Source organism: Lactuca sativa, chromosome 3 (assembly GCF_002870075.4).
Source record: "Lactuca sativa cultivar Salinas chromosome 3, Lsat_Salinas_v11, whole genome shotgun sequence".
Taxonomy (NCBI): domain Eukaryota; kingdom Viridiplantae; phylum Streptophyta; class Magnoliopsida; order Asterales; family Asteraceae; genus Lactuca; species Lactuca sativa.
The window spans coordinates 251,865,156-251,921,264 of record NC_056625.2 but is presented as its reverse complement, the minus strand read 5'-3'; the positions used below and the strand labels follow the sequence as shown (position 1 = coordinate 251,921,264).

General features: G+C 37.7%; 1 long non-coding RNA gene across 2 annotated transcripts; it reads right to left on the bottom strand.

Annotated features, from left to right (window-relative positions):
• Positions 1–39,617: 39,617 nt before the first annotated feature.
• Positions 39,618–44,235, bottom strand: LOC111896546 (uncharacterized). Of its 2 annotated transcripts, XR_008231112.1 has the most exons (3): positions 43,233–44,188; positions 42,963–43,168; positions 39,618–42,783 (listed from the first exon to the last, which is right to left on the bottom strand). It is a non-coding gene; the product is annotated as an uncharacterized LOC111896546 (long non-coding RNA). The 2 variants fall into 2 exon arrangements; XR_002851952.3 differs by having other exon boundaries at positions 42,963–44,235.
• Positions 44,236–56,109: the final 11,874 nt, after the last annotated feature.

Here is a 56,109-nt window from a genome sequence, read left to right as displayed (position 1 = left end):
AATAAAGTGATATTTTCTGTCGATATATCGAGATCTGCCGTGATCCCTCGGTTCCTTGGTCAAGGCAACCGCTCCTTCTTTATCACAGAAAATTTCCATGGGCTCCTTTATGGCTGGAACAACTCCAAGGTCTCCAATGAAGCTCTTCAACCATATTACCTCATTTGACGCTTCGCTCGCTGCAATGTACTCTGATTCGCACGTTGAATCAACTATGGTCTCCTGTTTGAACTTTTCCAAGTCACTGCTCCTCCATTAAGGGTAAAGACCCAGCCCGACTGCGAACGGTAGTTGTCCCTGTCGGTCTGAAAACTGGCGTCACTGTACCCTCGCACCTTTAAGTCATCACTCCCACCGAGGACTAGAAACCATTCCTTGGTCCTCCGAAGGTACTTAAGAATATTCTTGACTGCGGTCCAATGTGCTTTGCCAGGGTTCCCTTGATATCCGCTGATCATGCTCAAAGTAAAGTCCACATTAGGGCGAGTAAAAGTCATAGCGTACATAATCGAGCCAACTGCGGAAGCGTATGTCACTCGGATCATTTCTGCTATCTCGACTTCGGTACTCGGGCTTTGAGTCTTACTGAAATTGGCATTACTTTGGATTGGTAACTCTCCCTTCTTTGAATTCTCCATACTAAAACGTTTTAGTACCTTGTCCAGGTAAGTATTCTGACTAAGTCCTATTAGTCTCTTACTTCTGTCTCTCATTATCCTTATTCCAAAAATATAGTAAGCCTTTCCTAGGTCCTTCATAGCGAAGCACTTCCCGAGTCAGGGCTTGACTTCCTGCAGTGCCGGGATGTCGTTTCCTATGAGTAGTATGTCATCGACATACAATACGAGGAAGCTTACTATACTCCCATTGGCTTTGACATATACACATGATTCATCCTCGCTTTGTAGAAAACCAAACTCTTTGACTTTCTCATCGAAACAAAGATTCCATCTGCGAGACACTTGTTTCAGTCCATAAATGGACTTCTCAAGCTTGCATACTCTATTGGGATGCTTCACATTGACAAAACCCTCTGGCTGAGCCATGTAAACATCCTCAGCCAACTTCCCATTAAGGAAAGCGGTTTTGACATCCATCTGCCATATTTCATAGTCATGAAATGCGGCAATGGCTAGCATCACCCTAATAGACTTTATCTTCGCAACTAGTGAGAAGGTTTCATCATAGTCAACTCTGGGAGTTTGAGTGAAACCCTTCGCGACCAATCGTGCCTTATAAGTGTGCACATTCCCATCCATGTTGGTCTTCTTCTTTAAGATCCACTTTCACCCGACCGTCTTACGACCTGGTACATGGTCAACCAAATTCCAAACTAGGTTGTCATACATGGACTGAATCTCGCTGTCCATCGCCTCTTTGCACTTTCCAGACTCCGGGCCTGCCATATCTTCCTTATAGCTGTTAGGTTCGTCCAAATTCACTATTGTACTATCACTAATGAACGTATCCCCTTCGATAGTAATATGAAAACCATAAAAATGGGGTTGAACCCTAACTCTATCGGAACGTGTAAGAGGTAAGGAATCGTCAATTGGTTCAACCGGAGTTTCCTCCTCGGGTTGAGCGCCATCGTTAGAGGTTCCTTCATCGCTCGACTCTTGAATTTCTTCAAGATCGATTTGCCTCCCACTGTCCCCTTGGCTTATGAGTTCTCACTCTCAGAAAACCCCTATCCTCGCAACAAAGACAACATTGTCATTCGGTCTATAGAAGAGATATCCAAAGGACTTCTGCGGGTAACCGATGAAAATACACCGCTCACTACGAGGTTCGAGCTTTTCGTGAGTCTCTATTCTTACGAAAGCCTCACAACCCCAAACCTTGATATGTGCTAACAAGGGAGCTTTCCCTGTCCACATCTCGTGAGGTGTTTTGGCAACCTTCTTTGTAGGGACTAAGTTAAGGATATGGGCAGTAGTCTCTAAGGCATACCCCCAGAATGAGATAGGTAGTGAAGCACGACTTATCATGGAACGAACCATGTCTAGCAAGGTTCGATTACAACTATCAGCCACACCGTTCAACTGTGGTGTTTTGGTGGCGTTAATTCCAAAACAATTATGCATTCCTTGAGGTAGTTGTGGAATTCAAGACTTAGGTACTCTCCTCCTCGATTGGATCGAAGCATCTTGATTTTCCTGCCCAACTAATTCTCCACTTCTTGTTTAAACTCTTTGAACTTTTCAAAGGTTTCTGACTTGTGCTTGATTAAGTAGATATACCCATATATGCTATAATCATCAGTAAAAGTCACGTAGAAGCGGCTCATATCCTTTGTGGTGGATCTAAAGGGCCCACATACATCGGTATGTATGAGATCCAATAAACCCTCACCCCTTTCACAAGTGCCAGTAAAGGGTGACTTGGTCATCTTTCCAAGTAAACAAGACTCGCACACGTCGTCGTCCGTAAGGTCAAATGACTCCAACACTCCATCCTTTTGGATTTGGGCTATGCGTTTCTTGTTGATATGTCCAAGACGATAATGCCACAAGCATGATTTATCCAAACCATTGGATAAATCAATACACAACACATCATTTCCTGAGTTATCTACAACCATCACAGTTTCATATATTCCATTACAAGGCAATGTTTCAAAATAAAAAACACCATTAAGATAAGCATTAATAGAACCCTTTTCATTATCAAATGAGTATCTAAAACCTTTTATATATAAACCATGAAATGAAATGATGTTTCTTGTCATATCTGGCAAATAGCAACAATTATTTAAATCTAATCCTAATCCACTACTGAGCATTAAAGAGTAAACTTCGATCTTGGTAACAGGCGACGATCTTCTGTTCCCCATGATCAAATTTATCTTCCCATGCTCCACGTCCCTATCTCTTCTTATGCCCTGCAAATCAGAACATATGTGAAAACCACATCCTTTATCAAGAACCCAAGAAATGGAATGTGATGAATCATTAGATTTAATAGTGTAATACCTGCGTAGGATGGCTTGATCTTCCCATCCTTGATTGCTTGTAGATATTCTGGGCAGCTTCACTTCCAATGCCCTATCTTGTGGCAGTGGCGGTACTCTGCCTCCTTGGGGTTTGAGTTGGGTTTAGCAGAACCAACTTTGGTTCCACTATAAGAGGTACCATCTTGGGACTTTCCCTTGTGGTGTCTCTTTGAGGGAGCCTTCCTCTTCTTACCCTTCCCTTTCCCAATAGCCAAAACAGTGGCAACAGTTGGAGCGGGAGTTGATGCAACAGACTCATCCTTGAGATTGCTCTCAACAGTCCTTAGCAAGCCTTGAAGCTTGCTCAAGGTGACCTCTTCCTTGTTCATATGGTAGGTCATGTGGAACTGGTTGTAGCAGGGAGGCAACGAGTGAAGGATGATGTCAATCGTCAGCTCTTCATCAAAGTTATCATTCAACTTTAGCAGGCGATCAACATATCTCTGCATCTTTTGCAGATGGGCGGTAAGGGACTCTTGATGTGTATATAAATGCATGGGTTTTAGTCCTACTTTTGAGATGAAATTTAAACACACAAAGGTAGTGAACCTGTCTATTAGTGATATAGTTAAATAAGTAGGGTATTGAACACAAGGAACATATATTTAAACTAATAACTAGAACTAACTAAGCAAATAAATTAAATAAAAGGTTTTCTGTAGTTTTGCAAAACTAGAAACTTTGACAAACCATCTAACACGCAATTTAAATAACTAACAGCTAAAACAAGTAAAAATCAACTAAATTCAGTAATCAAAAGAGTTTCTGTTTAGGTTCGATTCATTTACTCCTATGGTTAATTTATTGTCAATGCAATGTATTAATTATTATTGGTTACCGACTAAGGTGATTAGATTCACATTCGCTGTTACCAATCCTTAGAAAATAAATTAATTTAAACAGTGATCAAGTGATTAAACTAATAAATTCCCTAGTTTAATTATTCGGATTAAATAAGACTTGTAATTAGTTAATCAAATTAATAATTCAATTAACCTCTTGTTGATGATTTATCACACAAGCTCACACATTAATTTACCCATTCTCTAGTTAATTCTAGTTTCACATTCACTATTCCTAGGCATATAACAGTGTTTTCACATAAATCATATGAGGTAAGCAATTAAGAGATGTTCATGCAGCTTAATTACTTGGCAATTTATAGAAAATAGTTATAGTTAATGCATAAGGGTCTTTAACAAGCTTAATTTAGCAAAGTTCACCAAATAACAATCAATCCAAACATAAATTAATCCATAGGAGCAAACTTATCTACCCTAAACAGAAACTAACGAAATTAGTTCATAATTACAGTAGATAAAAGCCTAAAAACGAATTCAATCAAACCAAACATAGTTCTATTCAAAGATAAAGTGAAAAAGTAAACTTATGTTGCCTTAATCTTCTTGGAATTGAGAATTAGGGTTCTTCACAATTTCCCAAGCTCCAAATGTATTCTTGGTCGCCAGGTAACTCCACCAGGATTCTCTAACCAGCCTCAATTCGGGAAGATGACTTCTATTTATAATTTTCGGAAAACAGGGTCTACTAGTCGAGTAGATAACCGACACGCCAAGTCCCCCTTGTGGAATCCGTATACGGAAAGGACTTTACGTATGGCTTCGTGAACCTTCGTGGGTACTCATCGAGTAGACGTCTCAACTCGCCGAGTAGCTTCAGAATTTGACTCTTTTCTTCTCTCTTTAGTTCCCGAGCTTCTGATCGCCTCTCCTGCTTCCTTTTTGCTTCCGAGCATGTCCTTCGGACTGAAAAATACAATTTAAACACTATTAAGTATCTTTGTCCATAATTTGCAAATAATTAGCTAATAAATAATAAAAATTTGTACTAAATGTATGATGGGTTTTGAGCATTCTTACACCCCTAAGTGTACATGCAACCCTAGAAAACCTTGGATCTATGTTTGTCTAAAATACATGCAAAATATGATTTCCAAGATTCATAATCCTATCTAGCATACATGGGGAACTTTTATTCTAAAAGATGGCTAGAATTGCATACCTTGTAGTTGATTTGATTCCTTGAAAACCCTGAGAGCCTAGCACCCCAAGTGTGATGCCTCAAATGCTTCACACGACACCAAATGCTTTGGAATAACTTAAGAGAATGTATAACACTTGTAAAAATCGGCCTAGCCCTCTCTTGTTATTAATGTAGCCGATTTTGGAGAGTATCATGTTCCTTGTATAGTGTATCACATCTAGGGTTACACCATGTAAACCCTAATGTGACATGACTCTTTATTTCCATGACCCATGGGATTGTAACTCCTATGGCGCATCCTGTGGGTTTAACCCAACTTGATAATCCATGGAGCCATTTAGTCCACTATACAAGTTATGGATGATTTACATAATCAACCCATATATTTAATTAGTCATCTTTTGATCACTTAATTAATTGCAAATCAATTCTTGATCAATACTAATTAAATAATACTATTAATATATTAATAAACCACAAGTGTTATTTCTCTCATTTAGTCTATCCAAATGCATGATGTCATGCAATGCAAATGGACCATGTCGGGTCGGGTCAAGTACTTACCAAATATAGTTATGGTCTTAGACACCTTATCCAATAGTCTCCTACTTGGATAAGTCTAATAACTATATCTGTAAGTATGACTTCAGGAACCGATCAACAATTGTAGCTCTTGCAAGGTCTCTCGGAACTGAGAAGATGATGATGCGCCATTTATGATAAGTGATCATATAATCCTCTGTTCTAGATATCAGCCGGACAAATACATGGAACAATGTCTTACTTATTATCCAGCAGTTTGTTTCCTTATTTCCAATTTGTTTGACATAGAACTAAATTGAACACATCAATTCGGTTCTGATCGGGCCCGGTACATAGGTCAAAACAAAAGCATCGAGGGGCCCAGATATCGCTTCTAATCCAAGAAGGAACAGATAAACTTTGACTCTTATGCTTATTCTACTACTTGTTGAATCACACACAAAAGTACGTTTTATAACATCGAGTTACCAATGCGGTTTCGTATGATCAATGCATAACCAACTCATAGGCAACAAGTTATATCTCTTGGTTTGAAGAATTATATGATATTACCGTCTCACGATGACTCGAGATAAATTCCGTGAAGTGATATCAGTGAGCATGGGTTGATTCCAATGCTCAGAACTTATGAGCACTCATGAGTGTTGTAGCCCTGTCCAACAACTTAGACCTCTGTAACCAACCCATGACAGTCTTGATTCATACCTACTTCTAACATATGACCGACTGTGGAGAGTTCGAATAATATGATATACCAAACATAATTATTTTGGAAGTCTAAACATGCAAAAATAGATATAGTAAACGATTGACAAAAGATAGCAACACTTTAATCATAAATAAACACAACTTTTATTCATCATCAAATGTCAATTACACTTTACAAATTTCAAAATTATCTAACTACTAAAGCTAATATCATCCTTCAGCCCTATGCTCCGAGCATGTTGGAGATGCTTAAGCCGACTCAGTCCCTTCGTGAGGGGATCTGCTGGGTTCTCATCCGATGATACCCTCTTTGCCACGAGGAGTCCTTCTTCTATTCGATGTCTGATGAAATGGTATTTTCCGTCGATGTGTCTAGATCTCCTATGATCCCTTTGTTCCTTGGCTAAGGCAACTGCACTTTCACTATCACAGAAAATTTCCATTGGCTCCTTTATAGCTGGTACAACTCCAAGGTCTCCAATGAAGTTCTTCAGCCATATCGCCTCCTTTGCTGCCTCGCTTGCTGCTATATACTCTGATTCGCAAGTTGAATCAGCCACTGTCTCCTACTTAGAACTCTTCCAAGTAATTGCTCCTTCGTTTAAGGTAAAGACCCAGCCTGACTGAGAGCGGAAATTATCCCTATCAGTCTGGAAGCTAGCATCACTATACCCTACAACTCTCAAGTCATCACTCCCACCAAGGGTAAGGACCCAGTCCTTAGTCCTCCACAGGTACTTGAGGATATTCTTTACCGTGGTCCAGTGAGACTTGTCAGGGTTCCCCTGATATCTGCTAACCATGCTCAAAGCAAAGGCTACATCAGGACGAGTGCAATTCATAGCATACATGATTGATCCTACTGCAGAAGCATAAGGTACTCGACTCATTTCTACTATCTCAGTCTCAGTACTCGGGCTTTGAGTTTTACTCAGCCTAGCATTACTCTGGATGGGTAACTCTCCTTTCTTGGAGTCCTGCATGTTGAACCTCTTCAACACCTTATCCAAGTAGGTACTCTGACTAAGTCCAATTAGTCTTTTACTCCGGTCTCTTAGAATCCTTATCCCCAGAATATAGGCAGCTTTGTTGGAATTGTGTCTAAGGCTGCAACTATATTAGGCAAGTATTTGACCCGGTTGTGCATGGTCCTTTTGGGTTGCCTTCAACATAGCAACTTGATAGGATGATTTACTAAGAGAGAGTAAATATTATTAGTATATTATGAGAATAATATAAAGAATAATATATTGTTATTTGATTAATATAAGTCATAGAATTAATTGGAATTAATTTGGTGACTTAAAGAGATTAATTAAATAAGAGGGTATAAACTTTCAATTGTTTGATAGTTAAACTTTAGACTGTAAATCCATATAGATATGGATTGGACAGATTCTAGAAGCTAAAGGACAACTCAAATCGTCCAATCGTTATCTAAGGAATGGATTTGGATAGCCTTAAGAGAAGATTATCCAATTAGGGTTTAGGTTGTAACCCTTAAGGAGTCTACAAGTATAAATAGACCCTATGGCATAAGGAAATCGGTACTTTATCAAAAGTATAGAAACCCTGGCCGATTTCCTCCCCTCTCCTCTCTCCCAAATCATCCTCCTTGCTAGTTGGTGTTTGTAAGCCATTAAAGGAGTGACAATTGTGACTCTAGAAGCTCCAAGACAACAAGATCAACAAGGAATTCAAAGGTATGATTCTAGATCTGTTTTAATATTGTTATTACACCTAAATAGTTGTTAGAAGTCTTGGATTCAAAGCATGTTTAATTAGAAAGCCTAGATCCAAGCATTAGGGTTTTGCATGTACACATAGGAAAGTTCTTATGGCTAAAACCCATCAGTGGTATCAGAGCCTAGCTTGGTTTTCATTAAATTTTTGCTTAATTGTCTGAAACTAAACTGAAAAATTCGATTTTTGTGTTTCTGAGTCATGGACTCGGCGAGTTCCATAGTGGACTCGGCGAGTTGGCCTGACTCGGCGAGTCACTTGGTGCACTCAACGAGTCCAAGCGTTAGGAATGGCCAGATTCGGGATTTCTTCATGATTATCTTATGGAAACTTACCTTAATCATATTAGATCAACCCTAATCTGATTTTTTGATATATATGACTATTATCTTGATCTAATTAAAGATATTTATCAACTAATAAAATATTTAATTTCCTTATATGATAATTAATTAATTATTTTGATTATCTTGGTAATTATCTTGAAAGAAATCTTGAATAAATCAAATATAGATAATTAGGAAATTAATTGTTAATTAAAATTATTTGTTATTTGATCCTTCATGTTTTAAATGTTTAAAACTTGTCCTCAAGTTTTGAAATTTATATTTTGTGATTAAAAGTTTTAATTTAGACAATTTAATTTTCAAAACCCTAGATTTTAAAAGGTTTAAAATACAACCCTATACTAATATAATATTACAAGATTAATATATATTTATGTATAACTAAAATGCTAGTTTTACCGTTAGTAGGCCTCATTCATGAAGTCGATCTATAAGGTGGGTATAAGGTTGCGGCCTATAAAATGGCGCTTAATGGGTGTACACTCACACCCACCGCTTGCTTGATCGGTGGAGGGTCGTTAGCCGAACGGGTAGGATAGAGCAACCTCATCCTCTCATTAAAAGTATAATAGGAAATACAAAGTAACTACACATATTTTAAAATTTCCCAATCTTAGTTACTTTAGGAAAAGTGAATTGATGCAATCCCATGAAATTACACTTTGCACCCTTGATAAGAAGTTAGTGGAGCGTGTGTGGTTTACCGGCACACTAATTGGTTCTAAGAAAAGGTGGCAAAGGGTGATTCATTGTTTATCATAGTTCGATGGAGCGTGTGTGGTTTACCGGCACATCGAATAGGTGATCGTTACAATGAAGGCACCATGTGAATTTGCATGGTAATTCACACCCGCTTTGTGATCCTCGGTATCCCAGTCAAAAACTAGAGGGGCATATCGAGATTTAAACATGCCATTGAATAGTTTCAATGAATCTCATCCGATCCTAGGAATTCTCAATACATTTAGGACTAATAGTTAGGTTTGATGGTGGAGAATTAGTGAATCGTCATTCACTTACCTTCAACTTCTTTGCATGTTAGATTACGGCATCCCTTTTCTAATATGTAAATGTTGTTGTTGGATCCTAGCCCTAATTTTTCTTATTGGGTGATAATTAGGGATTCACATTCTAATCTATCTTTGTCCTTTCTATTTGTAGATGTCGAACGCAAACAACACTGCTGCTAGTTCTTTCACGTTGATGAGCCTTTGCCAAAAGGTCACCTTCGATGGAACGAACTTTAGCGAATGGATAAGATACATTTGCACCATTGCTCGCTATGAGGATAAGGAGTATGTCCTCGATGAGAAGCTCGAGAAAATCAACCCTGAAATCGCTACTCCGGCTGAAATTACCGCTTTTGAAACTCATGAGCGAGATGCAACGAAGGTACATTGCATCATGATAGCCACCATGAACTCCGAATTCCAAAAGTCCTACGAGGACATGTACCCGTACGAGATGCATCAAGACTTATTGGAGAGATACCACCAAAACGTGAGACAAGAGCGTTATGAGATTTTCACTAACATGATTTCCGCTAAGATGGGTCATGGAGAGTCTCTTACCGTGCACCTGCAAAAGATGCAAAGGTATGTCGACCGCCTTCGCAAGTTAAATGTTGACTTTGGGGAAGACTTAGCGATCGACATGGTGTTTCACTCTTTGCCTCCGATGTACAATCAATTTAGGATGACCTACCACATGAACAAAGAGGAGGTCGCCCTAAGAAAACTCCAAGGTCTCTTGAGGGTCGCTGAGAGCAACTTCAAAGACAAGTCTGTTGCACCAACTCCCAATCCACCCGCTGCTCCTGTCTTGGCTATTGGTCAAGGAAAGGGAAAGAAGAGGAAGGCTTCGTCTAAGAACTATCGCAAGGTTAAAGCCCGAGATGGTGCCTCTTCTAGTGGGACCAAAGTTGATCCCACTAAGCCCTGCCCTAACCCGAAGGAGGCAGAGTGCCACCACTGCCACAAGATAGGACATTGGAAGAGAAGCTGCCCAGAGTACTTGCAAGCCATCAAGGAAGGAAAGATCAAGCCATCTTTCGCAGGTATATATACAATTAAATCTAACGATTCTAATCATGCTATTTCTTGGGATCTTGATACCGGTTGTGGTTACCACATTTGTTCTAATGTGCAGGGACTAAGAAGAAGTAGGGATGTGGAGCAAGGAAGGATCAATCTAATCATGGGGAACAGAAGATCGTCGCCTGTGACCAAGATTGGAGTGTATTCTTTAGTGCTTAGGAATAATGTATGTTTAGATTTGAACAATTGTTGCTATTCGCCAGAAATGGCTAGAAACATCATTTCATTTCATGGTTTATATAGACAAGGTTTTAGATTTTCTTTTAATAATGAGAATGGTTCTATTTTGGCTTATCTAAATGGTGTCTTTTACTTTGAAGCTATACCATGTAATGGAATTTATGAAACTGTTATGATTGTTGATAACTTAGGAAATGATGTTTTGAACATAGATTCTTCCACTAGTATGGATAAAGCATCCTTGTGGCATTGTCGTCTTGGAGATGTCAACAAGAAACGCATAGCCCAACTCCAAAAGGATGGAGTGTTGGAGTCATTTGACCTTAGGGAAGATGACACGTGCGAGTCTTGTTTACTTGGAAAGATGACTAAATCACCCTTCACAAGTACGTGTGAAAGGGGTGAGGGTCTATTGGACCTAATACATACCGATGTATGTGGACCATTTAGATCAACCACGAGGATTGGAACCACTTCTACGTGACTTTTACCGATGATTATAGTAGATATGGGTATATCTATTTAATCAAGCAAAAGTCAGAAACTTTTGAAAAATTCAAAGAGTTCAAGAATGAAGTGGAGAATCAATTGGGCAGGAAAATCAAGATGCTTCGATCCGATCGAGGAGGAGAGTACCTAAGTCTTGAATTCCACGATTATCTCAAGGAGTGTGGAATAGTTTCGCAATTGACGCCTCCTAGGACACCACAGTTGAATGGTGTGGCAGAAAGGCGTAATCGAACCTTATTGGATATGGTTCGCTCTATGATGAGTCGTGCTTCACTATCAATCTCTTTTTGGGGGTATGCCTTAGAGACTGCCGCCCATATCCTTAACCGAGTCCCTACTAAGAAGGTTGCCAAAACACCTCACGAGATGTGGACATGGAAAGCTCCCTCGTTGGCACATATCAAGGCTTGGGGTTGCGAGGCTTTCGTAAGACGAGATACTCATGACAAGCTCGAACCTCGAAGTGAGCGATGTATTTTCGTCGGCTACCTGCAGACATCCTTTGGATATCTCTTCTATAGATCGAAGGACAATGTTGTCTTCGTTGCGAGGAGAGGATTTTTCCGAGAGCGAGAACTCATAGGCCAAGGAGACAGTGGGAGGCAAATCGAGCTTGAAGAAATTCAAGAGTTGATAGATGAAGGAACCTCTACCGCTGGCACTCAACCCGAGGAGGAAACTCCGGTTGAACCGATTGATGAATCCTTACCTCTTAGACGTTCCGATAGAGTTAGAGTTCTACCCCAGTTTTATGGTTTTCATATTACTACCGAAGGGGACACGTATATTAGTGATGGTACACTAATAAATCTTGATGAACCTAATAGCTATAAGGAAGCCATGGCAGGCCCGGAGTCTGCAAAATGGAAAGAGGCAATGGATAGCGAGATCCAATCCATGTATGATAACCAAGTTTGGAATTTGGTTGATTATGTGCCCGGACGTAAGACCGTTGGGTGCAAATGGATCTTCAAGAAGAAGACCGACGTGGATGGAAACGTACACACATATAAAGTGCGATTGGTTGCGAAGGGTTTTACTTAAACTCCCGGAGTTGACTATGATGAGACCTTCTCACTAGTTGCGAAGATAAAATCTATTAGAGTGATGCTAGCGATTGCCGCATTTCATGATTATGAGATTTGGAAAATGGATGTCAAGACCACTTTCCTTAACGGAAAGTTGGCTGAGGATGTTTACATGGCTCAGCCAGAGGGGTTTGTGGATCCGAAGCATCTAAATAGAGTGTGTAAGCTTGAGAAGTCCATTTATGGACTTAAGCAAGCGTCTCGCAGATGGAATCTTTGCTTCGATGAGAAAGTCAAAGAGTTTGGATTTGTACGAAGCGAAGATGAGTCTTGTGTATATGTCAAAGCCAGTGGCAGTATAGTAAGCTTCCTCGTTCTATATGTCGATGACATATTACTCATAGGAAACGACATCCCGACTCTGCAGGAGGTTAAGTCCTGGCTCGGGAAGTGCTTCGCTATGAAGGACCTCGGAAAGGCTTCTTACATTTTGGGAATAAGGATAGTAAGAGAAAGAAGTAAGAGACTAATTGGACTTAGTCAGAACACTTACTTGGAGAAGTTACTAAAACGTTTTAGTATGGAAAACTCGAAGAAGGGAGAATTACTGATACAAAGTAATGCCAAGTTGAGTAAGACTCAAAGTCCGAGTACCGAAGCTGAGATAGCAGAAATGAGCCGAGTTCCATATGCTTACGCAGTTGGCTCAATCATGTACGCTATGACTTGTACTCGCCCTGATGTAGCCTTCGCTTTGAGCATGGTTAGCAGATATCAAGGGAATCCTGGCAGAGCACATTGGATTGCGGTGAAGAATATCCTTAAGTACCTTTGGAGGACAAAGGAATGGTTCTTAGTCCTCGGAGGGAGTGATGAATTGAAGGTGCGAGGGTATAGTGACGCCAGTTTTCAGACCGACAGGAACAACTACCGTTCGCAGTCGGGCTGGGTCTTTACCCTAAATGGAGGAGCAGTGACATGGAAAAAGTTCCAAGCAGGAAACCGTAGCTGATTCAACGTGCGAATCAGAGTACATTGCAGCGAGCGAAGCGTCGAAGGAGGCAATATGGCTAAAGAACTTCATCGGTGATCTTGGAGTTGTACCTGCCATAAAGGAGCCCATGGAGATTTTCTGTGATAACGAAGGAGCGGTTTCCTTGACCAAGGAACTGAGGGATCATGGTAGATCACGACATATCGACAGAAAATATCACTTCATTAGACATCGTGTAGAAGAAGGACAACTCGTAGTGAAGAGGATATCATCAGAAGATAACCCAGCAGATCCGCTTACGAAGGGACTGAGTAGGGTTAAGCACTTGCAGCATGCTAGGAGTATTGGGCTAAAGGATGATATTAGCATAGATTAGATAGTATTAGAAACGTGTAATAGATAAATGTAATTAACATTTGATGATTAAATAAAGGAGTTTTATTTATGAGTAATGTTACTATCTTATGTTAATTGTTTAGCTATTGTTTCACTTTGCATGTTTTGACTTCCAGAATAATTGAGTTTATTAGGAATAATCGAATTGTTCAAATCGTCCACAATCGTTCATATGTTGGAGGGAGATATGAATGAAGATTGTCATGAATTGGTGCGTAGATTGTCTAAATGGTATTAGACATAGCAAAGGGTTGCTGCGACATTCATGAGTGCTTATGAACTGGTTTTGAGCATTGGAACAAACCCGTGCTTGTTGGAATCACCTTATGGAATATGATATAAAAGGGTGATCGCAAGACGATAATATCATATAGTCTTAAAACCTAGATATATGGTTTGTTATTTGCTAATTGATTGTACATTGATAATGCAAAAACGCATTGGTAACTCAATGTTATAAAACGCATTGTTGTGTATAGTTGATTATTGAATAAGTAAATGCATATAAGTCAAAGTTTATCTGTAACTTTTATCTAAGAAGGTAAAAGCGATATCTCGGCCGCTCGATGATTTGATTTGACTTATGTGCTGGGCCCGGTCAGAACTGAATTGATGTGTTCGATTAAGTTCTATGTCGAATAAATCAGAGATCGAGAAACCTAAATGCTTGACTAATCATTCCATAGAATTGTCAGCATGATATCTAACAGAGGACTGTACGATCCCTTATCTAAAGGACAAGATTGATTAGATCAGAGTTTGACAGCGTCTTCGAGAGCTATGATTGCAAACCGAATTGTACTTGTGCATATATTTACTAGACTTATCCAAGTGGGAGACTGTTGGAATAGTGTCTAAGGCTGCAACTATATTAGGCAAGTATTTGACCCGGTTGTGCATGGTCCTTTTGGGTTGCCTTCACCATAGCAACTTGATAGGATGATTTATTTAGAGAGAGTAAATATTATTAGTATATTATGAGAATAATATAAAGAATAATATATTGTTATTTGATTAATATAAGTCATAGAATTAATTCGAATTAATTTGGTGACTTAAAGAGATTAATTAAATAAGAGGGTAGAAACTGTCAATTATTTGATAGTTAAACTTTAGACTGTAAATCCATATAGATATGGATTGGACGGATTCTAGAAGCTAAAGGATAGCTCAAATTGTCCAATCGTTATCTAAGGAATGGATTTGGATAGCCTTAAGAGAAGATTATCCAATTAGGGTTTAGGTTGTAACCCTTAAGGAGTCTACAAGTATAAATAGACCCTATGGCATAAGGAAATCGGTACTTTATCAAAAGTATCGAAACCCTGGCCGATTTCCTCCCCTCTCCTCTCTCCCAAATCATCCTCCTTGCTAGTTGGTGTTTGTAAGCCATTAGAGGAGTGACAATTGTGACTCTAGAAGCTCCAAGACAACAAGATCAACAAGGAATTCAAAGGTATGATTCTAGATCTGTTTTAATATTGTTATTACACCTAAATAGTTTTTAGAAGTCTTGGATTCAAAACATGTTTAATTAGAAAGCCTAGATCCAAGCATTAGGGTTTTGCATGCGCACATAGGAAAGTTCTTATGGCTAAAACCCATCAAGCTTCTCCTAGGTCTTTCAAAGAGAAACACTTCCCAAGCCAGGACTTCACTTCCTGCAAGGTTGGGATGTCATTTCCTATGAGTAGTATGTCATCCACATACAGTACCAAAAAACTAACTATACTCCCACTAGCCTTGACATAGACACAAGATTCATCTTCACTCCTTGAAGATCCAAATTCTTTGACTTTCACATCAAAGCAAAGATTCCATCTCCGAGGTGCCTGTTTCAATCCATAGATGGATTTCTCCAGCTTACACACTCTATTAGGGTATTCTGTATTGACAAAACCCTCTGGCTGACTCATGTAAACATCCTCAGCCAAGCTTCCATTAAGGAAGGCGGTTTTGACATCCATTTTCCATATTTCATAATCATGAAATGTAGCGATGGATAATAGAACCCTAATGGACTTAATCTTTGCTAATGGTGAAAAGGTCTCATCATAATCAACTCCCGAAGTTTGAGAAAAGCCCTTTGAAACCAGTCACGCCTTATATGTGTGTACATTACCATCCATGTCGATCTTCTTCTTGAAGATCCATTTTCACCCAACTGTCTTACGACCTAGTACATTGTCAAACAAGTTCCAAACTTGATTTTCATACATGGAATGTATCTCGCTGTCCATTACCTCTTTCCATTTAGCAGACTTGGGGCCTGCCATGGCTTCCACGTAGCTGTTAAGTTCATCCAGACTTACCAATGTCTCATCACTGATAAGTGTCTCACCTTCCGCAGTAATATGGAAACCATAATAATGCTCAGGTGCATTCCTAACCCTTGTGGAACACCTCAGAGGTACATACTTGTCAATTGGATCAATAGGAGTTTCCTCCTCAGGTTGAGTGCTAGGGTTTGAAGTTCCTTCACCACTTGAATCTTGAAATTCTTCAAGGTCAATTTTCCTCCCACTGATTCCTTGGCTTATGAACTCTCTCTCTCTCTCTCTCAAGACACCCCTCCTTGCTACAAAGACCACATTGTCACTAGGTCTGTAGAAGAGGTAACCAAAGGATTTATGTGGGTAGCTGATGAAAATACACCTCTCACTTCAAATTTCGAGCTTATCATGAGTCTCGCATCTCACGAAAGCCTCGCAACCCCAAATCTTGATGTGGTCTAGTTTGGGAACTTTACCAGTCCACATCTCATGAGGAGTTTTGGCAGCTTTCTTTGTAGGGACCAGATTAAGGATATGGGCGACAGTCTCTAAGGCATACCCCTAAAATGAGATTGGTAGCGAATCCCGACTCATCATGGAACGAACCATATCCAAGAAGGTTCGATTGCGCTTCTCTGCCACACCATTAAGTTGTGGTGTCCTGGGAGGTGTCAATTGTGAGATAATCCCACATTCCTTAAGATAGTCAAGGAACTCTGTACTAAGATACTCACCACCACGATCGAATCGAAGTATCTTAATGTTCCTACCCAATTGATTCTCGACTTCCTGTTTAAACTCTTTAAACCTTTCAAAAGTGTCTGAATTATGCTTGATTAAATAGACATATCCATATCTAGTATAATCATCAGTAAAAGTCAAATAATAACGATTATCATCCCTTGTGGCAGATTTGAAGGGTCCACACACATCCGTGTGCACTAGATCCAACAAAACTTCACCCCTAGCACAAGAACCAATGAAGGGTGACTTTGTCATTTTTCCAAGTAAGCATGATTCACAACTATCATCTGACTTTAGGTCAAATGACTCCAAGACTCTATCCTTTTGGAGTTGGCCTATGCATTTCTTGCTCACGTGTCCAAGACGACAATGCCATAATGATGCTTTATCCAAACCATTATTATTAGAAGAATCAATACACGACACATTATTTCCTAGATTATCTACAATAGATACAACTTCATACACACCATCACAAGGTAATGCTTTAAAATAAAGAACATTATTAAAGACAACATTTATTCCACCAATTTCATTATCAAAAGAAAAGGTAAACCCTTGTTTGTACAAATCATGAAAGAAAATAATATTTTTTTTCCATTTCTGGAGAATAACAACATTTATTCAAATCTAAAGTAAACCCACTACTTAGCAAAAAAGAATAAACTCCAATCTTGGTGACAGGTGAAGCTTTCCTATTCCCCATGATCAAGTTTATCTTTCCATGCTCCACATTATCACTTTTTCTTAGTCCCTGCAAATCAGAACATATATGAATACCACGACCAATATTAATGACCCAAGAGTTAGAATAGGGTGAGTTATTAGATAGAATAGTGTAAATACCTACATGTTTGGGTTTAACTTTCCCATCCTTCACATCTTGCTGGTACTTTGGGCAGTTCCGCTTCCAGTGCGACTTTTCATGGCAATAGAAGCATTCGGCCTCTTTTGGGTCAGAAGAAGGAGTGACGAAACCTTTCTTGGTTCCACTTGAAGAAGAGCCATCAAAGGTCCTAGCCTTGGTACCCTTCGAAGAGCTCTTCCTCTTCTTCTCTTTATGTTTCCCGATTGCCAAGACATGGGCGGAGTTTGGAGTTGGAGTAGGAGTGTTAACAACCGACTTACCTTTAAGACCTGTTTCTACGGTCTTTAGGAGTCCTTGAAGTTTGCTGAGTGTGACTTTTTCCTTATTCATGCGGTATGTCATGCGGAATTGATCATAACATAAGGGTACAGAGTGCAAAATGATATCTATTGCAAGCTCCTCAGGGAAGTTCACATTAAGCTTCAACAAACGATCCACATACCTTTGCATTTTCTGCATGTAGCTCGTGACGGAATCTCCGTCCTTCATCTGGTTGTTATCATGGAGGAGATTATTTCATACCGCTCTTGACGAGCACTCTGATGGTATCTTTCCATCATATCTTGGTGCATCTCAAAAGGGTAGTAGTCCTCATAGGACTTCTGGAGTTCAGCTGTCATGGTGGCCATCATGATGCATGCTACTTTGGTGGCATCTCTTTCATGAGTCCGAAAGTCAGCGATCTCCTGGGGAGTAGCAATGGACTCATCAATCTCCTTTAGCTCCTTATCGAGGACATATTCCTTGTCCTTGTAACGAGTCACCATCCTGATGTTCCGGATCCAATCCATAAAGTTGGAGCCATCGAAGATGACCCTCCCACATAGGTTCATGAGGGAAAAGGAGCCAGTAGGGTTTGAGCCAGAAGCAGTGTTGTTGGAAGATATCTAAAAAAGAAGAGAACAAGTTTACTTTAGATATTAAGGTAGTCCTTAATAAAACACCCAAATGTAATATTAAGGCTAGGGTCCAATCACAATATATCATAACTTCGAAGATGTATGCCGTAATCTAAGCTATCACATATTTGAAAGGTAGGTGAATGACAATTCACCAATTTCCACCAAAAACCGAAATATAAATTATTAGGTTTTAATTGGTTCTTAGAAATTCCTAGATTCTTTTGAGATTCAATGAACTTTTCAAAGGCATGCTTCAATCTCAAATGTGCCCTCCAAGTTTTGTGACTGGGATACCGAGGATCACAAAACGATGTGTGAAGTAACCATGTAAATCACTTGGTACCCTTAAAGTTTATCACTCAATCAATGTGCCGATTAACCACACGCGCTCCACCGACCTATAATAAACTTTAATTAACCCTTTACCTACCTTGTTAAGTCCAGGTTAGTGTGTCGATTAACCACACACGCTCCACCGATGAACGAAGCGGTGGGTGAGAGTGGACACCCATAAAGCTATCATTTTATAGGCAGCAACCTTATACCCCCCTTATAGATCGACTTCGTGAATGAGACCTATTAATGGTAAGACGACTTGCTATTATATATATATATATATATATATATATATATATATATATTATTAACTTATAATATTATAAAGTATAAGGGTTGATTTTTAAATTTTAAAAATCTAGGGGTTGTAACTAAAGTTTATTAAGTGACTTTACATGTTCCAAAACTTGAGGGCAAGTTTTGTTACTTTACAAAACCTTTCACATTTGTAACTTATGAGTTATTAAAATGAAGACTCTTCATTTTATAACTTATGTGTTCTTTTAATGGTTTTTAACATAAAGAGACTTTTGGTTATCCATAACTTGAGGACATGTTATGGACTCCATTAAAACACATAAAGATCATGAATTAAACATTTAAACAATTAATTCCTATGATCTATCAAAAAACTCATAAGAGCATGAATATTCATATCAAAGTTTCAAGAACATATGAACACATAAGATCATGAAAAATTGATATTAGCCATTGTAAATCGATTAGAACAACCATTACACCATCTAAAACAAGTTTTACAACACCATAACAGTTTAGGGTAATGTTTCTAGTCCATTTCCAGCAGCAAAAATCGAAATTCTGCACTCTGTCTGGCCAACTCGTTGAGTACACGAACTGAATCGCTGAGTTGGATGCACTTTCACTTGGACTCGTCAAGTTCTCCCCATGGAATCGTCGAGTCCCCTATGCAGACAGCTCAAAAATCGATTTTTTTCACTATTTTGCATCAAGTATTTACAAACAAGCCTAGTCTCTGATACCACTGATGGGTTTTAAGCATTCTAACACCCCTAAGTGTACATGCAACCTTAGAAAACCTTGGATCTATGTTTGTCTAAAATACATGCAAAATATGATTTCCAAGGTTCATAATCCTATCTAGCATACATGGGGAACTTTTATTCTAAAAGATGGCTAAAATTACATACCTTGTAGTTGATTTGATTCCTTGAAAACCCTGAGAGCCTAGCACCCTAAGTGTGATGCCTCAAATGCTTCACACAACACCAAATGCTTTGGAATAACTTAAGAGAATGTATGAAACTTGTAAAAGTTGGCCTATCCCTCTCTTGTTCTTAGTGTAGCCGATTATGGTGAGTATCATGTTCCTTATATAGTGTGTCACATCTAGGGTTACACCATGTAAACCCTAATGTGACATGACTCTTCATTTCCATGACCCATGGGTTAGTAACTCCCATGGAGCATCCATGGATCATCCTATGGGTTTAACCCAACTTGATAATCCATGGAGCCTTTTAGCCCACTATACAAGTTATGGATGATTTACATAATCAACTCATATATTTAATTAGTCATCTTTTGATCACTTTATTAATTCCAAATTAATTCTTGATCAATACTAATTAAATAATACTATTAATATATTAGAACTTATAATATATTAATAAACCACAAGTGTTATTTCTCTCATTTAGTCTATCCAAATGCATGATGCCATGCAACCCAAATGGACCATGCCGGGTCGGGTCAAGTACTTACCAAATATAGTTATGGACTTAGACACCTTATCCAACAATTTATAGCTAAATATGCACATATCAACTCTCCATTACCCATTCTAGTAGTGATCATCGAAGTGATGATCTCGTACCTTTCTTGCCTCGCGCTCTGGTGGTACCGGTCCAACAAGTCTTGATGCATCTCATAGGGATACATGTCCTCATAGGACTTTTCGAGTTCGGAAGTCATTGTTGCTAGAATGATGCAATGGAATTTCGTGGCATCACGCTCGTGGGCCTCAAAGGCATCGATCTCTTCGGGAGTGGCAGTGTTCATGTCGATCTCCTTCAGTTCCTTGTCAAGGACATACTCTTTGTCCTCGTAGCGGGCGACCATTCTTATGTTATGGATCCAATCATTGAAATTGTTTCTATAAAATATCACCCTCCCACACAAGTTCATGAGTGAGAATGAGCTGGAAGCATTGTTGTTGTTCATGTAACGAGCCGGAGGAATTCGAGCCAGAAGCGTTGTTGTTGTTCATGTTCGACATCTGAAAAGGAAAAGAACAAACTTTGATTAGAAATGAATCCCCAATTAAACACCCAAATGAGAAATTTGGGCTAGGATCCAACAACATTATTTACATGTTAGAAAGGGGATTTCGTAATCTAACATGCAAATAATTTGAAGATAAGTGAATGACGATTCACTAATTCTCCACCATGAAAAACGGAAAAAAAGATTAAGTTTTAAATGTATTGAAAAATCCTAGATATTTTGAGATTAATTGAACTTTTCAATGGCATGTTTAAATCTCGATATGCCCCTCTAGTTTGTGACGGGGATGCTGAGGATCACAAAGCGGGTGTGAATAACCATGCAAATATGCATGGTGCCCTCATTGTTACAGTCACCTATTCGATGTGCCGGTTAACCACACACGTTCCATCGAACTATGACAAACAATGAGTCACCCTTTGCCACCTTTGCTTAGAACCCAATTAGTGTGTCGGTTAACCACACACGCTCCACTAACGTCTTAGCAAGGGTACAAAGTGTAATTTCATGGAATTGCATCAGTTCACTTTTGCCTAAAATAACTAGATTGGGAATTTTGTAAAATCATTTAGTTACTTTATATAGATTCATTATACTTTTAATGAGGAAAGGGTTGCCATATCCTACCCGTTCGGCTAACGACCCTCCACCAATCAAGGAAGCGGTGAGTGAGAGTGGACACCCATTTAATGGCCATTTTATAGGCCATAACCTTATACCCCCTTAGAGATTGGCTTCGTGAATGAGGCCTACTAACGGTAAGACTAGCATTTTAAGTTATATATATATATATATATATATATATATATATATATATATATATATATATATATATATCTTATAATATTATAAAGTATAAGGTTGAATTTTAAACATGTAAAATTCTAGGGTTTGAAATTTAAGTAGTTCAAATTAAACATTTTAATCATAAAATTTAAATTTCAAAACTTGAGGACAAGTTTTGAACATTTTCAAGACACAAAGGATCAAATAGCAAATAATTTTAAATTAAACAATTAATTTAATGATTATCTAAATTTAACCTAATCAATTTATTTACAAGATAATTCAACAATTAATTCAAACAATCAGATATTATCAAATACGAAATTTATTATTCAAACAATTGGTAATTATCTATTGTTTTGTTAAGGATATTCACAAAAAAGTAATAAAATTTGGATTTTATTAGTCTAAAACGGTTTAGGTAAGTATCCTTAAGCAAAACAGCAAGAAATCCTAAAAATCTATCTATTTGACAGCTAAACTCGTCGAGTTCACATTGGAACTTGTCGAGTTCATCAGATAGTTAGCCCCAAAATCGATTTTAAAGCATGATGAACATTCAAGGCATCAAATACAATAGAAACCAAACAAAGCTCTGATACCACTGAGGGTTTGAGCCAAAAGAATATCCTGTGTGCTCATGCAAACCCTAATGCTTGGATATAGGTTTCTCTAATTATACATGAATTTATCCAAGACTTTCAAACCCTAGATCTAATGAGAATAATTCGAAATTAATGAGACAAATCAGATCTAGATGATTACCTCTTGTTGTTTTCTTGAATCTTCTTGTCTTTGAAACTTAGACTCACAAGTGTCATTCCTCTAATGGCTTACAAACACCAACATCAAAAAGAATGATCTTGGGGAGAGGTTGGAGGCTCTTGAATTTGGATCCTGCACTCTTAGGAATAGGGTACCCGATTTCTGGAGCCTAGGGGTCCTATTTATACTGGAGCTGTTAGGGTTTCAGTCAAAAACCCTAATGGACAACTTAGGCCTTAAGCTATCCAAGGAAGCTTCTGGAATAGGGCCTTATGGCCGAAGACACATCCTAATTTCGTTAATGCCTAGTCCAAGAAGCCCCTCAACCCAATACTCAACTATCACACATTTGACAGTTTAAGTCCCTGTTATTAAATTAATCTCTTTTAGCCACATAATTAATTTCTTAATTAATCCTTGTCTAAAATTAATTTAATTATATGATTTCTCCATTAATATATTATTCATATAACATATTAATAAATCATAATAACCTCTTTATTCATAAATCATCCTATCATGTTGCTTTGGTGAAGGCAACCCAAAAGGATCATGCACAACCGAGTCAAGTACTTACCAAATATAGTTACGGGCTTAAACACTAATCCAACATCTATAACTACAATTGCAATTATAACTTCCAATCAAATAGCAATGTGTCTTTTCCGAAGCATATGTTGAACTCTGATCCAATCACAAATTCACCCTAATATAAGTGATCAGCTATTCCTTCGTTCTTCAAGATATCATATGGATACGATACATAAATTATAATCAATCTCATTCACTACTAGAAAAACAGCCTTTTACGACGCTCATTGCGCATCGTAAAAGGCTCAGACGACGCGCAAATGCGCGTCAAGGATGGCCATGTCATAAAGAGAGACGACGCACATTTACGACGCTCATTTACGACGCGCAATTACGACGCGCGTTTACGACACGCAATGCGTATCAAGGAAGACCCTGTCATAAAGGAAGACGACACGCATTCGTGTGTCATAACCTTACGACACGCGTGTTAATGACACGCAATGCGTATCAAGAAAGGCCCTGTCAAGAAAGGCCATGTCATAAATGAAGACGACACACATTTTTGCGTATCGTAATTTTAATTTTTTTTTTTAAAAAAATTATTTATAGATTTACTGATTTTCAAATTAAATTTGCATTTCATGTCTCACAATACAAAAAACACAATATATTGCACAAAATTTAATGTCATACAAATAATCATTCCAATAATAGACAAATGTAACATTTCAATATTTTTATATATAATTAACTAAATTATTCGCCAAATTTCCTAAACTACCAACATACTTTTCTATGAAGAGCATTAACACTATTCTTTTCCATCAAAAACTTCAAAACCTGCATAATTAAATTAATGTTTAATCAGCTACAGGTCAATAAGGTAGATTTAAACAAACGATTTTCATAATAGTAAGATTTTACTTACCACTGTTGTTAATGACATTGAAAGAAGTAGCCCAACAAACACCCCCTCAGAAGGATTACTACCACATAACTGTTGATATTTGATACTTTATTAGTAAATGAAACCAAAAACAAAGTTAAAAAGTAAACAAAATCAGAAGGTTTTAGTCAAACTTACAGAGGTTGTATTTCCAAATATTACTAAATGACATTGATTGAACCACCTGTAGATTTACCATTTTGTCCCTATGAGATTCACTACTGAACACATTCTACAGTTTGTAAACTATTATTATGATTAAGCAATAGATGTACTCAAGCTATACATACCAATGGTGATGGTCTTTCATCAGATGCACGTGGAAACCCACTACCATAAACAGAAGTATCAAGATCACTACCATAAATAACTTCAACTTCCTGACATTTGAGCCCTTTTGGTTAATGTCTTTTTATTTTATACAAGTATTGTATAAAATAACCAAGCAGAAGATAGTTGAAGATCATGAATAAATAAAAAAATTTATTAAAAAAAATTGAGTTTAATACAAAACTAACCTTTACAAATTTACCCTCGTTTGTTTGTTCTTTCATTTTCTCAAATAACCTTTAAACATAATTTATCCATATTCCAGAAATTGATGAGTAGAAAGTATTTAGAAACTAACCATAACATACTTGATGCCTTCTTTCTTCCAACCATTCATAGAATAATAACGAGACGTATTTGTAAGATCAATTACTAACCCCAGCTGAAAAAATATCAATAAAAATCAAATAAGAATAGCTTCCCACAATTAGTCCAATCGTCCACAATACATAACAAGGCATTGCTAAAATAAACAAAAAAACATTTAAAGGCTATTTTTGATAACTTATACTTACCTTCCTCCCTAAAACCCTTTGTTGGTGAATGAGTTGTCTAAAGGAGTATCTTTTACCAAGGACAATACAGACATTAAAAGACTCACCAAGAGGAACTTTAGAAGGAACAATACAACCTAGTCAATGTGGTCCCCTCCCCCCCCCCCCCCCACACACACACACACAAAGAAACATTGTTTGTATGGTAAGAGCCTCATTGCATATATATAAAGTGTTGTTTTTACTTGTATAAGAGCCTCATTGCATCCTCCTGCACTACATAAGCATCTAGCAAGGTCATAATAAACTGCTGCTGAACCAACTATTCCACATCTTTCCATATCTTCAATGGCTGCAAACGCCTCATCAATTCTCCCTTCTTTCCAGAGTGTATTCACAACAACTATGGAATCGGAATGGAATCAGAAACTATGGAAACAGAATCATACAACATTGAATAACTCTGATGAATTTAACTTACCTTTCTAAGTTAATGAATTTGGAATAAATGATTTCTGCATTTTTTTTGAAAAACTCGTGAACAAGATTATACTTTTCACATGGAAGCATTACCTTTAGCACCATATAAAAAACAAGGTAATATAAATATAAATATAAGTTAAAGAAAAGAAAACAAGACAATAACAATGTGAATACCTCCATTATGAGTCCATATGTTATGGTATTAGGTTGTTGTCCCTGTTCCTTTAGCTGCTGCAATACCCAAAATGCCCCTTCTAGATTTTTTTTGACGAACACATGCATTTAACACCTACATCACATGTAGACAAATACTTGATGAAAAGTTTGTAGACAATTAAATACTTGGTCAAATCCCATCTTACTTTTTGTACAAGATCCAACAGATCCATTGCATAAGCCACAACCACATTGCTATGAATCTGTTCTTCAAATGCTGGCACCTTATGAGCCCAATTTTAAAATTATTAAATAACTTTTGATACAGAGAGAGTAGTAGAGTCCTATTCAGTGAAGCATTTCATGAAATCCATTTGGTTACATAATCATCTCAACTGATTTCCTCCTAGAGGTTAAACATTGAAAGTAGCAAGCTATTTGTCATTAAAATGAATAGAACATGCTATTTTTGTCATAAAAGTGAAAGTAACATGTTATTTTTGTTTTAATGTTTTATAAATGAAAGTAGCATGCTATTTTTGTCATAAAATGAAGGAAGTTGTAATAAAAAGAAATGAAAATAGTATGCAATAATACACAGGTAAGTCAAAAAGTATGATGCCTTAATTACAAATGTGTTGGTTGAGAGCCCAAAATTCTACTAGTCCAGCAACTTCATCAGGTTGCTAATATTTATCTTCCTGTATATCAAATTAAAAATAACCATATAATACTATGATAAAAATCTAATTATTGTTTATCATTTGTTTGTACTCTCTAGTCCAGCAACTTCATCAGGTTGCCAATATTTATATAAAGTTTTACAATATAATGCTAACTTCCAATTAAAAAACAAACTAACCTGGTTTTCAAGGACAGTCACCATACAATCTACTTGTTTCAGCAACTTATATTGAAAAAAAAAGAATTAACAATGTTGTAGAAAATAGATTTCATTAGGTAAATACAAAACAATAGCATTCAACTACCTGTTTGGATTCGGTAGCAATTGCCTCATTTTCTTCAGCAGGAGCTTGTGACATCTCTAACTCCTTTCTAACCTCAAGAAGCTCACAAGTTCTTGATTCAACTAATGTTTCCATTTCAATAAGATTAGTTTCCAATTGAACCAGTTCCATTTCCATTCTCTTATTAGCCTCCTGGACCTTTGCCAATTCCATTTCGGTCGTCTCATATGCTTTTAAGGCATCTTTTAGTGTTTGGATTTCAGAAAATAGTGATTTTACCAACTTACGCTCTCTTGAAACATCTGCTTCAAGTGAATTGATTATCAAAACTTTCTCATTCACTTGACTTTCAAGAACTTGACCTTTTATAATGTTTTTATCAAGCTCTTCCGCTAAAGCCTCCAGAGACGCTTCTAATTCTTCAATTTCATCTTTCTGATCTTGAGTACAAATACAAGAAAATTACTAATCCCTACAATTCCTTTTATATTTTTGAAATTCCATAAATTCCCTTGAAGTCTTTTGAGGAAATTAGTTGGACAATCTTCTATCATCCGATCGCCAACGATCCAACAAACACTCAGCACATGAATAATAAAAAAGACGAGAATGCTCTTGCTGCAGATTCTTTAATCGAAATATCTTTGGACCTATTAAAAATCCATTTTTTTCTCCTTTTTCCTTTTTTATTCCAATAAAACCAAGCTGGAGCAAAAACCCATAAAATATCTTGAAGCTTTTATGATGCAGAGGTAAAAACTACTTATCCAAATATAATACAGGTCTGATCAAAATCTAATGCATGTATGAATTATCCAGATATGGTTTCTACTTGATATTGCGTGAATGCCATCTTTCACATATGTCCTACAAAAAAAGATCCATGTTGTTATAGAAGAGACAAATTTAAAATCAGCTGGAGCAACCATGTGTAGAATAAAAAGTAATTTTGACATTACTCGTTCCTCTATTCATCTATTATGCCTAATTATACTTTAAAAACTTAGAAAATGTCATGAAAAATTTTTAAGTCCTACATAAACCTTACAGAGGAATAAATTTCACAAAGCTATGTAGCAAAATGTGGTCTTTGAAAGCTTCATCTAGAACTTGGGAAACCTCTTTTCTAGCAGTTAGCTATTTCATTACCCTCTTTCATAACTTGAGTGATTATGTCATCCTTTTCCTTTAGAAGCGCAGTGGCATCACTTCTTTTATTTTCCTCTCTATGTAGTGTATCCCTTTCTCTTGTAAGAGCATAAACCTGAGTCATTGAAGCTGAGTTAATATATAGCAACTAAACATCATAAATATTAGTTATATGGACGCTTGAACATTGGATCAATGACCAAGTTATGTTTGTCCAAACAAACATCCATAAGCGTGTTCATAACTAAGACTTGGGAGTTGGGAAGGACAAGAAATTACCCAGTGGAGATTCAAGTTCAGCCATGTCTGAAATCAAACATACCGTGATTTCAATGGGCACACGAGTAGGAAATAGAAACATGAAATGAATACGACCTGTGAGGTTCAAGAAAACCCCATCCGTTTACCTTCAATCACCAAAGACCACCACTTCTTCATTCTTCTTCCTTCAATCTCTCCAAACCCCAAAGGTCCTCCGATTTCTACCAATGACGGAGTCTAAGAAGCCAAGGAAGGCTCACCGGGAACCAATAATTTCCTCCTCCTCCTCATGAATAGATCGATCATCCTGATCTACCAGTCGTTACTTGCCCTACTCCATCGGACTAGTTGAGTCCCCTCCCTACATGTAATCTGCTGGCGACAAGGAAGAACAGCCAAGGAGACTGCCGGAGCACCTCCCCCCCCAAGCTGTGGCAGACAAGAGAAGCGTCGTTGCTTCTCCCTTCTCCTTTTGTCAAATCGATCCGGCACCAGAGGTGCTTCCCCTTTCTCGATTGATTTCCATCATCGAGCCACCATGGCTGCTTGCGTTCCCATCTTCCTTTCTCGATAGATGAACCACGACCACCGGACCAAAACTCCCGCTACCTTCGTCATTCTAATTCCCCTTTTTCGATTTATCTGTGGGGAATAAGAAACAAACGAGAATCAATATTTGGATTCTAATATTGAGACTTGAGAGTATAATACTTAATTAGGGCTTTTTCTGAAAATTTCAACATCAAGTGGGGAATAAGAAAACTATTGGCGAGTATTCTCAATAACAGTAGAGAGATGAAGAAGGTGAAATTACAGCAACGATGAAGTAGATGAATGGAAATCAGAAGCCCTTTTTCTTGATTGAGATGATGAAGTCGAGAGATGGAGATGAAATCGTAACCTTCGATCTTTGATTGAGAAGTTGTACAACAGTGTGAGGAGAATGAAAGATGCGTGAAAATGCTTAGGGCAGGGAGGGTAGCGGGCTTTTCTAATTTTTTGGCTTTTCTTTTCCCGCTTGTAACTAAGGAACGCGCGTTCATTAAAATTATAAAGCGACACATATAGAGGGCGCGCATTTAAGGTACAGCGCCCTCCGTGTTTTTAATTTTTTTCTTTTGACACTAATTTAAAGGCACGCAATAATGCGTGACCTAAATCCTTAAATTTTCTAAAGAGAGGACACTTTTTTAATGTCACTCTCGTTTGCGTAACATATATTAATGAGTGTCGTAATTTGCGCGTCGTAAAAGGCTATTTTTCTAGTAGTGATTGTACAAAATTATGTTTTCCGATTTCCCAATTGTGATGACTTCATTAGAATACTATTTGAACACACCAATTCATTCCTGGCTAGGCCAACACTATAATGTCAACTCAAATCACTGAGGGGCCCAAAGATATTGTTTTTTCCGTTAGCAAAAAAGGAACGAATAAACTTTGACTATATGAATGTGACCTTTACTCACCAAATCATACATGATGCTACGTTTTATTACATCATGTTACTAATGTGTTTTCGCAACACCAATGTACAACCGATTTGTAAATCATAAGTTATATATATATATATATATATATATATATATATATATATATATCAATTTGAAGAATAGAATCTATTATCGTCTTAGAATTACTCGTGATTGAATCCATGAAGTAATCTCTAAGCATGGGTTTGTCTAATACTCAAAATCTCCATTTCTAAGTACTCGTGAATATTGTAGCAATCCCATTGCAATGTCTAATCTCTATAGAAAATCTGTAATCTATTCATGATAGTCTTAATTCACTACTCACTTCCAAAAGTATAAGCGACTGTGGAATTTGAATATTCAAATCATTCAGAAAGTCAAACATGCAAAGTGAATCACAAGAATAAACTGCAACGACCCAAATTTCCAAATAAAATTTTAATTTTTAATTAAACAAAACATCCTCATAAAATATGAAATATCAATGACAACTGTTTTCAAAATCCATAACATCAACATTTTATTTCAATTATCAAAGTGTCCCCATATAAAATGTCGGAGAGTGCACGTCGCGCTACCAAACCTTGACCTTGACCTTAGGCACTGAAGTACCTGAAACAATCAACAACATGTAAGCTAATGCTTAGTGAGTTCCCAAGAGAACACCCCCACACAATCCACATAATCACCTAATTTTCATATTAGTTATATAAGCTACATAAACCACATAAGCCATGCATAAAAATCATATACGGATGTCGTGGGATCCCCCTATGGTCTTAGACCTACTTGCCATAGGCTCCCCTTCATGGTCTTTACAAGGAATGACATTGGATCCCCCACATGGTATGATATCCGACTGCCACAGGCTCCCCCCGGGGTCTTCCATACAATGACACAAAGTCAACTAGCATACCATATAACACATAAATAATTATCATACTACATAACACGTATATAAACATATAAGGATGTTGGGGATTCCCTACAGGGACTTACTCCAGGATGTTGTGGGCTTCCCCCAGAGTCTTAGACCTATGTGCCATTGGCTCCCTATATGGTCTTAGTTGTTTGCCATGGGCTCCCCCACATGGTCTTTACCTGGAATACCATGGGCTCCCCTGCATGGTCTGATATCCGACTGCCACGGGCTCCCCCAGGGGTCTTCCATACTTATCATATCACATCTCGCATAACAACTTAATATATTATGCAACACATAATGGGTCGACCTTGGTGCCTTCGACCCATTGGTATGGTGAGGAGACTCACCTCTCAAGAAATGTTGAACTGATAACGTCAATCCTAACTTGCAGCTCCAACTCAACTGCCTATAATCATTATGTGACTAGCTATGTCAATATCCCAAAATACCAGAAATATCCCTAAGGTCAAACTTGGTCAACCATAGTCAAAGTCAAGGTCAACAGTCCATGTTGACCCCAACTCGTCGAGTGTATCTAGTAACTCGTCGAGTTCCTTCAGAGTCCAGAAAATCGAGAACTCCAGTTAACTCGCCAAGTTACCTGAGTAATTCGTTGAGTTCTTTAGTGTCCAGGAGACCGAAAACTCCCATCAACTCGTCGAGTCATCTCACCCACTCGTCGAGTTCACTCAGAATCCAAAAAGGCGGGTAAACCCAGCCCAACTCGTCGAGTTGGCTATGTAACTCGTCGAGTCCCTTCAACCCTTTTCATGTTCAGTCCTTTCAGTTGAATTCAAAGCTCCAGACTACATATCTAGTCCCCTAGGGTGTAGTTAGCTCGTAAAGTTGCCAATTTTACGTGCATGCAAGGCCTTACGAGGCTAAAACACTCAAAACTAAGCTTATGAAGGGGTTTATGGCATGGAGAAAGGCCAAAGATTGATAAAGCTTGAATCTTTAGGCCCGGGGAGGCCTAAGGTGTCCAGATCTGAAGTCACAACTTCAAATCATGCTCAACTCCGAAAGTGGCTCCCAAAATGGGTTAAAATGCACTAAACTACCATGGGAGGAGATCTAAGAAACAAGAGATCAAGGTAGAGACTTTTTACCTCCAAATGGATGCTAACACATGGTAGATGTCGGATCTATAGCCTCCTCCTCACTTTCATCCCTTCAAACTTCGAGTTTCCTTCCAAAGAGCACAATATTAACCCAATACTACCTTCCACACCTATCCATACTTTCCTCAATAATCATCTTGGGTCCTCTAAGTAAGTACTCCTGTCCACGTCCATCCGATGTAGCCACATATACTCGCTCTCTGATGAGCACACAATGCTAATATTACTAGATTCTCCTTCTAGGACCTCTCTTCCAAAAATGCTCAAACAAGAACATACTAAAATTCATCCTAGGCTGCCCTAAGGATCCCTTCACACCACTTTCTTCCATCAGATGCAGAAGAGACTCCCTCTAATACCTTTTAATTATTTTACAAATAAAATTACATGCCACAGGCACTAGATAATTCTTCGAATGCAAGGTCTCACACTACAATGGTTGGACTCAAACAAAAGCTGTGTAATAGAGTTAAATCAAATTTAATAGAGTTAGATATGGGCCCATATACTCCTTATAGCTTGGCCCGTTAGGCAATTACACATGATATATATATATATATATATATATATATATATATATATATATATATATATATATATATATATATATATATATATATATATATATATATATATATATATATATATATATATATATATATATATATATATATATATATATATATATATAAACCATATTAATCATTTCTTGAATTTTAAGAGGTACCATATATAAAGCTTAATGTACAAATCAAACGTGCAAATTCTTATATAAAAAAAATCCACAATAAGTTTCAAATAAATATGAAACGTGAATCATTGAATGGTATGAGTTTATTTCTATTTTAATATCCAAAATTAAATAGGAAACAATCAATCATGGGCTGTTAATTGCTATATGAAATTATGGTTTGGATTTAATTTTTCAAATCTTGATTAGGCGATTGATTACTAATGTTTATCAATAATAGTCAACGTGAACTAAGGATATTATGGTTCGATATGATTTTTGAAATTCAGTATTTCCTTATGCCGTGTGTTTGAATCCCTCAATTGTCAATTCTTTTCTATCTCCCTACGTTTTTCTATATATAATCGGTTCATTGCCTCCTCCACCATCTCAAATCAAAATCAAGTTATCCTTGATGTTTATCGTTTTCTTTTATATTTGCGTTTTGTATATTCATCTTTATTTACAAGAGCATTAAGATTATTTTTATTTTTGTTGTTTCACACTATTGTTTCAGAGCATACGCAATATACAGACTGCAAAAATCATGTGAGAACGAGCTTATACGCAAATCAATATTTTGAATGCTATTGGGTTGATTTTTTTAACATGTTTTTAGATTCTGGACTTTTAAGGTTAGTCCATTACAATATGTGGTTTTTTATAACATTCCTATTGTTTGTTGTACTTTGTAACATTTCTAAGTCAAACCATTTGTCATTTGATGAACTTTTCCTCATTGATATGTGTTTTCTTGGGATGATAACGATGGTGATACATTCTTAAAGTTTGTATATATTTTTCTGAATTTGCAGAGTAATCTACTATACTTGAGCCAATGTAATGCTAACAATTCAAGAAGCACTCGAAGTTGGATTACACCAACGTATAATTAAGGAATTCAAGTTTTTGTGACTTAGACATCTTTCCTAAAAACCTATGTGCAATTCACACCAAGCGTGTTATTTTCCCTAATTATATTCATTTACCTAGGCATATGAGTATGAAGAAGGCTTGATAAAGTTTTCCTTAAACTATGTGAGTTTTTTTTAATAAAATAAATAAATAAACAAGAGGCTAAATATAGAGCCAAATTCGTTGACATCAGTTACATATTTGTAGTTTCTTGGAAATTTCATAACCTTTCCCTTTATATATGACAAAATTTTGTTAAGAAACCCATGTAATGGATTTTATATTTCTGACTTCGCAACAATATTATTATTAATAAAAAGATGAGAATGTGATGTTTTCCATTGAAGGATTTTATTAAAGTTTTTACTTAGTTGTGATGCCTAAAACATCGATGGTCTATATAACAATTATACTTTCAAGGATCGGATGGCTCATTATATCATTAGTTTAGTTCAAAGAAAACATTGTTGCTAAGAACTTTGGTTCAATGATTTCATAACCTTTCCCTTTATATATGTGTCGTTTGTTTGTAGATCAATATTTATCAAATGTTTGTTTTTTATACCTAGAGTGTTATTGATTGGTAAGATAAAGCTTAGTTTATTTATTAAAATCCCATTAAACATTTGAATATTTTATGTGTTGTAAAATAAGATATGTTTTTGCATTTTTATTAACTACCGTAAATATCATCTCAATCATGCGTAAAAGATAAAACAATTAATTGAGCTAATTTGCAAGTTTAGGAGGTAGACCTATGTGTAACTATTGTCATAAAAAAGACAGTCATTTTTAACAATTATGACCATGATTATTTGTTGAGAAATTAAATATCCTCCTATATTTTATTTTTATTTTTCTTCCTACCTATTTAAGAAGATGACAAATGTACAAATTTAAAATCTCAATCAAATTTAAATTAAATTTAATGACACTTGTCACCATCTAAAATAGATAGGAGGATAGTAACAACAAAAAGTAAGAGACTATTTAATTTCTCTTCTTTGTTACCTGAGGGTTTATGGAAAACCATATGCTTAATATTACAAAAGATTTTTCAACGGCCTTGGTTTTGCTAACTTTTTTCTAAGATTACTTATTAAAAATAAATGTATTATTTAGGACACTTCTTTTGGTCTAAAAACTTTATTAATAATTTAATAATTTAATTATTTGGTATTTCACTATTAATAAAAAGATTTGATATACATCATAAATCTTAAACCTTAGTACAATCGACTTGAATTTAGGTTAGCATGAAAAAAATTATAACATATGATCTTGCTCAAGTAAACCGATATTACACCGCGTACGAATTATGAAAACTCCAAATTCATCATATTTTTTGAAAACTTACTGCAACTATAAAGATAAAAATTTGGAAGGTAAAAACAAGTTAATTATGTGAAATATAAAATATTTTGAAAGAAATGCACCTGAATCTGTAAAAACAAGTTAACTTCATTTTGCAAGATGAAACAATGACCATGATTCGTCCTATTTTTGTTTATATTTTATAATAATGAATAACCTAAATAATAACGTACTAACATAACTTATGTTTATTTTTTAAGCCAAAACAAGGTATTTTTGTATTTAACTAAACTAAACACAACATACTTTTAAATGAAAATAGTAACATACTTTTATTTTTATCTTGAATGGATCTAATCGTCTACAGAAATTATTTGTCGCCGCCGCTTTGCGCTGGCACACGATATATATATATATATATATATATATATATATATATATATATATATATATATATATATGTGTGTGTGTGTGTGTGTGTGTGTGTGTGTGTGTGAGTAAAATACTGAAATCGTCCCTATGGTTTGGTAAAAATTGCATGTTTGGTCCCTAACATTATTTTTGCACTCGGATCGTCCATGTGGTTTGATTTTGTTGCGTTTTTCGTCCCTTACATACATAAAGGTAGGGACCAAAAGTGCAATTTTGACTAAACCATAGGGATGAAAAACACAACAAAATTGAACCACAGGGACGATCCGAGTGCAAAAAAAAAGATTAGCGACCAAACGTGTATATTTATCAAACCATAGGGACGATTTCAGTAATTTACTCTCTCTCTCTCTCTCTCTCTCTCTCTATATATATATATATATATATATATATATATATATATATATATATATATATATATATATATATATATATATATATATATATATATATATATAGGAGATTTGATTGCTCGGAGCTAGAGCCGAGATCTTGTGTGGATGCATTATATGTATGGTGGAATATGTAGTATATCAGGGAACTCACTAAGCTTTATGCTTACAGTTGTGGATTAAATATTTTGCATGTCGTTTGTGAGAAGAGCTAGGTGGGACTGTACAAACGCATCGAAGATGTTCGTTTCCGATGTTTTGTAAATTTAACTCTGATATTATATGGTTTTAATCAAATGGATGTTACTTGATGGTGTTAGAAACAAATATTTTAATAGGTTATTATATTTTACAAGTGAAAATCTCTTTTTTACTTTTTAGGACGTTACAGTAAACAAGAAGGTATAATGTTTGACCCAACAAAGATTAAAGCGGTAATGAAGTGGGAGAGACCAAAAAGTCCCACTGAGATTCATAGTTTTTTTTGGGGATTAGCTAGGTATTACCAAAGGTTTATTTAAGGATTTTCTTCTATAGATGATCCATTATAACCTCAATGCACAAAAGGGCTACCTATACATGGAATGAGAAGCACGGGGAAACTTTGAGAAATTAAAGAAGTGGTTGTGTGAAGCACCAATCCTTGCTTTACCCGATAGATTTAAAGATTTCGTAGTTTACAATGATGCATTATGAGTTGGGTTAAGGTGTGTTATGACCCAAAGAGACAAGGTAATAGCGTATGAATCACGACAATTGATAGTCCATGAACATAACTACCCCACTAATGATTTGGAGTTGGCAGTAATTGTTTTTGCACTAAAGGTATAGAGACATTATCTTTATGCCATGAAGTGTAAAGTTTTCATCGATCATAAGAGTCTTCAGTAGTCAGAAGGAGTTGAACATGAGGCAAAGGTTCTGGCTAGAATTACCCAAGGATTATGACTACGAAATACTTTACCACCATAGTAAAGTAAATGTCGTAACAGATGCTTTGAGTAGAAAATTAAACATGGAGAGGAAAATTCCAAGAGAGTTAAGAATTGAAATTATGTTCACGACTATTGGAATTATCAAGAAATCTTAGAATGATGCTTTGGAAGGAGATAAACGAAAGGGAGAACGTATGGGTAAAAACGTTAGTGTTTGGAGCGAAATACCAAGGATTGAAGATATTCTAGAACATAATTTATGTACCCAAAATGGGTGGAATAAGAGATCTTCAAATGGAAGAGTCTTACCAAACCATGTACTCTATTCACCCTGGTAGCACCAAGATGTATATGAAGGACTTCTAGCATTCTAACACTCCTAAGGTGTTCATGCAACCCTAGAAACCTTGGATCTATGTTTGACTAAGATACATGCAAAACTGATTTTCCAAGGTTCATAATCTTATCTAGCATACATGGGGAACTCTTAAACATAAAAGTTAGCTAGAAAACATACCTTGTAGTACTTTGGATTCCTTGTAAAACCTTGAGAGCCTAGCACCCTAAGTATGATGCCTCAAACGTCTCACACAACACCAAATGCACTTGGAATAAACTTTGAGAGAAATGTCACACTACTTGAAATCGGCTAGCCCTCTTCTTTCTTGCTTAAATGTCAATTTTGGTGAACATAAAGGTCCTTATATAGTGTGTTACAATTAGGGTTACACCATGTAAACCCTAATTGTCATGACCTTTCATTTACATGACCCATGGGTTCTATAACCACCATGGAGCATCCTATGGGTTTTAGCCCAACTTGATAATCCATGGAGCATTAGCCCACTATAAAAGTATGGATGATTTACACAATCAACCCATATATTTAATTAGTCACCTTTTGATCACTTAATTAATTCTAAATTAATTCTTGATCAATACTAATTAAATAATATTATTAATATATTAGAACTTATAATATATTAATAAACCATAAGTGTTATTTCTCTCATTTTCGTCTATCCAAATGCATGATGCCATGCAACCCAAATGAACCATGCCAAACCGGGTCAAGTACATACCAGAAATAGTTATGGACTTAGACACCTTATCCAATAGTATATGGATCTAAAACCATATTATTAGTGGCCAAAAATGACCATATTATTGGTGGCCAACAATGAAGCTTGATATCACTAAGTATGTTGTTGAGCTTCTGACTTGTGCGAGAGTTAAGACTCAACATCAGAAACCATATAGGGATTTGGAACCATTACCGGTACCCATGGGTAAGTGGGATGACATTACCATGGATATCATAACCAAACTACCCAGAATGAAGGGAGCTCACAATATGATTTGGGTGATTGTGGGTCAAGTTACAAAGAGTGCACATTTCATTGAAGCCGATGAGAAATGGTCTATGGAAAATCTCTCTAAAGTGTACGTGAAAGAAATACTGAGAGCTCATGGTATTCCTTTAACAATTGTGTCAGACCTAGACAGTTCTTTTACTTCAAGATTTTGGAAGGGATTACACAAAGAAATGGGTACAAAACTATGTGGGAGTATAGCCTACCATCCCAAAATATATGGTCAAAGTGAAAGAATAATTCAAACACTGAAGGATATGTTTCGAGCTTGTATTTTGGAGTTTATGGGTAACTAGGATGAGCACCTGTCATTAGTTGAGTTTTCGTTTTCATACAACAATAGTTACCATTCGAGCATTAAGATGACACTTTATCATGTGTTGTACGGATAAAAATGTCATATGCCATCTTTTTGGCTTGAACCTGGAGAGAAGAAATTTATGGGGCCTGAGATTTTCCATCAGACTGCTGAGAAGTTAAAGTGATCAGAGAAAGAATGCTAGCAGCTCAGAATCATCAAAAGAGCTATGCAGATAAGAAGCAACAACCGATTACTTTTGAATTCGGAGACCAAGTGTTGCCTAAAGTCTCTCCATGGAAGGGACTTATGTAATTTGGGAAGTATGGGAAGCTGAGTCCAAGGCGTATTGGACCATTCAAAGTACTTCATAGAATTGGGAACCAAGCATACAAACTGGAGTTACTAGCTGAACTGGAAGGTATTCATAACACATTTCATGTTTATTACTTGAGGAAGTTCTTAGGAGAAGTTCCTGATATGATTCCACTTTCGAAATTAAGAATTGATGAAAATAAAAGATTGATTGAAGAGCCTGAAGATATCATTGGCCTTAAGATAAATAAATTATGGCGTAAGACGGTTGATTTTTGGTGCTTGTGTGATGTAAACATACAACTAGGTTGAACCTTACTTGGGAAACAGAAAATGACATAAGGAGTTGATATCCATATCTGTTTGTGTTGATGCATGATTTCGGGACGAAATCATCTTAAAGGGGAGATAATTGTAATGCACGTGTTTCTCGTTTGGCATAATTATAAAATCAGTATTTATGTCAGTTGACGATTGTAATATTTTACGCATAAATGAAGGATAAATATTTGAAAATATGTGTTTATATATTTGTGTAAAAACATATCATATGCATATAATATTTGTGTAAACACATATTTTTGTAAAACTTAAAAATAGGGCCAAAATAGGCAATAAAAATAAAAGATTAATTAGGATAAATAATTTAAAAAAAAGTCGTACTAGTCATGTTTACAAGCCAATGCATATAAAGAACGCCTAAATCTGACTTCGTACAACGAAGTTATTATTTTTTGAAGTTTCGGTGCGACAAAATACTACAGTGTGCTACACAAAAATCAAAATTAAAATCGCTTGATTTTTAGCCAAAACAATCTAAACGAGAATCGAAGGTTTCGCAAATACCAATCCATCAATATACAGACAGTTGAGAATGGAGTTCATATGAAGGAGTTATGATTTTCGCATGGATTTTAACAATATAATATCCATAAAAATATATAATTAAATAAAATGAGAATTAGCTGTTGGAACCTAAAGGAAAATTGTATTAATTGGAAATAGGTATGTGTGGATATAAAGAACGTTGAAAATGGAGTTTGTAAGTGAAAGTTATGATATTTTCAAGATTGCAAAAAACTACCCGTTCAGCGATGACATGGCACCACCCAGACGGCACCATGTGGCCTTGTTGGACAGATCCCTTCTTCAGCGAACAAAGTGATTTGGCACCACAACTTTGTGAAACGTCTCAAAAATTAAATCCAAGCTTTTAAAAATGATGTGGCTCCACCCAACAACAACCACACATGGCGCGACCCAGGACTCTATATATAGCTGGCCGATTTTTGCTTCTCTTGCTCTCATTTCCAAGTTCTTTATCTTTAGCCATTTCCTTTCTCGAGTTAGATTTTCCATAGATCTTAGATTGTTTTAGCGGAGCGATAGGTCATAATATAGTCTAACAAATAGAAGCTTTCGGGAAGGAGTTCATCCTGAGAACTTTCCAGACTTTTGTCTGAAAATTCTATAAGTTTAGCTGCATTTATATTGCTTTAACTGTAACTTGTGTTTATGTTTATAATCATTATTATGAACCTAGAACTAGGATTATCATTGATTCCATGTCATAATTATAGAACAATGATTATATGATTGAAAGACTTGATTACATTCCATAATTCACACGCCATATATAGGCAGATTACAAGTTGAATATGAGCGAGTATACAGGAGTACATATAGGAGACATTATAGGATCTATTGACTATATACAATTGACTATACAGAGTAATGAATTGTAAACATGATACAAAGTTGTGGGCTATTGTGTTTCATGTGGGCTGTTGTCTTGTATGTTGGGCTTCATATCCTTAATACGCCCCCGCAAGATGGAGGCTCCATCGGAGACTCCAATATTGGATCTGTTTTTCAGAAACGGTGCTCGTGGAAGTGGTTTGGTCAGCATGTCCGCTAGCTGGTCTTGTGAATGAACATGAAGGACTTTGAGAAGACCTGATGCAATCTGTTCTCGAACAAAGTGGTAATCTAGGGCCACATGATTCATTCTCGAGTGATAAATAGGATTCGCACAAAGATACGTGGCACCTGTATTGTCACAGAAGAGTGTTGGGGATGTAGTTGTAGGCACACCTAGCTCATGAGGGAGGTTTTTGAGCCAAATTAGTTCTGCTGAAGCATTTGCCAAGGCCTTGTATTCGGCCTCGGTGGAAGAGCGAGAAACAGTCTTTTGTCTTGTCGATCGCCATGACACTATATTCATACCCAAATACAGCAGGTATGCTATTGTAGATCGGCCTGCACTATGAACTCCACCCCAATCAGAGTCGGAGAAAGCCGAGAGCGTGAGTGAGGAATTACGGTTAAGGACTAAACCATGGTGAATGGTACCTTTAAGGTACCGAAGGAGGCGTTTAAGGGCCTGCCAATGAGTTTGACGAGGAGCGTGCATGAATTGAGACAGTTTTTTTATGGCAAGTGAAATATCGGGACGAGTGAAAGCTAAGTATTAGAGAGAACCAGCTAATTTTCGATAAGGTGTGGCATCAACAGTGGGTGATTGATCAATGAGAGACAATGGTTCCGTGGCACTTAGGGGGTGGTAACATATTTGGCACTTTCCATATGGAATTGATTTAGAATCTCTTGGATATACCTATGTTGGAACAAAAACAAACCGGTGGGAGTTGGAGTGACTTCAACACCTAAGAAATGATGAAACATACCAAGATCTTTGAGAGAGAATTTTGTGCTTAAGGAGGTGACAAAATGAGTAAGGAATTTGTTGTCATTGCTGGTTAAGATAATATCATCGACATAAACCATGAAGTAGCATATGATGGTTTGATGGGAATAGATGAAAAGAGATGCATCAGCTTGAGATTTTCGAAAACCAAAGGTGAGGAGAAAGTTGGCAAGTTCAATATACCAAGCTCGTGGAGCTTTCTTGAGACCGTAAATGGATTTTTTTTAATTTGCAGATGTGATCCGGGTATTGAGGGTGAATGTATCCAGGTGGTTGAGACATAAATACTTCTTCATGCAATGCGCCATGTAGGAAGGCATTGTTGACATCTAGTTGGCGTAGTGGCCAGTTGTTTGATAAGGCTATGGAGAGGATTGTTTAAATAGTGACGGGTTTGGTGACCGGGCTAAACGTGTCAAAATAATCTTTCCCATATTTTTGAAGAAATCCCTTTGCTACGAGACGGGCTTTGTATTTTGATATAGAGCCATCTGGGTTGCGTTTTATTCGGAAGACCCATTTGCAGCCAATAGGTTTGTGAGAGGCTAACGGAACCAGCTCCCAAGTTTGGTTTTGTAAAAGTGCATTGAATTTAGAATCCATGGCACTCCTCCATTTGGGATCTTTTAGTGCTTGATTTTGGGTGGAAGGTTCGAGGGTAGGTGGTATAGGATGAAGGGTAGTAGTGTTTACGAGATTGTTGTTGTAATACTTTGGGTTAGGTTTGCGAGGTCGGTGAGGTGGTGGTGGTGATGGAGGAGGAGAAGGGTTAGGGGATTGAACCGAGGAAGGGGATGACTGAGCAGGTGAGGATAAGGGTGGTTGTTGTGGTGTTGTTTGAGGTGAGGCTGGATCAGATTGGTTGTTTTTGGGTTGTTGGTGTACTAGGTGATGGTGTAGCTGGTGTGGAGGGTATGGATGGAATTTGGATGGGTATTTGTTGTGTAGGAGATGGTGTAGGGCAGCAGGGAGGGATGGATGAGTTGGTGGTGTTATCATTTTTTGGGTTCAGATAGATGCAAAACTCATTCGGTTTGGGCAGAGGAGTTTCGGGTTCATTCTGGTATGGGAAAATGTGCTCAATAAATTCGACATGGAGGGAGTGGTAAAGTTTGTGAGTAGTGGGTTCATAACACTTGTAGGCTGATTTCGAGATCGAGTAGCCAAGGAAAATACACTTTGTAGACCGGGGATGAGGCTTGGTTAGGGATTAAGGTCGCAACCACGGATAACAGAGACATCCGAATGGTTTTAGCTTCTTGTATATGGGTGGAGTATTGTGTAGTTTGTCATAAGGAGATTTGAAATTAAGAACTTGGGTGGGCATTCAGTTTATAAGATGGACTGCTGTTTGAAAAGCATGAGTCCAAAAGGAGAGAGGCAAGTTGGCATGATGAAGAAGTGAAAGCCCGGTTTCAACTATATGTCTGTGTCGTCTCTTAGCAATCCCATTCTGTTCAGGGGTATGAGGTGGTGTAGTGAAGTGAGAAATGCCATTTTGTTTGAGGTATGAGGCAAGTTTGAGAAACTCTCCTCCATTATCAGTGAAGAGGGAGATGAGAGGGGTATTGTAGAATTTTTCAACTAGGCTGCGAAATTGAGGAAACAGGGTGGAGACTTCAGATTTTTGTTTCATTGGATAAAGCCAAATGTATCTTGAATAAAAATCGACAAAGGTGACATAATAGGAAAAACCATCGTTGGAAGTTTGTACCGGTCCCCAAACATCAGAATATACGAGTTGCAAAGGTTTGGTGGCAGTAAAAGAATTTGGCCCAAAGGGTAATTTGTGGCTTTTATTTATAGAGCACGAATCACAATGAAAAGAAACATCTGAATGTTTATTACAAGAGAGTCCTAAACGAGCTAGAAGACACTTGAAAATCTTGACCGATGGGTGACCAAGCTTATGGTGCCAGGAGGTGACCGACTTACTTGAGGAGACCGTGGAGTTAACTCTTGGAAGTTGACGAAGGGAGCAAATGGCTGCAGAGTAGACATCATTGATGTTTGTGCCCCGCATGAGAATTGTGCCCGTGCGTAGGTCCTTAACAAGAAAGAAAGAGGGAAAAAAATCCACAGAAACTTTGTTAGTTTTGCATAGTTTAGCCACTGAAATAAGGTTATTACGCAACTAAGGAACAAATAGCACATTATGTAAATTTAACGGACGGGAAGAAGTAGGAAGGGAAGAATGACAAATATGAGAGATGGATAATCCTTTACCGTTTCCTAACACGATTTCGTCTGGTCCGCCATATTCTGACAGGGTGTGGAATGAGGCTAGAGTGGATGCCACATGATGAGATGCCCCGCTATCAAACATCCATGGAGCTGCTGTGGTTGGGGAGGAAGTTGCTATAGAGTTGACTGTGGGATTGGTAGAGGTGTTAATACTGATGTTGTTTTCTCTAAGAAACCGAGTAAGCTTCCTGCATTCTTTAGTATCATGTCCAGGGATATTGCAAAATTGGCAGTAGCTATTGTTTCTATTACCTCTGTTGAAGTTGTTACCTCCGTTGTACTGACCAGACGAACGATTGGGGCCTGAGTTGGATCGAAAATTGTTGCCTGAGTTGTTGTTGTTGAATTTAGGTTGATTGCGGTTGTCATAGAAGGATTTTGATGAATATCGATTGTTGGATTTTTGGGTATTGTTGACTGTTGTGATAACAGAGGACGTATGTGTGTCTTTCAGAGTCCTTTCGTGATCAAGCAATTTTTCAAAGAGATCTGGGTATTTGATAGGAGTTTCACGAATCTTTGAAGCTGAGGCTATGTGTGTGTAATCGTCACCTAGCTGTCCTAATATGTGAACTATTAAGTCTTCCTCATCAACCGGATTCTAAGCTAGAGCAAGGTCATCTTCAATATTCTTCATATCATGTAGAAACTCAGTGATAGATCGGGTACCTCTTGGATTGTTTGCCATTCGAGATTTTAGAGAAATAATGCGAGAGCAGGAGATGCTTGCATAGCTATCTGTGAGACATTTGAATGCTTCTTGTTCTGTTTCAGCCGAAGAGACAATTGGTTGGATGGTTTTTGTGCAGCTCCCCAATAAGGCTCCAAGAATGATTTGATCTTGTCGATACCAGAGGGTATATTGCGGATTTGTTTTTGATGTGTTGTCTGTTGTTAGGTTTTTGGCTGGGGCTGTTGTCGAGCCATCAAGGTAACCTTCAAGACCTAACCCAGTTAGGGTTGCGACGATCTGCTTCCTCCAGACGGGAAAATTGTTGGTTGTGAGCTTAATTGGAAAGTGTGTGTGTGTGTGTGTGTGTGTGTGTTGTGACCTCCGTAACACTTGACATGGCGATTGAGATTTGAGTGAGGGGAGTAAAATTGGATCGAAATTGAGACTCTTAAGAGCTAAGCAGCTCTGATACCATATAGAACAATGATTATATGATTGAAAGACTTGATTACATTCCATAATTCACACGCCATATATAGGCAGATTACAAGTTGAATATGAGCGAGTATACAGGAGTACATATAGGAGACATTATAGGATCTATTGACTATACAGAGTAATGAATTGTAAACGTGATATAAAGTTGTGGGCTATTGTGTTTCATGTGGGCTGCTGTCTTGTTTGTTGGGTTTCATATCCTTAATAATAATACTGATTGATCTACTTATTGGGGTGATGTCTAGGCTAGATTTAGTGAGGTGTTTAAAGTGGATTTTCCAAATAGTATATATATATATATATATATATATATATATATATATATATATATTATATGTACCAAACAGATCCAACTTCGATATGATGGTACCTAGTTATTCCTTATCATTTAGATCTTGATGTATTCAATGGGATAATTGAGGAATCTAAGTTATCGTTATTATAGTCGTGATGAATATGAAACAAAGACTAACACTTAGTGATATTTATATCTAGGTATTTTGAAAGGAAAAGCTAAGGTGTTAGGCGAAGCACTAACCTAATCACAAATCACCCACTTTTAACAAGTGAGTGTATAGTTACTTTCATCTTACACATAGATAAAACATTTAGATGAATTAATTCTATATGTGCTTATTATCTATGTTCAAGATATTTGTGTTAGATGAAATAATATGGTATGATTTTACTTTATTTAATCTTATATGTATTTTATCGTACTTTAATATATTGGGTAGAAAAGTGTTGTGCAAGATGAAATAAAGATGTGAGGTCGTGACCATTATTATACTATTCTACTAATGAAGCAGTCATTTAGCAGAGTATTGATGGCGACCATAGACTATTTTAGATAGTCCAATGGAACATTGGTAGGCTTGCAACCTATAGGTGTTAATTAACCATGTGCTCATTTGATGTACTCTACCGCCTCCCCCTCTATGGTTGCCTTATTGGCATATATTGCTAAGGAATCCCCAAAAAGGTATTGGCTACTCGTTGCTTACTCTAATATTTTCCATAAATTTAATGTCAAATGTTTTATGAAAAATACGGGTCGTTACAATCTATCTAGTATTTTAGTATATTTGTATTTTTTATACTTGACACCTCGAGTTAGACATTTATGGTAGTGTACGAAGGACCACATCACCCTTACCATATTTAAAAACCTCATAAAATAATTAGAATTCATTAAAATTTAAAAAACCTCATAAAATAATTCAAATTCATTAAAGTGTAATAAGGATTCATATTGGGAAAAGGCACTCCATTGAATAAAATGCACAATCATAAATGTAACACCTATGGGGCTATCTGAAATAGACTTTAACAAAACCTTTTTTAAGAAATACTTTCAAAGTGTGAAAACATAATTTCCTAAAAAATGGTCCCAAAATTTATGGTTTAGAGAAACATTTCGTGCGGGAGTATCACAACAGATATCAAAACAAAGGTTTGACGAGTCAAATTTATTCTTTACAAAAAGAAAAGTCTTTTAAAAGATTCGAAGCTTATAAATATTCTTACACTTCTCTCCAACAAGATACTAACGTCCAAAATTTTATCAACATAGTGGGTTAGGATATGGGGAACCTAGCGAGTACATTCCCAGGGTTAGATATTATAAGATAGCATATGAATAAGCACTCAATTCATACCCAAATGTACAAATCCGTACCTTATAAAAACAACAAAATCCAAGTAGTTGTACCTTAATTATGCATTTAATCAATAAAAAATCCAACAAGATCATTATAGATCAATAGTTTCTCGCATGAGTTTAAAACCAATGAAATTGGGAAGAATCAAGTAACATTGCAACACAATAAAACGAATAGCATCTTAAGAATAAACATGTTATGCAAATGCTTCTAAAACTCAAACCAACTCATCTAAAGTCCAACTCCTCACCATGAAACTTTGAGTCTGAAACTCAAAATCTTACCACTGAAACTCAAAATCTTACCACTGATCACCACAGTTTACCATAGATCACCACATATATTTAACTTACTTTTATGAGTCACCACACGTCGTTATTACACATTATTGGCACACTTTTTTATGAGTCACCACAAGTCATTATTATAGAATTTACCCCATCTAGGGACCACACAAGTCTCAACCCTTCTTAACCATGCATTCATGGAATAAATATATGAGACTCAATAACGATATCAAATATTCAAATTCCAGTATAAACCAAATTCAAATTACAATCAAGGTATATAAAGTCACATGAAACAAAGACACGATATAAGGATCATATAATCAAATTCAAGGGTATATAAACCCACAATCAAAATTTTAAGGTAAAAAACCCATTATCAAATTCATTGTGTTCAACTGCAAAACTGGTGATATCGTTAACTAGTGTTTGAATCATTTGGTTGATTCGGCTCTATTGAAGACATGAATCTGAAAATGGTTCACACAAAAACAAAAAATCAGTCTTACTAAATTACTATCAATCTTATTAACACAAATCATAACAACAAACATATCAATTAAATATATCAAAAATTATAGCAACATTTAGAGCATTGGTGTTATTTTAGTGAACATACACAATATAATCTAATCAATTTTTTAATCAAACCACATACCAAAAAAGACCCAAAAAAATAACACATATAATGCAAACAATATGTCAATATGTAACCAATCATTCTAATCAAGAATATTTAATGTAATTAGAAACTATAAATCCCAGTTAAGAAAGGAATGCAACATAAGTTCAACTAACTCATGAACTCCATACTACAGGATAGATGACAAAAGTAAAATCAAATTTCAGCAGAAAGTTATTATTTCATTCAACATCTTGTTTCAAGAAATAAGCAAAACCAATATGATTAAAAAAAGAGTGAGTGCTTATCATCGAAGTGGCAGGAAAAACGGTTGGTCGTCGTTGGCGGAGGAAGGTAGATTATCGACAAGTGGAAGGCAACCGATAGAAAGGGAACACGGTGAAGACATACAAGTGCAGGAGAATCGAGTTGTATTATGGTCTTTGTTCCATTTGTGGTCTTGAACTCTTATCGCCATTCGATTGTTAGATATGAGGTGTGATTTGTGAACGATGAAGATGAAGTCGTAGAATGGTCAATGAATGGAAATTGGGATTTGGGAGAAGTCTGTTAAGTTATTAATTAATTTGATGATCGATTAGATCTATGTAACAGGTAAGCGATGAATATATAAACAGTAAATAACCCAAGTATGAATCAAGATGTGTCGAATGATTAGATTACTCAATCCTCAGCAGAGCTCGACTAAGAACTTTCGCTGTAGAGGATTCTAGGGTTACAAAAGATAAGAACTTGTATGTTATCAAATCTCTATGAATCTTACGTTAAGAATGCATGCAAGCATCTATATATAATAAACCCTAAATAAAACTCACGGATGGACAGGCCCATACCGGAGATACATATTAGACTAACTAACGAGCCCAATAGACGCAACACAAAATGCGACCCAACAATCTCCCCCTTTGCGTCAAATTGGAGCGATACTACTTCTTCTTCTTGCTTGGGCCAGCAGCGGGAGCCTTCTTTACGGTATCAAACAGACGTGTGATAAGAGCAATGATAGTCTGTCTGAACCGAATGTACCATTGAATCATATCATCAAAGTACTTGATATCATCCGCTGTGTTCTGCTTGCATCGACGGATGATCCCTAAAACGTGTTCCAAACATGCAGTGGTATAGAGATGTTTATCTGCCAAGGCAAAAAGACATTTCTGTCCTTCGTTCCTGGTAAACATGACAGAGTTTCTCTTCGGGTCAATCTTCCCTATCTGCATCATGTTGAGATCACTGGCAGATCCAACAGGAGATATGGTAGGCTTCTTCTTAAACACGCTCACAATCTCCTAATCCATCAAAGCAACTTCCATGATGTAGCATACAAGCATCCTCTTAAAATGGTCGATGATCGGACCATATTCAGCTTCGTTTGTCAGAAGGATGTTGTGCAAGATAATCCAATCATGGGGATTAAGGTTGGGAAGATCTGCAAGTGAGATGGCATGTTCGGTCTTGGCAGATCCCCAAAGTACCTTGAAGCGAACATTGGTGAAGTTACCTTCCCTGTACGGCTTCAGGACCCGAACATTGACGATTTTATGAGCGCTCCAAGTCTGGTATTGGGGTTGAGCAGCCTTCAGATAAAAATCGATTAAGTCCCGATCAACCTGTGGATGAGGATGAGGGAACTCTGCAATGTTGTCAAAGGCATGAAAAACAAACGCCTTTCGGGTCAATGGCATGTCGAACTGTGATTCGACAGTATTGGAACGATCTAAAGAGATCACAGGTTCCAGCCACAAGATACTTGGTGTGTCAATGGCTTCCTTAATCAGCCTCTCAAGAGTCTAGGAAGGAAAAAGAGTTTTCCTGCTCTCAAGAAGGTCGTGGGCTTCTTTCTGTTTCCTTTCGGCTTCTTCAGCCTCTCTAGCCACACGAGCACTGATGCCAGCCTCGTTGTTTCGACTTTGCCGCTTCAGAATGTCGGCAATTGTCTCTTTATCATCGTCTTCACTCTCCTCAGCCTTTGTCTTTCACACCAGAATCGGAGGCTTGGCCTACTGGAGGAGGTTCGGTTGTGTGAGTTGCTGAAGTAGGAGGTGGTTGAGACACTTGTTCTTTTTCTCCCCCTTGTTTCGGAATGGACACGAAATCAAGGAGCCCTTCGATTTTGCTGAGTAGAGCGAGGGTGGGAGCGAGCTTCTCTGCAAGGGTACGGCATACTGAATAATTGATGATGGGGTCATGTGCTTCAAGGATGTTGGAGATAGCAGAGTGGACATCCGAAACACACGATTTAACCACCTCTCTTTCAGATCGAAGAGAGTCAATCTCCTGTTGACAGTTGGAGAGTTGAGTACTCTTGACCTTCAGAGCGGTAGTCTTCCTTGCGAGAGCATCCATGAGAGAGTTCTCGGAAGCTAAGTCTTCTTGAAGCTTGGAGAGACGCTCCTCAATGGTGGTTCTGAAAGCTGAGTTATCGTCTGAAATAGACTGTCTGAGAGAGGCGAATGACTTCAGCTCAGAAGCGACTGATGTAGCCAACTGGCTGATGATGGGTTCCAGCGTAGTCTTGGTGGCTTCAGCACTTTCCTGTAAAGATTTCAACAGGGAAGAGGCATCAGTAAATAGTTTATCGACTTTTTCGGTTGCCGCCTGACAGGCTTTGGTTGAGGCATCGATGGCGGCAGTGGCGGAATCAAGAGAAACTTGATGAGCTTTGGAAAAAGCCTCAACAATTTTCTGAATTGCAGCTTCAGATATGGATGACTGAGAAGTAGAAGAGGAGGCGATGAGCGAGTCGATTTTGTCATGTAGCTCCTTGAGATGCCTTCGGGTGACAGGAGCGTCGTCATCGTCATCACTCTGTACTTGAAACGAACTATAATAGACCGAGTCAAAAGTCATATCTTCCCCGCGAAGGAGTGGTTCTTCATCCTCTGATGCGTGAGCAGGAGAAGATGGTGGTTCGGTGGTAAAGGTAGGTTCGGGTTGGGTGGTGTGTTCGGTAGTTGGTGTGAGTTTGGGTGCTGGGGTAGATTTTCGTGCGTCAGTATGAACCCCCGTATCAGATACGTTGGTTCTAACATCTGCAGTGGTGGTGGTTGTTGCTTTGGTAAAGATTAGTGGTGGTATTGGGATAAAAGTAGGTGGTATTTGAGTGGTGGAAGTTATGGGGGGAATAGAAAAAGGTATTGTGACCGGTGGAGAGGAGACAGTAGAAGGAGAAACATGAACTTCAGGGGTTGGAGATCGTGGTGGAGTGTTGCCACGTTGAGATCCATCCGAATCAGAACCCTCGTCCTCAGATTCGCTTGAGGATGAAGTGATAATCAACTTTCGTCGCGGTTGGGTTTTTCTCCTCTTCTACGGTGGAGATTGAGCAACTCTGGTAGTTTTCCTCTTCTTGGGAGATGGGCCTTTCGCCCCCTTTGCCACCTGTTTTCCTTTGTCAGCCTTCTTGCCTCTAGCAACAGGCTTGTCAGCATCATGGATTGATTTTAGCATCTTTGGAGTAAGATCCCTCGGACCAGAACGTCTGAATTCCTTATACGTTTGAATGATCCTGCTGTCAGCCGAAACATCACCATACATCGTTTCCGGGATAGACCCATTGAATGGAAACTTAGAAGCATCCGACACAATGATCTTCGTGGTATGGAAAGTACCAATCGAAGACATTGGAGCACCAGCGACAATGGGGACGTGGTACTTGTCCATCACCCATTTCGTGACAATAGTCCAGAACTGGGCATATGAGATCTCTGAGTGCCGGGAGGTCGAAGAGAGACTCTGGATAAGTTGTTGCCACAGGACTGACCCGTAGTCCATGTTGATGCCATTGTAGATCCCGTACATGATGGAGAGAAATAAACGACTTACCCCATCGGATCCAGCACTTCGTTCAGATAAGCCCTTGAAAAGAACAGTGAACATTCCATTCCACTGTGGAGGTAGGCACGACTTCTTGAATTTCGTCACCGTAGTAAGCACCTCAGTGTACCCCATGTTGTAGAACATGTTGAACAGATGACCCATGGGAATGGTTTCCGGATTAACCCTCTAAGAATCAGCGTCAAACCCTAACAACGAGCAAAACCTCTGCTTTGAAATCGACGCCTTGTGCTCAAAGACATCAAAGAAAATCCTGTCAACGACCTTGTCGTAGTGTGTTGTGGCAAAGATTTGAGACAGGAACTCCATTGGAACAGCTTCAGCCCTGGTAAGAGAAGGAGCGATGGAGGAGTACTTCAAGCATTCGATGATAGGAAACATGAACGCATCGTACACCTGAGGAGTGAGATCAATGATCAAACTCTGTTGTGGGCGAATGGGCAGGATGTGAGACGTTGCGTGAACTGAGGAAGAATCTGCCATTGCTGTGAAGAAAGTGGGAGAGATGATGAACAGTGAAGGTTGAAAGATTTCTTGCTCTCTGGAAATATAGGCGCAGTAAAGAGGTAAATGGAGGATCACGTTGCCTTTTATACTGTGGGTAAAGGAGAGAGAAAAATCTTCTTAAATCTTCGATTGAAAAACGAAGGGTTTTTCGGAGGTGACTGACGCGTGACAGTTGGCGTAGCCGATGATCACGCATGAGAGAGAATGGCAGGCCCTAATTACACGCCTTCCCAGCAGACGCTGTTTGGATATGAAACGGTTCCTATTCGCACGCGGTTCCCTGTTGCACCGTTTGAAATCATTTCGTCATCTTATCCCTTTAGAATGAAACGGCATCTTTAAAATTAAATCGCCACGTGGATCAATATTAACCACAACTTTTGATAACAGCCAACCCAATTAAAATTCCTTAGAATTAATGAAACCAGAATTTTGGAAAATCAAAAAGATTTTCATGCTGAGTGTGTAAAAGAAAAAGAAATAAAGCAACACTTTTGAGGGATTATGTGATGTCAATAAAGACACGAAACAGTGGATCCCGGGCACGAATCTCTTCCTTCAAAGTCAAGAGAGACTTTAAAGTGTTTATGTGGTTTCCCATTGAATAACGATCAGACACTTATGAAGAAGTGTTGAAAGACTTCTTTTAATTAGGCTTATGAGGGTGGCTTTCGCTTCGATTCAGAATTCCTAAGCTTGATATAAGATAGAGATCGAACGAAGTACTTGTGAGACCAATGTAGTCTGTTGAACAAGTAGGTTGGAGATAATTTAATTGGCAAGGTAAACTATTGTACGTGAAATCTCAAAAAAAATTAAAACTGGATCCCAAGGGAAGAAATGTTATTGGACTTAACAATTTCATAGGAATCACTCAAAAGAAAAATAGAGATTTCATGTTGTACTCCCATGGAGAAGTTCGTCAATTCATTAGTGAAAGCTAGAGCAAATTAATTGTTCACCGTCAATGCATAATGGGTATTGAATTTTGGGTTTCACTTAGCAGGTAGTGACACGAAGCTAAGATCATGAACACAGAAATTGTGCAACCATAAACCTCAGTGGTAATGTCTGAGAGTCTCAAGGGTTACGTTTGTGAAACGAGTGAGATGGAGAAAAATGATGTAGATGGTATAAAGAAACCAAAGTACCTCTGCTATAAAAATAGGGACCAAACAGACAACTCTTATCTCATGTGAGAAGAGAGTTAGGTAGCTCATGATTAGAATAATTATGAGAGCCTAATTGGGAAGACAATGTTTGTTTGTACCACGTCAGTAAGGCTATTATTCAGAATCAGATGAGGCTTTGGACACATACAACAACATGCTTCTAGGGACACTTAGCTAGTGAAATAATTTACCCAAAACGAGACATAAAAATAAAATAAAAAAATAAGAGCCAATAAAAAATTGTTTTGGAGTTTTTGAATTTATATAAAAAAATTGAATTAAAAAAATGGTTTTTGGAATTTTTGATAAAATAAAAAAAATAAGACATAAAAAAAATTATACAAAAAAAATGTTGGAACCGAACCCGAGCGTTCGGTTTATTTCGGTTGAGAAAACTTTGGAACCGAACCCGAGCGTTCGGTCTATTTCGGGTGAGAAAAATTTTGGAACCGAACCCGAACGTTCGGTCTATTTTGGGTGAGAAAAATTTTGTAATCGAACCCGAGCGTTCGTTCTATTTCGGGTGAGAAAAATTTTGTAACCGAACCCAAGCGTTCGGTCTATTTCGGTTGCCAAAAAAAATTACATTGAAAAGGAGAAGAACTTTGACAATAAGATAAATGAATTAAGAAAAATGATACAAAAGATTTACAACCATAGAAACTACATTTGATTGATAGGCGAAAATCAGATGATACAACCGAACCCGAGCGTTCGGTCTATTTCGGCACACCAGATCAAGACCCAAACCCGAACGTTCGGTCTATTTCGCTTCTTACTTTTGATCTTGAGAGGTAATTTTTGGTACTGACTCCGATTCCATCATTCCAAGCCCTTGTAGAATTTTGTTAAAAGATGCTTCAGGAAGAGCTTTGGTGAAGATGTCAGCCAGTTGATCAGTGGTTCGAACAAAATGAATTTCGATGTTCCCATCTTCCACATGATCCTTAATGAAGTGATACCTCAGTGCGATGTGCTTAGTCTTGGAATGTTACAATGGGTTATGGCAAATCCTAATTGCACTTTCAGAGTCGCAATATAGTGGGATCTTTTTCATATTGAGTCCATAGTCCCGGAGTTGGCTTTGGATCCAAATCACTTGAGATGTACAGGAGGCAGCTGCGATATATTCTGCTTCAGCGGTAGACAAAGATACACATGTCTGTTTCTTTGATTGCCAGCTAACCAACTTCCTGTCAAGGAATTGGCAGCCTCCAGTGGTGCTTTTCCTGTCTAGTCCACAACCTCCAAGGTCTGCATCTGAGTAGGCTTGAACGAAAAAACCTGAGTTTGATGAATACCATAAACCGAGAGAGGTAGTTCGTTTGAGATACCGGAGTATGTTCTTCACTGCAAGCATATGAGGTTCACAAGGATTCGCCTGAAATCTAGCACAATAACAAACATAAAACATTATATCAGGCCTGCTAGCAGTAAGGTACATTAGAGAACCGATCATCTGGCGATATAGCGTAATATCGACTGCTGGCTTATCCAAGGATGGAGTGAGCTTGGTGCCGAATGCCATTGGAACTTTAACCTTTGAGTCTCCCATCATGCCGAATTTAGCAAGGAGAGTCTTGGTGTAAACTTCCTGGTTAATAAAGATGCCTTCGGGTCCTTGTCTAATATTTAAACCAAGGAAAAAGTTAATCGGACCCATTGAGCTCATTTCGAATTTAGTCTCCATCAGCTTTCTGAATTCAGCTGTTAAGCTAAGATTCGTTGAGCCAAAGATGATATCATCGACATAGATTTGAACAATCATAAGGTGGTTACCTTCCTGCTTACGAAAGAAGGTTGGGTCAACTGAACCTTGTTTGAATTTGGACATCTTTAAAAACTTGGTTAGCGTTTCATACCAGGCCCTAGGTGCTTGTTTCAGTCCATAAACTGCTTTGTCCAGAATATAGCAGTGATTGGGATATTTTTCATTGACAAATCCCGGAGGTTGCTCCACGTACACCGTTTCTTCGAGTTCTCCATTTAGAAATGCGCACTTTACGTCCATTTGGTAGACCTCAAAGTTCTTGTGTGCAGCATAGGCAAGAAATATTCGAACAGATTCCAGCCTAGCTACAGGAGCAAACGTTTCCTCATAGTCGATTCCTTCCTCCTGGCAGTATCCTTTCACAACTAGTCGAGCTTTGTTCCTTATCACATTGCCTTCCTTGTCCATTTTGTTCCTAAAGACCCATTTGAGACCAACAACCGATGCATCTTGAGGAGTTGGAATGAGGCGCCAAACTTTATTTCTTTCGAACTCATTAAGTTTGTCTCGCATAGCTTGAACCCAATCGGAGTGATCAAGAGCAGTGTTAACTGTCTTTGGTTCAACTTTTGAGACGAAAGAATTAAACATGCAAAACTCTACTTTTGAGAATAGAGAAGTTTGCTTTGCCTTCAGTTGAGATCGGGTCAGGACCTTTTCAGAGACATTACCCACAACCTGTGAAACAGGATGATCTCTAGTCCATTTAACAAGAGGAGGGTAATTTGGATCATATGATGGATCTAATTCAACATTTACCATCTCTTCTAGTTCGGATTGACTGTCATCGTCATAAAACATGTCGACATTCTCCCCCTCGACTGATGAGCTTTCAGGTAAATCTTGACTTTCCGGAGCAACAGGAGTTTCGGGTGGTGTCGAGCTTTCGGGTGTTGTAGTACCTTCGGGTGCAGTAGAGCTTTCAGGAGCTACAGTACCTTCGGGTGCAGTATTTCGGGTGCAGCTGGAGAAGAGTTCTCCCCCTCAACTTGTGAACTTGGCTGTTTTGAAGAAGATGGATTCTCCCCCTCAACTGAAGCACCGTGCTGAGAAGGTTCAGTTGGAACTGATCCTCCTTCACCCAGTCATTTGGCAGCGTCATCGACTATTTGCTTCAGATGATCAACTTTGTTGTCCACTGCATTAGCTTCTGAGAGAGTAGCCTTCTCCGGTTCATCGAACAACTCCATAAAATTCTCAAACAAATTTGCAATCGAGGCTGTGACTTGGCCTGTTTGAGAGAAGATTTCTCCAACTATTTCTTCCGTGGCCTTCAGCTTCTTGACATAGCTTTCATCGAAAGTCACATAATACGTTTCTTCAATCTTCCTCGAACGCTTGTTTAAAACCCTGTATGCTTTCGAAGTGAGAGAATATCCTAGAAAAATCCCTTCATCGGCTTTTACGTCGAACTTGTTACAATGTTCTTTAGAATTGAAGATAAACCATGGTGAGCCGAATACGTGGAAGAATTTGACGTTTGGCTTTCTGTTGTTGATGATCTCATAAGGAGTAAGAGTGAAATGCTTATTGAGATAGGATATGTTCTGCGTAAAACATGCTGCAGCAATAGCATCAGCCCAGAAATATAGAGGTAGAGAAGTGAAACTTAGCATAGTTCGTGCTGCCTCACACAAAGATCGGTTTCGTCTTTCAACAATATCGTTTTGTTGAGGGGTGTAAGGAGCTGAGAAGTTGTGACTGGTCCCTTTACTGCTAAAAAGTCTTCAAATTCTTTATTCTTGAACTCCAGCCCATTGTCGCTTCTGATGTTGCGAACGACTTTCCTCAGCTGCACTTCAACCTGCTTGATGAACATCTTTAGCTTGAGAGTTGCTTCAGATTTGTGCTTCAGAAAGAACACCCATGTAAAACGTGAAAAGTCATCAACAACAACAAGAATATACTTGCTACCACCAATGCTTTCGATAGACGATGGACCACACAAGTCAATGTGAATTAACTCAAGTGGTTCAACGACTTTAGTGTTTATGATGGATGGGTGACTTTGACGACTCTGCTTCCCCATTTCACACGCAGCACAAAAATGTTCTCGATCAAACTTGAGCAATGGAAGACC